This window comes from Caretta caretta, chromosome 1 (assembly GCF_965140235.1).
Source record: "Caretta caretta isolate rCarCar2 chromosome 1, rCarCar1.hap1, whole genome shotgun sequence".
NCBI lineage: Eukaryota > Metazoa > Chordata > Testudines > Cheloniidae > Caretta > Caretta caretta.
The window spans coordinates 1,773,218-1,845,005 of record NC_134206.1 but is presented as its reverse complement, the minus strand read 5'-3'; the positions used below and the strand labels follow the sequence as shown (position 1 = coordinate 1,845,005).

The window sequence follows — 71,788 nt, the reverse complement described above, 5'->3', positions numbered from 1 at the left end:
CTTTTCCAACTGGGGGTAACTCAACACAGATATTCATCAATGCCATGAGGTGGTATGACTCAGTCTCCCCTTCCATACAGCAGACTAGGTTTATTATGGTTTCCTTGCTGTGATGAGCTTTGAGCCTGTTTACAGGTGTTAGTGAGAAGCACTATCCCCATAGGGCTTCTTGTTTCCAACTCCTAGTGTGTCCAAAAGCTTTGCCCCAAAATCATGCATGTTACACCCTTTCATAGCATTTACAGTCAGTACCAAATTCTTTGTTATAAGGTTTACCATTAGTAGCAGACTTTGCATCATGAGATTTAACCATAACTCCACATCTTTTATCACAGGCAGGTGTTCCCAAGTATTTTTATTATACCTCACCTTTTGCTTGAACAGTTTGGTTTGTTCAAACCCATTGTGTCTTTCAATTCCACTGTGAACCTTAACATGTTTAATTACTGGTTTTCCTTTCCCCTCTGTGTCCCCTTCAGTAGGGATCTCAGTCTAAGGTCATTTTGGGGTCTTTGTCTGCCAGGGTCAAGTGAGATAAGGATGTAAGGTGACTTTGCATGTTGGCTAGCCCGCTGTAGAGTTGCTTGCCAATCCCAGGGTTATGCCCATGCAAAAAAATTTGCCCGCCCCCATCTCATGCTTTCCTTGTGATCCCCACTCTCAGCACTGGGACCTAGAGAGTTGTGATCTGTGCTTTTTGCAATAAGAGGTGGATCTTCTCCCAGCAGCTATTTCACAGCTGATTTCTGTGTCTTCCCAACCCAGGGAATTTACTCCTCCTCTCTGTGAATTGGGTCATTCGCATTTTCACAGACAACCATTTATTCATTTGGATCCACATCCTGTCTTTAAGAGAGTTGGTTTTCACAAGCCCATCAGGAACAAAGTCCTGAAAAATTGTGACCTGGATTGGGGTATCCTCCATCACCCCTCTCTCTGTCCCCGAGAGGTCAGTTATGTGACTGCTCCCCTTCGGGAGGTCAGTTACATGGTTCCCTCTCAAAGCCTGACCCACAGCTTGAGTATCTAGGTGCACAGATGCTGAGTCAGCCATTCTGTCCTGGGTGTCTCCCCCACCACCGTGTGACCAGTGAGGAGACTTTCCTGTACTCCCATTATTCCTCCCCCAGTTTTTTTCTCTGTGCCCGCCCAGGGACATTTCTAGGGTGGGACCTGTCCCCAGTTCAGCTGTGAAGGGCCTGGGAGGTTGTGTCACTGGCAGGCGCTGCACCCCCTCTCCTTCCTGAGTTGGGGTTGCCTCCTGCTGCAGAGTTAAAGGAAATCTCACCCACCTCCTCAGTGGTTTCTATGATTCCAGCACCCTTCTGTGGCCTCTGCTCTGGGACACATCTTCCTACACTTCTGAGCATTGGGTTTGTCCTGTTTAGCTGCAACCTGGACATTTTTATCCCTAACAGGCAATAAACTGTCCTCCCTCTCTGGGGACACGCTGCCTTCAGCTGCAGGGCAGGCGCTGGTCTCAACTACCCCCACCCCTGGAAGCGTGTAGCTTCCCCCTGCTGCAGAGGAATCAAGGAGACTCTCTCTTTCCTTCAGTAGTTCTTGTGACTTTCTCCTTTCCCTCTGAGGTCCCAGCAGGATGTTCCTTCCTGTTGAAGGTGGACACTTTAACAGCCTGAGCTACATGGAAGAAATCATTACCAGTTAGTGTATCAATGGGGTTATTGTCTAGTAGCCCTACTGATAATACAGCATCCAAACCCTCGGTTTCTATGTGCAATTTAACCAAAGGCACAAAGATTTTTTGACCTCCTACCAATAAAAACTCTGCCATCTGTCCTAGCAGTATGTCAGCTTTTTACACTATACTCCTAACCACAGAAATTGTTGCCCCTTTATCTTCCCACCGAAGGTGTTCCCTGCAGTTAATGCCAACAGCCTTGTTGTGCTTCATGCCTAGCTGTGCAGAGGCTAGTTTGAGAAGTGACAGGCATCTGAGAGGCTTCTGTGCTCAGGGTCTCAGTATTTGCATGAGATACCTGTTGCCTGCTTCCTCCCAGCACAGGGCATTGATTCCCCAGGTGATCAGTGGAATTACAGTGATAGCACCTTCCGCGCTCTTCTGTTTTTACAAGAGAGTTGGGTCTGGGATTATTGGAATGAGGTAAAATGGAATCCTGCTTCCCACAAAGTTTACACCCCCTCTGCTAGAGAAGCCATCTCATGCATAGTTTTCACTTTTTTATCACATAGACACTGTTTTAAATCATCTTTGCGTATGTTTACGAATTCCTTTCCCACTTTCCCATCAAATCTCTCATTTTCATAAAATTATAAGACTGAAATGGACCTTGAGAGTCATCTAGTCCAGTTCCCTGCCCTCATGGAAGGACTAAATATTATCTAGGCCATCCCTGACAGGTGTTTGCCCAACCTGCTCTTAAAAATCCCCAATGATGGAGATTCCGCATCCTCCATAGGCAATTTATGTCAGGGCTTAACCACTTTGACAGTTAGGATTTTTTTTCTTATGTCCAACCTAAACCACCCTTGCTCCAATTTAACCCCTTTGCTTCTTGTCCTATCCGCAGAGGTTAATAAGAACAATTACTTTAAAACTATTATCATGTCCCTCTCACAGGGCATGTGTACACTGGAAACTTCAAAGCGCAGTTGCGGGAACGCTCCCATGGCAGCGCTTTGAAGTGCTCCTGGTAATCCACCTCCACGAGGGGATTAGCTCCGAATGCTGGGAGCCTGTCTACACTGGAGCTTTAAAGTGCTCAGACTTGCTGAGCTCAGGGGGCGTGATTTTTCACCCCTTCTGAGCCAGCAAGTTAGAGCACTATAAAATGTAAATGTAGACAAGCCAATAGTCTTCTCTTTTCCAAACTAAAAAAAAAAAAATTTTTTTCAATCTTCCCTCATAGGTCATGTTTTCTAGACCTCTAATCATCATCTTTGTTGCTTTTCTCTGGACTTTCTCCAATTTGTCCTGATCTTTCCCGAAATGTGGCACCCAGCATTGGACACAATACACCAGTTGAGGCCTAATCAGCGTGGAGAAGAGTGGAAGAATTACTTCTTGTGTCTTCCTTTGAACACCCTGGCTAATACATCCCAGAATGATGTTTGCTTTTTTCATGAAAGCGGTACACTGTTCACTCATATTTAACTCGTGGTCCATGGTCACCCCCAATCCCTTTCCGCAGGACTCCTTCTTAGGCAGTCATTTCCCATTTAGTATGTGTGCAACGGATTGTTCCTTCCTAAGTGGAGTACTTGTCATTTGTCATTATTGAATTTCATCCTATTGACCTCAGACCTTTTCCCCAGTTTGTGCAGATCATTTTGAACTATAATTCTATCCTCCAAAGCACTTGGAACCCCTCCCAGTTTGGTATCATCTACAAACTTCATAAGTGTACTCTCAATGCCGTTATCTAAATCACTGATGAAGATGTTGAACAGAACCGGTTCCAGAACTGACTTCATTTACACATTCCTAATTACTCATACCAGCACCCCTCTTAAGACACCTTGTAGTGGATTAGGGGTGGTCCCTCCCCCTCTGGGTCAGTGGGAGACCACTCTGCTTCTCTGCATAGCTGTGCGTCACCCACAGTTAGGGAATTAGCAAGGAATCCCACAGCCTGTGGCTCTGGCCGGCAGACCGGGCAGAGCGGTAGTCAGTTAGGGTCTCTAGCCTGCAATCAGGGAAAAGGCGCAAATAGGTATGAGTCCAAGCCTGGCATCAGGGCAGGGTAGCAAAGAGTCTATGGCTCAGGCCTGTACTCAGGGCTGAACAGCAAGAGGGTGGGGTATCTTAGCTTAGGTGAATGGCCTACAATTGCAGGTTCCTTGGCCGAGAGGAGGGGACTACCACCCCAGGGGTGGGGTGGGGGAGGTAGGGGGACACAGGCCTTCATGACTCCACTGCGTCCCGGCCCAGGGCTCTAATTGTGGCAGAGAATTCCACCCCTGGCTCAGCGGGGAATCCAGCTGAAAGACGCTGATGGGGTCTCTGGCCACAACACAGCCAGGCTACGATTGGCTGCCCTGGGCCACTTCCTCCCCTCCCCTTGGGGGCACCCGGATCCATAGGGTGTCCTCTGGTTCATGTGGGCAACAAGGCAGAGACAGTCCCAACAACGCCTTGGTGCCGTGGCCAGCGGGTGGCTTCTGTAGATCTGGCCAGTCCTTAGCACAGTGGGGATCCGCTGCAGTCTCCAGGAGGCATCTCTCTCCTCCTGCATCTGCATCCCAACTGAGCCCCAGGACCAGCCCTTTATCCCTCTGATTCCGCCCTCTGACTTCCTGTGGGAGGGGCAAGCATGGCCTGGCTCCATCTACCAGCATTTACGGAGTGGTCCCTCCCTCTCTGGCTCAGCAGGAGCCTCCTTGGCCTCAGACCAGCGACTGGCCAGTCCTGTCTGGCTGCCAGGCTGGCTGGAGCTCTTCCCTGGGGCTGCTGTGCGGGGGACCCTGCCGGCCTGCCTGCCCCCCGTAGAGGAGCGACTGACCCCACCACCACCACCCCTGGCGTCACTTGGCCGGCCAGCCACTGCTGCTGCATCAGAGTCTGCTGCTACCGTGGAGGAGGAGGAAAAGGTGGGCTGCAACACTGTGGAGGGCTGTCAAGGTTCCTCCCCCACTCTGAACTCTAGGGTACAGATGTGGGGACCTGCATGAAAAAACCTCCTAAGCTTATCTTTACCAGCTTAGGTCAAAACTTCCCCAAGGTACAAAATATTACACCCGTTATCCTTGGATTGGCCGCTACCACCACCAAACAATTACTGGTTACTGGGGAAGAGCTGTTTGGACGCGTCTGTCCCCACAAAATACTTCCCAAAACCTTGCACCCCACTTCCTGGACAAGGTTTGGTAAAAAGCCTCACCAATTTGCCTAGGTGACTACAGACCCAGACCCTTGGATCTTAAGAACAATGAACAATCCTCCCAACACTTGCACCCCCCCTTTCCTGGGAAATGTTGGATAAAAAGCCTCACCAATTTGCATAGGTGACCACAGACCCAAACCCTTGGATCTGAGAACAATGAAAAAGCATTCAGTTTTTACAAGTAGACTTTTAATAAAAAATAGAAGTAAATAGAAATAAAGAAATCCCCCCTGTGAAATCAGGATGGTAGATATCTTACAGGGTAATTAGATTCAAAAACATAGAGAACCCCTCTAGGCAAAAGCTTAAGTTACAAAAAAGATACACAGACAGAAATAGTTATTCTATTCAGCACAATGCTTTTCTCAGCCATTTAAAGAAATCATAATCTAACACATACCTAGCTAGATTACTTACTAAAAGTTCTAAGACTCCATTCCTGGTCTGTCCCTGGCAAAGAGCAGCACACAGACAGACCCAAACCCTTTGTTTGTCTCCCTCCTCCCAGCTTTTGAAAGTATCTTGTCTCCTCATTGGTCATTTTGGTCAGGTGCCAGCGAGGTTACCTTTAGCTTCTTAACCCTTTACAGGTGAGAGGAGCTTTCCCCTGGCCAGGAGGAATTTCAAAGGGGTTTACCCTTCCCTTTATATTTATGACACGCCCCCCAAATCTCAGCTAGGGTAAAACACTGGCTGGGATTTCTTCCTGGAGCTCTAGGAAAAACAGAGTTAATAAGACACATGCATCTCTAAATATACTACCAAGTACATAAAGACTAACAATATTTTCCACATCTCAAGGACGATTTTAACCAGTTGACTCTGGGAAACTTTCACGGGAGAGTGCATCAGCCACTTTGTTAGAAGCTCCTGAGATGTGTTGGATGTCGAAATCAAAATCTTGGAGAGCTAAACTCCACCGAAGAAGTTTTTTGTTAGTTTCTTTGACGGTGTGAAGCCACTTCAGTGCAGCATGGTCGGTTTGCAGGTGGAAACGCCGTCCCCAAACATATGGGCGTAGCTTTTCCAGAGCGTAGACAATGGCGTAACATTCTTTTTCAGTGACTGACCAGTTGCTTTCCCTCTCAGACAGTTTTTTCCTGAGAAACACTACAGGGTGGAATTCTTGATCAGGTCCTTTCTGCATTAAAACTGCTCCCACACCGCGCTCGGACGCATCTGTGGTTACTAGGAACGGTTTGTCAAAGTCTGGGGCCCTTAGTACAGGGTCAGACATGAGTGTCGCTTTAAGCTTGTTAAAGGCCTTCTGACACTTTCCGGTCCACTGAACAGCATTTGGCTGTTTCTTTTTGGTTAGGTCTGTCAGTGGGGCAGCGATTTGGCTGTAGTGCGGTACAAAGCGTCTGTAATAACCGGCCAAGCCTAAGAAGGATTGAACCTGTTTCTTTGACTTTGGGACAGGCCACTTTTGGATAGCATCCACTTTGGCCTGTAGGGGGCTGATAGTTCCTTGACCCACCTGGTGTCCAAGGTAAGTCACTCGGTTTAGGCCTATTTGACACTTCTTAGCCTTAACAGTTAGTCCTGCCTCCCTTATGCGCTCAAGGACTTTTTGTAGATGTTCCAGGTGGTCTGCCCAGGAATCCGAAAATATGGCCACATCGTCAAGGTAGGCGACTGCATATTCTCCTAATCCCGCTAGGAGACCATCTACAAGTCTTTGGAAAGTGGCGGGTGCATTTCGCAGCCCGAAAGGGAGTACATTAAATTCATACAGCCCGAGATGTGTGATGAAGGCTGACCTTTCCTTGGCAGATTCATCTAGCGGTACCTGCCAGTACCCCTTGGTTAAGTCCAAGGTAGAGATGAACTGGGCCCGTCCCAGTTTCTCTAATAGTTCATCTGTGCGTGGCATTGGATAGTTGTCTGGGCGAGTTACAGCATTTAGCTTACGGTAGTCCACGCAAAAACGTATTTCCCCATCTGGTTTGGGAACTAGAAGCACTGGAGATGCCCATGCACTTTCAGAGGGGCGGATTACACCCATCTGTAACATATCCTGGATCTCCCGTTCTATAGCAGTTTTAGCTTGAGGAGACACCCGGTAAGGTTGGACCCTAATTGGGTGAGCATTACCTGTGTCAATGGAGTGGTATGCCCGTTCAGTCAGTCCTGGGGTGGCTGAGAACGTTGGCGCGTAGCTAGTGCACAGCTCCTGGATCTGCTGTCGCTGCATACGCCCAAGGGTCAGGGAGAGGTTCACCTCTTCCACACCACCACCACATTTCCCTTCGTAGTAGACACCTTCAGGCCACTCAGCGTCGTCTCCTCCCTGGGCTGTAAACTGACAAACCTTTAATTCTCTGGAATAAAAGGGCTTTAGAGAATTAATATGGTACACCTTAGGCTTTCGGTTGGAGGTGGGGAATGCTATGAGATAATTAACAGCTCCCAGGCGCTCCTGGACCGTGAATGGCCCTTCCCACGATGCTTCCATTTTATGGGCCTGGAGCGCCTTTAAGACCATGACCTGGTCTCCTACTTTGAAGGAACGCTCTCTGGCATGTTTATCATACCAGGCTTTTTGCTCTTTTTGAGCATCCTGTAAGTTTTCTCTAGCAAGGGGTAAAGAGGTTCGGAGGGTGTTCTGTAGGTTGGTTACAAAGTCCAGAATGTTAGTTCCTGGAGAAGGTGTAAATCCCTCCCATTGCTGCTTCACCAACTGCAATGGCCCCTTAACCTCACGGCCATATACAAGTTCAAATGGGGAAAACCCTAAACTGGGATGTGGTACAGCTCTGTAGGCAAAGAGCAACTGCTGCAACACTAGGTCCCAATCATTGGAGTGCTCATTTACAAATTTACGTATCATGGCCCCCAAAGTTCCATTAAACTTCTCCACCATGCCATTTGTTTGATGGTGGTAAGGAGTGGCAACCAAGTGATTTACCCCATGAGCTTCCCAAAGGTTTTTCATAGTTCCTGCCAGGAAATTAGTCCCTGCATCTGTGAGGATGTCGGAGGGCCAACCTACCCTGGTGAAAATGTCTGCTAGTGCCTGGCACACACTTTTAGCCCTGGTGTTGCTTAGAGCTACTGCTTCTGGCCATCGGGTGGCAAAATCCATGAAAGTCAGTATGTACTGCTTCCCTCTGGGTGTCTTTTTCGGAAAAGGACCCAGAATATCCACAGCTACTCGCTGAAATGGAACTTCAATGATGGGGAGTGGCTGGAGAGGGGCTTTGATCTGGTCTTGGGGTTTTCCCACTCTTTGGCACACGTCACAATACTGGACATAGGTAGAAACATCCTTGCCCATTCCCTCCCAGTGGAATGACCCCCCCAAACGGTCTTTGGTCCTGTTCACCCCAGCATGGCCACTAGGGTGATCATGGGCTAAGCTCAAGAGCTTGGCCCGGTATTTAGTTGGAACTACCAACTGTCTCTGAGGATGCCAGTCTTCCTGGTGTCCACCAGAAAGAGTTTCCTTGTATAAAAGTCCTCTTTCTATAACAAACCTGGATCGATTAGAAGAGCTGAGAGGCGGTGGGTTGCTCCGTGCCGCCGTCCAAGCTCTCTGGAGGCTTTCATCTGCTTCCTGTTCGGTCTGGAACTGTTCCCTTGATGCTGGAGACATCAGTTCCTCATGGGATTGTGGACCTAGGCTTGGTCCCTCTGGAAGCAATATAGGGGATGGAGCTGTTTCTGTTGACTGTGAACCGCTCTCCGCTGGTGCACTATGTTGGGATTCAGGCTCCGGCTGAGCCTCTTGGGTCGGGTTATCGGCTGCTGCCAGTTCAGGTTCGGTGGGGCCCTCTGTTGTTGAGGTTGCAAGTACTGGATTCAGTGCTGACACGGGGTCTGGTGTTGGTTGTTCGGCTGGTTCCGGTTCTGGGACTGGTTCCGTCTGGGTCTCTGGGACTGGATCCACTACTGCTGTTGCAGACATTGGCCTGGGGTCCGGGTCCATCACCTCTGACTGGGTCCTGATAGAAGTTTCTGGAACAGAGCTAGGCCTCACGGCTTGTTTAGCCTGGCTGCGGGTGACCATTCCCACCCTCTTGGCCTGCTTCACATGATTGGCCAAGTCTTCCCCCAACAGCATGGGGATGGGATAATCATCATAGACTGCAAAAGTCCACATTCCTGACCAGCCCTTGTACTGGACAGGCAACTTGGCTGTAGGCAAATTGAAAGAGTTGGACTTGAAGGGTTGAATCGTCACTTGGATCTCTGGGTTGATTAAATTGGGGTCCACTAAGGAAGCATGGATAGCTGACACTTGTGCTCCGGTGTCCCTCCACGCGGTGACCTTCTTCCCGCCCACACTCACAGTTTCCCTCCGCTCCAAGGGTATCTGGGAGGTATCTGGGCCTGTGGACCTCTGGTGTGATTCCGGTGGAATGAACTGTAATCTGTTGGGGTTCTTGGGGCAGTTGGCCTTTACATGCCCCAGCTCGTTACATTTAAAACATCGTCCAGCTGACGGGTCACTGGGGCGAGGAGGGTTGCTGGAGAACGGGGTGGTGGGACGATAAGGGGTCTGGAGGGTTCTTTGGGAGGTAGGTGGGGCTTTGGGCGGCCCCCGGTAATAGGGTGTGGTCTGGGGTGGTCCCTTCTGGTCTCCACTCCAACTGCGACCAGTTTTCTTCTTCTCTGCCACCTCCACCCATCTGGCTCCAATCTCTCCTGTCTCGATTACAGTTTTGGGCTTCCCGTCTAGGATGTATCTTTCTATTTCCTCAGGAACACCCTCTAAGAATTGTTCCATTTGCATTAGGAAGGGCAAATTTACTGGAGATTCAACACTTGCCCCTGATATCCAGGCATCCCAATGTTTCACAATGTGGTAGGCATGTCGGGTAAATGACATGTCTGGTTTCCACCTTACGGCTCTGAACCTCCGACGAGACTGCTCGGGTGTTATCCCCATTCTGACTCTCGCCTTGGATTTAAACAGTTCATACTTGTTCATGTGTTCTTTAGGCATTTCAGCTGCCACCTCAGCTAAGGGTCCACTGAGCTGCGGCCTCAGCTCTACCATGTATTGGTCAGTAGAGATGTTGTACCCAAGGCAGGCCCTTTCAAAGTTTTCTAAGAAGGCCTCAGTATCATCACCTGCCTTGTAGGTGGGGAACTTTCTGGGATGGGAAGTGGTACCTGGAGAAGGATTGCTAGGGTTTGTTGGTATATTCTGCTGGGCCTTTATCCTCTCCACCTCCTCCACATGCTTCCTCTCTTTTTCCTTCTCCTCCTCCACATGCTTCCTCTCTTTTTCCTTCTCCTCCTCCACATGCTTCCTCTCTTTTTCCTTCTCCTCCTCCACATGCTTCCTTGCCTCCATTTCCCTCTTGTGGGCAGCCTCCTGTACCTCCTTCTCCAGCCGCATGAGTTCTATCTGTCTTTCATGTTCCCTTTGTCTTTCCTCAGCCTGAAATTTGGCTAATTCCAGCTGTAGTTGAGCTGAGGATTTGGTCATTCTAACCTCTCTGTTTTTAACTAACTTTACACCTGAGGTTTAGAAATAAACAAACAAAACTTGGCTGTAAAATTTTGCTGTGCTGCAATAGAATACCTATTCTCTGATAGTGATTGTCAGCCTACAGAAAAAGACAATTCCCTTGTCTCTGCTCTGGGCCCAAATTAAAGCAAAAAACCTCCAACTACTTGGAAACCTGCTTACCCAGCCCAAAGAAAAAGCAAATGGGTAGAACACACACCCCCTATTTACTTTTAGGAAGAAAAGAAAAGAAAAAACCTCTGGATTGGAAGATTTCCCTGCAGGAGTTAAGTACCCTGCCTCCAGGCAAAAAAACCCTGCAATTCACAAGACAATCCCCTTTTGTCTCTGCTTGGCCACAAAGCAGAGAGAAACCAAGCTGCTTTCAGTTTCAAAGCTGCTTTCTGGACTTTCTTTCCAAAGAAAAAAAAATTTTCCTTTTTAAAATCTGTATTTCTAGTTCAAAAAATCTCAACTGGATCTCAAATGATTTCAGGTTAATCCCACCACTGTGCCACCATGTCAAGGTTCCTCCCCCACTCTGAACTCTAGGGTACAGATGTGGGGACCTGCATGAAAAAAACCTCCTAAGCTTATCTTTACCAGCTTAGGTCAAAACTTCCCCAAGGTACAAAATATTACACCCGTTATCCTTGGACTGGCCGCTACCACCACCAAACTAATACTGGTTACTGGGGAAGAGCTGTTTGGACGCGTCTTTCCCCCCAAAATACTTCCCAAAACCTTGCACCCCACTTCCTGGACAAGGTTTGGTAAAAAGCCTCACCAATTTGCCTAGGTGACTACAGACCCAGACCCTTGGATCTTAAGAACAATGAACAATCCTCCCAACACTTGCACCCCCCCTTTCCTGGGAAATGTTGGATAAAAAGCCTCACCAATTTGCATAGGTGACCACAGACCCAAACCCTTGGATCTGAGAACAATGAAAAAGCATTCAGTTTTTACAAGAAGACTTTTAATAAAAAATAGAAGTAAATAGAAATAAAGAAATCCCCCCTGTAAAATCAGGATGATAGATATCTTACAGGGTAATTAGATTCAAAAACATAGAGAACCCCTCTAGGCAAAAGCTTAAGTTACAAAAAAGATACACAGACAGAAATAGTTATTCTATTCAGCACAATTCTTTTCTCAGCCATTTAAAGAAATCATAATCTAACACATACCTAGCTAGATTACTTACTAAAAGTTCTAAGACTCCATTCCTGTTCTGTCCCTGGCAAAGAGCAGCACACAGACAGACCCAAACCCTTTGTTTGTCTCCCTCCTCCCAGCTTTTGAAAGTATCTTGTCTCCTCATTGGTCATTTTGGTCAGGTGCCAGCGAGGTTACCTTTAGCTTCTTAACCCTTTACAGGTGAGAGGAGCTTTCCCCTGGCCAGGAGGGATTTCAAAGGGGTTTACCCTTCCCTTTATATTTATGACAAGGGCGTTTGTTCTTGGACTGAGGGACTTTTAACATCTCTGCTCCTGGGAGTGGGTGGGTGGTAGCTCCTGTCACCGTTGTGGGGAGCAAGGGGAAGAGGTGTGGAGCCTTCCCCCTTGCCCATCTGACCCCCCACCATGGCTGCCGTCCCCTCCCCCACCCACTGACCAACTGGACCTGCTCTTCACCCCTTGATGCGGCCATCTTCTTCACCCTTTACGCCGTCTGGGATTGTTCCAGCAGCAGGAAAAAAGACTGAGTGACACAGGCGCGCTTGGGTGCATGTGCCTTTCCCCCCATCCTCCTTTGGACTTACCCTCCCAGCTACATTTGGATGGTGGGCCTCCCCCTTGCTTTGCCCACCAGCCCTCCTGCAGCAGTTGGCTCCTTCCGCCTGCCACCTGCCCCTCCCACCCCTTTTTGCCTGTTTTCTCCCCGTCTGCTGCTTTGGCCCTTTGGGAGTTTTTCTTTCCTCTTAGTTTGCTTACCCCAACTCAGTGTTTGTTAGATTGTTAGCTGCAGGCCCCTTCCCTTGTAGTTCCTCCCACCAGCTCTAGAGACATTCCACCCTTGGATCCCAGAGTATACGCCCAGGTGCCCGCAGCCCCATCCATGCACCACCACGTCATCTGCCCCAACTGCCACCTCCAGTTCCATCCCTGGTGGCCGGAGTCCCTTCCCCACCCTGACCAAGAAGCATGGTGTCTGTTGCCTCCTGGTGCTTGCCTTGCCCCACGTGGAGACCTAGGTGCAGATATTGTCAAGGGTGGTGCAACCTATGTCTATGGTGGCGATCTCCATGATGTATGGGAAGGTGGTCTTCTTGGCATCGGATGCCATCATCCAGGAGGCAGAGGAGAAGGGACTGGCAGTGTGGGGAGTTTGTCCCTATTCAGCCCCTTGAGGACGTGGGCGTAGGTGTGGTTTTTACCTCCATTCCTCCCTTCCTTACTAACAGAACCCTTCTGCCATTCCTCTCCACCCCGGAGGAAGCTGATAGCTATAATGAGCCCACTCCCATTGGGTTGTAAGGACCCTATCCTCCGTCACATCCTGTCCTTCCACCAGCAGATCCAAATCAAACTGCAACCGGTGGCGAGTGATGGAGTGGCACTGGAGGGGTCCGAGTGGTGCCTACAAGGGGTCCACTACCTGGTGCATTACTTCTCGGAGGAGGCCTGGTGTTACCTCTGATGGGGGATGTGCAGAGGGATTGTCCCCCTGCCCCAGCATGGAGGGGCATCTGGGACCCCCAAGAACCAGGACAATACATGCCCTGCCATTGCCGGCTACCCTGGTGGACTTTTCCATGTACTCGCCCCTCCTTCCTTCATAGAATCATAGAAAATCAAGGTTGGAAGGGACCTCAGGAGGTCATCTCGTCCAACCTCCTTACAAACAGAACCCTTCTGCCATCACTGCTGCCCCAGCCCTGGGGGCAAGCCCCCCATCATGTGCAGATGAGCAGGTGGGCCTGGCCTGTGTCAGATGCCATCTAGTGGGGCCCAAGGAGGAGAGGGTGACAGGGCCATTGATGAGGGAGGAAAAGGGCCCACCCCAGGGGGAGGTTTCCCTTCTCCCTATTATCCCCCCTTGCCTCCCAGACCCCCAAGTACATCACCCTTGCCCCCGGCTCCTTGGAGGGCTGGTGCTCATTCAGCATAAGCACGGAAAATATTAACCCATCTGGAGGAATTCCTGGGGAGGTGGCAGCTTCATAGACAGGGCTGGAGGCTGCTTGAAAGATGTGGGTGCTCGTAGAGCAGCAACTACTGCCCTCCTCCTTCCATGACCTTTGTGGGGATGTCAGGACCGCAGCCTTACTACAAAACTGCAGATCTATAGAACAATGGATGCCAAAGCTCCAGTGGATGGAAGCAAAATTTGGGGCTGAGGGAGGCTGAAGAAATCTGGGCTGAAGTTGTCAATAGTCTCTAATACCTTCTCCATATCAAGGGGAAGCACAAAATCAGGAGTGAGTATATATTGAGTATGTATTGAACCCAGAACTACTCCCATAAATGGTGGCAGTTTTGGCAGCTCTCTTGCTGGGGACACATTACTAGAGTAAATGACCAGCAGTTACTGAAGTGAGCATACCAAGAAATGTTACTGCATGGCCAGTGATCACGTGGGTGCCGAAAACTTCAGAGGCACAACAAGACTGCCACTGAGTGAATATACAGCCAGACCTGCTTCATCACCTTCCAAGAGACAGATCCAGACAGTCTGGGGTTTGTAAGGAGGCTACATTCATTTGGGATTAGCCATGATGATGCTGATGATGACGACAGTACGAATGACTCCCCAGATACTGTGGCAAAATTTCTGTTGATCCAATAATGTGTGTGAGGCTGAGGTCTGCCAAACAGAAAATGCAGGTGACACTTGCTGAACAAGCAAAGTGAGAGGGACATTTTCAGGGGTCACATATTGCACATGAGATAGGTAACGGGGAAAACAGTCTTTCATTTTCCTTTGCTCTGTACCTCAGTTTGCTTTTCTCCTACGGTAAGGCTATAATGCAGTCTTTTTCAGGACATGGATGCATGTCTTATATAAAAATACAAAATTAGATTTCAGAGAGCTTTAATTTGATAGATGTATTGCTGTAACATGCTGTACCCAAAAGCAACACCCTGGCACCCCCGTATGCACCACTGTTATATAATTGCAACAAATCTAGTCCAAAATATGTCACATGAGGTGTCTATGGAAAAGTTATGGTTTTCTGAATATGATTATCCTATTTGTACGCATGTCTCTTCTTTGGATCTGAAGTTATGAATATTGACTATACCTGTATTTCAAATGTGTTTGCTCCTGTGGTAACTCCCACAGGGTACTTTACATACCGTCTATCCAGCACTTTGTGAATGGACTATTCAACTTGATGGCCCATCCATAAGCACAATAGGCCATGGAAAAAGCTCATCCCCACCTGATGGACTTTCCTGTGGACATTCTAACAAGAATGTGGGTTACGGCCCCTGCTATGACTCACTGACGCATATAAAGTTATGTGACTAGCTCATGTGACCCTGGATTCCATTTTGTGCCTGCACTTTTCCACTGACTGTGCTTCAAAAAATGAAGTTCCATCCACATGGCATAAAGGGAAATTTGCTCAGCAACAGGGGCTGGTACATTGTCCTCTCCACATTCAGGGCGGGGAAGACTGAATAATAAACTAACACTGGTTAGGATTCTGACCAGGACAAGATGGTATAGCTCTGGGGTCCTAGGCTGAGGAGCTGTGGGAAACTGCCTGGAGACTTTTTTCTCTTAGTTCATGAGTGACTGGTGAAAGTATTCATGTAACTGAGCTGGGTGTGTCCCTGCCTGTGAATGTTTGTGTAAGTGCAGTACATGGAGGGGTCTTCTCCTTGTCACTACCTTACAGTGGGAAAGGGGAACAGGCTTGTATGCCAGAGGGATCATCTGGGAACAGTTGTGTGAATTTTCTGTAGTATCTGGCTGATGAATCTTGCCCATATGCTCAGGGTTTAGCTGATCGCCATATTTGGGGTCGGGAAGGAATTTTCCTCCAGGGCAGATTGGAAGGCCCTGGAGGTTTTTCGCCTTCCTCTGTAGCATGGGGCACGGGTCACTTGCTGGAGGATTCTCTGCTCCTTGAGGTCTTCAAACTACAATTTGAGGACTTCAATAGCACAGATATAGGTGTGAGGTCTTTTTTAGGAGTGGAGGGTGAAATTCTGTGGCCTGCATTGTGCAGGAGGTCAGACTAGATGATCATAATGGTCCCTTCTGGCCTAAATATCTATGAATCTATGAATCTATGTGTTCTGAATACAAAGAGGCAGGTGATATTGTTGAATACTTCACTACCTTTGAGAGGCTCTGTGTGATTCATCAGACTCCTGATGACCAGAAGATGCTCACTTTGGTTGCAAAGATAACTAGTACAGCTCTGCGTAACTTAGACAAACACCTGTCTGGGGTGGTCTAAATGTTGCTGGTCCTGCCAGGAGTGTAGGGGACTGGACTTGAAGACCTCACGAGGTCCCTTCCAGTTCTATGATTCTATATACTCAGTAAAATGACATTTGAGGATGCTGTAGCTTATTGTAAATGCAAAGAAATGGTTCTGAAAAATGTCAGATTGTCCCTGAAACATACAGAGTGGAATCCTCAATATGGTGCTGGTATGAACAATAGAAAATATATTTAAAAATGAATGTTTGACCTTCTTGCTGAGAAGTATTTCTTTAACAGATGTGAAGATGATGTTAAACAGTGTCTGTGGGACAAAACATTGAAACCTGTGGATGAGGTGAGTGGTCTAATTGATGATTTTGACAGACACAAGTATTTAATTTGAATAAAGCACAAACAGAGGGGTTTAAACCTGGTGGGAAGCAGGGTTCCATTTTATCCCATTCCCCTCATCCCCGACCCAAATCACTGGTAAAAACAGAAGAATCCAGAAGGTGCAACCAGTGTAATTCCACTGATCACCTGAGGAATCAAAGCCCTGTGCTGGGAGAAAGCCAGCAGCAGGTAGCCCATGCAAATGCTGCGACCCTGAGCACAGATGTTCCTCAGGCACCTGTCGCATATGATACTGGGATTGTAAAATTAGCCTCTGCACACCCAGGCATGAAAACCATCGAGGCCATCAGGATTAATGGCACGGAACACGTTGGGTGGGATGATACAGGGGCAGAAATGTCTGAGCTTACGTAGCGTATCGTTCAAAAGGGTGACATACTGACAGGACAGATGGCAGAGCCTTTATTACTATGATATTAGTGTTCTTATGTTCTCAGGCTGTTACCAAATCCTTGTGCCTTTGGCTAAAATGCGCATAGAAACTGAGGGTGTGGAAGTTGTATAATCAGTGTGTAGGAGATAATAACGCTGCTGATATGCTAATCAGTAATGATTTCTTCTGTTTAACCAAGCTGTTAAAATATCCACCTGCAGGAAGAAGGAGCATTCTGCTGGGACCCCAGAGGGAAAGGGGAAAGTCCTAGCAACTTCTGAGGAATTGGGAGTAAGTCTTCTTTATTCCTTTGCAGCAGTGGGAAGCTGAATGCTTCCAGGGGTGGGGGTGGCTGAGACCAGCTCCTGCCCGGCAGCTGAAGGCAACATCTCCTCAGGGAAGGAGGAGAGTCTATTCCCAAATGTCCAGGTTGCCGCTAAACAGGGAACAAACCCAAATGCTAGGGAGCTTAGGAAGCTTTGTCCTGGAGGGGATCCCAGGGAAGGGTGATGGAATCATAGAAACCACTACAGAGGTGGGTGAGATTTCCCTTAACACTCAGCAGGAGGTAACACCACCCCACAGAGGGAGAAGTGTGTAGCGCCTGTCACGGAGACAACTGTCCACACTGTTGGCTCTGAGGCAGCTATGGCTAACTGGGGTATAGATCCCACCCTAGAGAGCATTGGGGTCTGTGTCTTAGAGGGGGGCCCAGAGTAGGAAACTGGGGGAGGAATAGTGGGAGAACAGGAATTATTTTCTCACTCATCGCATAGGGGAGGATGCCCAAGACAAAATGGCTGGTTAAGCATCTGTGTACTCAGGCACTCAACCCATGGCTCAGGTTTTGAGAGGAAACTGTGTAACGGACTTCCCGAGGGAGCACTCACACCACAGACTTCCTGGGGATAGAGAGGAGTGAGGGAGGGCACCTCAATCCAGGTCCTGATTATTCAGGAATTAGTTCCTGATGTGCTTGTGAAAACTAACTGTGTCTCTTTAAGACAGGGTGTGGATCTCACTTTAGAAACAGTTGTCTGTGGAAATGCTAATGACCCACCTGACACAGGGGAGAAGGAAATTCCCTGGGCTGGTAAGACACAGAGAGCATTTGGGAAAGAGCTGCTGGCACAAGACACACCTCTTAGCCCAGAGGGCACAGATCCCCACCCTTTATGAACTGGGTGGGGAGTCCCTGTGCTTAGAGTGGGGATCACAGGAAAAGCCCAAAGGGGAGGTGGATATTTTTGCATGTTTTGTTTTGCATGCATAACCCTGGGTTTGGGAAGCAGCTCCACAGAGGGCTAGCTAACACTCAATTTCTCTTTACATCCTAACCCCACCAGATCCCGGTATACCAGGACCCCAAAGATGACCTTTGACTGAGATCCCCACCGACAGGCAGGGTTACAAGGTGTCCAGTTTTCAACTGAACACCTGGTCGAAAAGGGACCCTCTCCAGTCCTCCCAGCCCGGTTAAAATGAGAGAGCGAGGGAGGGGGAGACCTAGTGACCAAGGGTGGTCGGATGGAGTGAGAGGGGTGGAACCTCGGAGAAGGAGCGGGGCAAGTGTGTTTGGGTATGTTCACTCAGAAATTAGAGAACCCTTCTGACAGGGACACTGAGGGGAAAGGAAAACCACTTACTAAACACATGTTAAGGTTCAGAGGGGAGTTGAAAGTCACAGTGGATTTTGAAGAAACATACTGTCCAAGCAGAAGGTGTGACAAAATAAAAAGTCTGAGAAAAGTGTACCTCTGACAAAAGATTCTGTGTTATTGTTCAATCTCATGATGCACAGTTTGTTGCTAAAAATAAACCTTATAACAAAGAATTCAATACTGATGGTAACTCCTGTAAAAAGATATAATGTGCATGATTTGGGGGGAAAGCTATGGGACATGGTTGGAGTTGTAAACAAGAAGCCTTATGGGGATGCTGCTTCTCAGCTAGCACCTGTAAACAGGCTCAAAGATTCTCACAGTAGGGAAACCCTAATAAACATGGTCTGCTATGTGGAAGGGGAAACTGAAGCACCCCACCTCAAGCCTTCCTCTCCCCCTCCCCCCAAGATTTGAAAGTATCTTGTCCCTTATTGGTCCTTTGGGTTGGGTGCCAGCCAGGTATGCTCAGCTTCTTAACACTTTCCAGGTAACAGGATGTTGCCTCTGGCCAGGAGGGATTGTATAGCACTGTATACAGAAAGGTGGTTACCCTTCCCTTTATATTTATGACAGATACAAAGAGAGGTTTCCTAGCGACCCAGAGAAGGCACATTTGCTGACTTGTAATATCAATAGGCTGATGTACAAAGTAATAAAAGGTACATAGAACTTTCCAAGAATGCCTGTAGATAACACTACAATGTTTGCAACACTTGAATGTGTGAAATGCAAAATAGGATATGCTCAGGAATATTAACACTTATTCATTTTCCTCTTCTCATTGAGGGAGGGGCAGATTGGGTAATAAAATTACACTGTTCAAGCTTCAGACCAGGGCAAGACGAGACAGCTCTGAGGTGCTAGGCTGGGGAGATGGGAGGAATTGGCTGGAGTCTCTCTACTGTTGGTTCATGAGTGGTGAAAGCATTCCTATAAGTTCAGCTGGTGTATCCCTGTCTGTGTATGGCTGTGTAAATGCAAGGCCTGGTGAGGCTTGCCACTTGTCAGAGACTTACAGCGTGAGAAGGAGCCCAGATTAGTATGCCAGAGGACTCGGTGGTACCCCAGTTTCAAGTTGCACCCCCAGGGAAATCAGTAGCATCTGCCCAAAGAACAGGCCATGCTAGAGCATGAGTTCATTTCCTTCTTTTCATGTGCTCAGTCACTGATGGAGAAACCGTGGTCATGGAAAGGAGTCAGGATCCTGTATTCCATCTCTTGTTCTCTGTGTGGCCAAGTCACATTTCTCTTTCCCTCATTTTGCCTATCTGTATAATGGGGAGATGATCATAGTGACTTTCATTTGCTAGGTATTTTGAAGATCCTTCAGTGAAAGGTGCTGCACAGTATGGTGATAGTTAATGACGAGAATTACATATCCCTGATCACTTAGCGATAGCCCTGTGTACCTGAAAATAACTGCTAGTGTCTCCACTTTGCCCAGATCTGTTTGTCTACTATTTACTCATAGTCCATTTATATTTTTTAAATATACACAAATACACAAAGCAGCCAATTCCTCTTCAACTCAGCACAGAGCCCAAGAGTTCTCATCTCCCTTAGGGAAGGTCCCTTAATTACTGTTTACTCCTAAAGATGGATAAAGAGCACAGAAACAGAGACATGGAAAGAGAGAGATTGGCTAGAATCTCTCTGGTCTCGAGCCTGTTTGTGTGATTCTCCACTAGAGGCTGAGCGAACTCCCATGGGATTGCACAGAGCTCTATTATAAACAGTGCACACCGCCAATTCGGCTCTCAGCGTGGGATGCTCCTGCAGATGCTGGGGTGAGAGAGGTGTGGGACACGGCTACCTGAGGGAAGACACTTCTGTCTCAGCATTCACAGGTACCTATCTCTTGCTGAGGAGCTCCCCTCTCAACAAACCCAGGGAAATGTGCACATGGTGCGATAGACAGTAAGTCTGGGTCCTTTCCCCTCTGCACAGCCATTAAATATCCCAGGTCCCTTGCCAGAGCTGATGAGTTTGCTCCACTCTAGTGGGCCAAAATGTCCCTCAGAGCTGTTTCCCCGCCCCCAGCATGGCTGATGGCCTCTATCCCGGAGGTGGCTGTATTTCAGTGGGCACAGAGTATCCTTCAAGATCACAGGCATTAGTAGACGTACACTACAAGGCCAAATTCTAAGTTCATGGCCTCTATTTTGCTGAGGCCCCACTGACGCCAAACTCCCCTTGGAGTAAGAGCAGAGGAGAGATCTCAGGAGCCAGCTGTGTGTTAATGCACTGACCCTGTCACCTCCTCCCCTTGCATTTCAGGGCTCTGGTTTTTAACAGGATGACTGTTACCTGACTTTTATATGCTGGAAAGGATGGAGGTGCTACGGTTCCTCACTGGAAAAAATATAAGAATTTTTCAACATGGGCAAGACATTTTCTCTCCTAGCTTCATTTGAGTAGTCGGCTGAATGGTCTGGGCGGAAACTTTCAAAAAAAAAGTCAGCTGGAAGCAGACACCCATTGACGGAAATTTCAGACCAAACGGTGAAAGTTTGGCAAACTTATAAGCAACTGAAAATGAGGTCTTCTTGGTTAAGGTGCCAGACAACCTTAACTTACGGTGGGGCCACCAGAACTACCTACAGGGGCCAATCCATTTTTGAATCCCATTCAGCTAAGCTCTTTGCTCCAATAATGTCTGTGGCAAGGAGTTCCACTGGCCAAATATGTATTAAGTAAACAATTTTCTTATCAGTTTTATAGTTCAGACTTTGAATGTAATTCAGTGTTTCCTTGTCTGTGTTTTATGAGACATAGCAAATATAAATGTCTGATCTACTTTTTTTATCTTTTCTTTATCTTTATCGATGGATTCATAGAGTTTAAGGCCAGAAGGGACCATTCAATTATCCAGTCCGACCTCCTGTATAACACAGGCCATTAAATTTCACCTAGTTACCCCTGTATTGAGCCCCATGACTTGTGTTTAACAGGGGCCTGGCCTGTGGTAGCATTTTTCATCGTTGAATCATAGAGCCAAAGGGTTAGAAGATACCTCAAGGCTCAGCTAGTCTAAACCCCTGCCAGGATGCAAGATGTGTTCTGTATAAACCTTTCAAGACAGATGGGCATCCAGCCTCCTTTGGAAAAGCTCTAGCGAAGCACCTTCCACAGCTTCCTGAGGCATCTGTTCCATTTTCCTCCTGTTCTTCCTGTTAGGAAGTTTTTCAGCAGATTTCATCTAAAACTTCTATTCTGTAATTGAACCCATTGCCTCTTGTCCTCCCTTCAATGGGAAAATAGAATATTTTTTTCCATCCTTTTTTATGGCTTCCTGTCACAGGGTGGCCCAGATTTCTTCCCCCCTTGTCCTTGTGCCTTGTGCTTGAACAGCAAAAAGAAAGGGTCTCAGAACCCTCTTGCAGGTGCGTCATCCGTGTTTCTTTATTTACAGTGCCTGTACACTCCCAATTCCCCCACAACACCAGTGCCTGCCCGACCCCTCACTGGGTCCTCTGGCCTTTGAGGCTTGTGTCAGCCAGAAGGAATAGAGTCACAACCCATCTATCTTCCTGCCTGGCATCACACTGGCACCTCACGGTGAGTTGGGTGTCCACAATGACCCCTAAATTCCGTTCAGAGGCCCTGCGTTCCTGTCATAAATATAAAGGGAAGGGTAAACCCTCTTTATTTCTATTTACTTCTATTTTTTTATTAAAAGTCTTCTTGTAAAAAACTGAAAGCTTTTTCATTGTTCTCGGATCCAAGGGTTTGAGTCTGTGGTCACCTATGCAAATTGGTGAGGCTTTTTATCCAACATTTCCCAGGAAAGGGGGGGTGCAAGTGTTGGGAGGATTGTTCATTGTTCTTAAGATCCAAGGGTCTGGGTCTGTAGTCACCTAGGCAAATTGGTGAGGCTTTTTACCAAACCTTGTCCAGGAAATGGGGTGCAAGGTTTTGGGAAGTATTTTGGGGGGAAAGACGCGTCCAAACAGCTCTTCCCCAGTAACCAGTATTAGTTTGGTGGTGGTAGCGGCCAGTCCAAGGATAACGGGTGTAATATTTTGTACCTTGGGGAAGTTTTGACCTAAGCTGGTAAAGATAAGCTTAGGAGGTTTTTCATGCAGGTCCCCACATCTGTACCCTAGAGTTCAGAGTGGGGGAGGAACCTTGACATGGTGGCACAGTGGTGGGATTAACCTGAAATCATTTTGAGATCCAGTTGAGATTTTTTGAACTAGAAATAGAGATTTTAAAAAGGAATTTTTTTTTTCCTTTGGAAAGGAAGTCCAGAAAGCAGTTGAAACTGAAAGCTGAAACTGTGGCCAAGCAGAGACAAAAGGGGATTATCTTGTGAATTGCAGGTTTTCTTTGCCTGGAGGCAGGGTACTTAACTCCTGCAGGGAAATTCACAGTCTTCCAACCCAGAGGTTTTTTTTTTTCTTTTCTTCCTAAAAGTAAATAGGGGGTGTGTGTTCTACCCATTTGCTTTTTCTTTGGGCTGGGTAAGCAGGTTTCCAAGTAGTTGGAGGTTTTTTGCTTTAATTTGGGCCCAGAGCAGAGACAAGGGAATTGTCTTTTTCTGTAGGCTGACAGTCACTATCAGAGAATAGGTATTCTATTCCAGCACAGCAAAATTTTACAGCCAAGTTTTGTTTGTTTATTTCTAAACCTCGGGTGTAAAGTTAGTTAAAAACAGAGAGGTTAGAATGACCAAATCCTCAGCTCGACTACAGCTGGAATTAGCCAAATTTCAGGCTGAGGAAAGACAAAGGGAACATGAAAGACAGATAGAACTCATGCGGCTGGAGAAGGAGGTACAGGAGGCTGCCCACAAGAGGGAAATGGAGGCAAGGAAGCATGTGGAGGAGGAGAAGGAAAAAGAGAGGAAGCATGTGGAGGAGATGGAGAGGATAAAGGCCCAGCAGAATATACCAACAAACCCTAGCAATCCTTCTCCAGGTACCACTTCCCATCCCAGAAATTTCCCCACCTACAAGGCAGGTGATGATACTGAGGCCTTCTTAGAAAACTTCAAAAGGGCCTGCCTTGGGTACAACATCTCTACTGACCAATACATGGTAGAGCTGAGGCCGCAGCTCAGTGGACCCTTAGCTGAGGTGGCAGCTGAAATGCCTAAAGAACACATGAACAAGTATCATAGAATCATAGAATATAAGGGTTGGAAGGGACCCCAGAAGGTCATCTAGTCCAACCCCCTGCTCGAAGCAGGACCAATTCCCAGTTAAATCATCCCAGCCAGGGCTTTGTCAAGCCTGACCTTGAAAACCTCTAAGGAAGGAGATTCTACCACCTCCCTAGGTAACGCATTCCAGTGTTTCACCACCCTCTTAGTGAAAAAGTTTTTCCTAATATCCAATCTAAACCTCCCCCACTGCAGCTTGAGACCATTACTCCTCATTCTGTCATCTGATACCATTGAGAACAGTCTAGAGCCATCCTCTTTGGAACCCCCTTTCAGGTAGTTGAAAGCAGCTATCAAATCCCCCCTCATTCTTCTCTTCTGCAGGCTAAACAATCCCAGCTCCCTCAGCCTCTCCTCATAACTCATGTGTTCCAGACCCCTAATCATTTTTGTTGCCCTTCGCTGGACTCTCTCCAATTTATCCACATCCTTCTTGAAGTGTGGGGCCCAAAACTGGACACAGTACTCCAGATGAGGCCTTACCAATGTCGAATAGAGGGGAACGATCACGTCCCTCGATCTGCTCGCTATGCCCCTACTTATACATCCCAAAATGCCATTGGCCTTCTTGGCAACAAGGGCACACTGCTGACTCATATCCAGCTTCTGGATATGTGTGAACTGTTTAAATCCAAGGCGAGAGTCAGAATGGGGATAACACCCGAGCAGTCTCGTTGGAGGTTCAGAGCCCTAAGGTGGAAACCAGACATGTCATTTACCCGACATGCCTACCACATTGTGAAACATTGGGATGCCTGGATATCAGGAGCAAGTGTTGACTCTCCAGTAAATTTTCCCTTCCTAATGCAAATGGAACAATTCTTAGAGGGTGTTCCTGAGGAAATAGAAAGATACATCCTAGATGGGAAACCCAAAACTGTAATCGAGACAGGAGAGATTGGAGCCAGATGGGTGGAGGTGGCAGAGAAGAAGAAAACTGGTCGCAGTTGGAGCGGAGACCAGAAGGGACCACCCCAGACCACACCCTATTACCGGGGGCCGCCCAAAGCCCCACCTACCTCCCAAAGAACCCTCCAGACCCCTTATCATCCCACCACCCCGTTCTCCAGCAACCCTCCTCGCCCCAGTGACCCGTCAGCTGGACGATGTTTTAAATGTAACGAGCTGGGGCATGTAAAGGCCAACTGCCCCAAGAACCCCAACAGATTACAGTTCATTGCACCGGGATCACACCAGAGGTCCACAGGCCCAGATACCTCCCAGATACCCTTGGAGCAGAGGGAAACTGTGAGTGTGGGCGGGAAGAAGGTCACCGCGTGGAGGGACACCGGAGCACAAGTGTCAGCTATCCATGCTTCCTTAGTGGACCCCAATTTAATCAACCCAGAGATCCAAGTGACGATTCAACCCTTCAAGTCCAACTCTTTCAATTTGCCTACAGCCAAGTTGCCTGTCCAGTACAAGGGCTGGTCAGGAATGTGGACTTTTGCAGTCTATGATGATTATCCCATCCCCATGCTGTTGGGGGAAGACTTGGCCAATCATGTGAAGCAGGCCAAGAGGGTGGGAATGGTCACCCGCAGCCAGGCTAAACAAGCCGTGAGGCCTAGCTCTGTTCCGGAAACTTCTATCAGGACCCGGTCAGAGGTGATGGACCCGGACCCCAGGCCAATGTCTACAACAGCAGTAGTGGATCCAGTCCCAGAGACCCAGACGGAACCAGTCCCAGAACCGGAACCAGCCAAACAACCAACACCAGACCCCATGCCAGCACTGAATCCAGTACTTGCAACCTCAACACCAGAGGGCCCCACTGAACCTGAATTGGCAGCAGCAGATAACCCTACACAAGAGGCTCAGCCGGAGCCTGAATCCCAACATAGTGCACCAGCGGAGAGCGGTTCACAGTCAACAGAAACAGCTCCATCCCCTATATCGCTTCCAGAGGGACCAAGCCTAGGTCCACAATCCCATGAGGAACTGATGTCTCCAGCATCAAGGGAACAGTTCCAGACCGAACAGGAAGCAGATGAAAGCCTCCAGAGAGCTTGGACGGCGGCACGGAGCAACCCACCGCCTCTCAGCTCTTCTAATCGATCCAGGTTTGTTATAGAAAGAGGACTTTTATACAAGGAAACTCTTTCTGGTGGACACCAGGAAGACTGGCATCCTCAGAGACAGTTGGTAGTTCCAACTAAATACCGGGCCAAGCTCTTGAGCTTAGCCCATGATCACCCTAGTGGCCATGCTGGGGTGAACAGGACCAAAGACCGTTTGGGGGGGTCATTCCACTGGGAGGGAATGGGCAAGGATGTTTCTACCTATGTCCAGTATAGTGACGTGTGCCAAAGAGTGGGAAAACCCCAAGACCAGGTCAAAGCCCCTCTCCAGCCACTCCCCATCATTGAAGTTCCATTTCAGCGAGTAGCTGTGGATATTCTGGGTCCTTTTCCGAAAAAGACACCCAGAGGAAAGCAGTACATACTGACTTTCATGGATTTTGCCACCCGATGGCCGGAAGCAGTAGCTCTAAGCAACACCAGGGCTAAAAGTGTGTGCCAGGCACTAGCAGACATTTTCACCAGGGTAGGTTGGCCCTCCGACATCCTCACAGATGCAGGGACTAATTTCCTGGCAGGAACTATGAAAAACCTTTGGGAAGCTCATGAGGTAAATCACTTGGTTGCCACTCCTTACCACCATCAAACAAATGGCCTGGTGGAGAAGTTTAATGGAACTTTGGGGGCCATGATACGTAAATTTGTAAATGAGCACTCCAATGATTGGGACCTAGTGTTGCAGCAGTTGCTCTTTGCCTACAGAGCTGTACCACATCCCAGTTTAGGGTTTTCCCCATTTGAACTTGTATATGGCCGTGAGGTTAAGGGGCCATTGCAGTTGGTGAAGCAGCAATGGGAGAGATTTACACCTTCTCCAGGAACTAATATTCTGGACTTTGTAACCAACCTACAAAACACCCTCCGAACCTCTTTAGCCCTTGCTAAAGAAAACTTACAGGATGCTCAAAAAGAGCAAAAAGCCTGGTATGATAAACATGCCAGAGAGCGTTCCTTCAAAGTAGGGGACCAGGTCATGGTCTTAAAGGCACTCCAGGCCCATAAAATGGAAGCATCGTGGGAAGGGCCATTCATGGTCCAGGAGCGCCTGGGAGCTGTTAATTATCTCATAGCATTCCCCACCTCCAACCGAAAGCCTAAGGTGTACCATATTAATTCTCTAAAGCCCTTTTATTCCAGAGAATTAAAGGTTTGTCAGTTTACAGCCCAGGGAGGAGACGACGCTGAGTGGCCCAAAGGTGTCTACTATGAAGGGAAATGTGCTGGTGGTGTGGAAGAGGTGAAACTCTCCATGACCCTTGGGCGTATGCAGTGACAGCAGATCCAGGAGCTGTGCACTAGTTACGCGCCAACGTTCTCAGCCACCCCAGGACTGACTGAACGGGCATACCACTCCATTGATACAGGTAATGCTCACCCAATTAGGGTTCAACCTTACCGGGTGTCTCCTCAAGCTAAAACTGCTATAGAACGGGAGATCCAGGATATGTTACAGATGGGGGTAATCCGCCCCTCTGAAAGTGCATGGGCATCTCCAGTGGTTCTAGTTCCCAAACCAGATGGGGAAATACGTTTTTGCGTGGACTACCGTAAGCTAAATGCTGTAACTCGCCCAGACAACTATCCAATGCCACGCACAGATGAACTATTAGAGAAACTGGGACGGGCCCAGTTCATCTCTACCTTGGACTTAACCAAGGGGTACTGGCAGGTACCGCTAGATGAATCTGCCAAGGAAAGGTCAGCCTTCATCACACATCTCGGGCTGTATGAATTTAATGTACTCCCTTTCGGGCTGCGAAATGCCCCCACCACTTTCCAAAGACTTGTAGATGGTCTCCTAGCGGGATTAGGAGAATATACAGTCGCCTACCTTGACGATGTGGCCATATTTTCGGATTCCTGGGCAGACCACCTGGAACATCTACAAAAAGTCCTTGAGCGCATAAGGGAGGCAGGACTAACTGTTAAGGCTAAGAAGTGTCAAATAGGCCTAAACAGAGTGACTTACCTTGGACACCAGGTGGGTCAAGGAACTATCAGCCCCCTACAGGCCAAAGTGGATGCTATCCAAAAGTGGCCTGTCCCAAAGTCAAAGAAACAGGTTCAATCCTTCTTAGGCTTGGCTGGTTATTACAGACGATTTGTACCGCACTACAGCCAAATCGCTGCCCCACTGACAGACCTAACCAAAAAGAAACAGCCAAATGCTGTTCAGTGGACCGGAAAGTGTCAGAAGGCCTTTAACAAGCTTAAAGCGACACTCATGTCTGACCCTGTACTAAGGGCCCCAGACTTTGACAAACCGTTCCTAGTAACCACAGATGCATCTGAGCGTGGTGTGGGAGCAGTTTTAATGCAGAAAGGACCTGATCAAGAATTCCACCCTGTAGTGTTTCTCAGCAAAAAACTGTCTGAGAGGGAAAGCAACTGGTCAGTCACTGAAAAAGAATGTTACGCCATTGTCTACGCTCTGGAAAAGCTACGCCCATATGTTTGGGGACGGCGTTTCCACCTGCAAACCGACCATGTTGCACTGAAGTGGCTTCACACCGTCAAAGAAACTAACAAAAAACTTCTTCGGTGGAGTTTAGCTCTCCAAGATTTTGATTTCGACATCCAACACATCTCAGGAGCTTCTAACAAAGTGGCTGATGCACTCTCCCGTGAAAGTTTCCCAGAATCAACTGGTTAAAATCGTCCTTGAGATGTGGAAAATATTGTTAGTCTTTATGTACTTGGTAGTATATTTAGAGATGCATGTGTCTTATTAACTCTGTTTTCCTAGAGCTCCAGGAAGAAATCCCAGCCAGTGTTTCACCCTAGCTGAGATTTGGGGGGCGTGTCATAAATATAAAGGGAAGGGTAAACCCCTTTGAAATCCCTCCTGGCCAGGGGAAAGCTCCTCTCACCTGTAAAGGGTTAAGAAGCTAAAGGTAACCTCGCTGGCACCTGACCAAAATGACCAATGAGGAGACAAGATACTTTCAAAAGCTGGGAGGAGGGAGAGAAACAAAGGGTCTGTGTCTGTCTGTATGCTGCTTCTTGCCAGGGACAGAACAGGAATGGAGTCTTAGAACTTTTAGTAAGTAATCTAGCTAGGTATGTGTTAGATTATGATTTCTTTAAATGGCTGAGAAAAGAATTGTGCTGAATAGAATAACTATTTCTGTCTGTGTATCTTTTTTGTAACTTAAGGTTTTGCCTAGAGGGGTTCTCTATGTTTTTTAATCTAATTACCCTGTAAGATATCTACCATCCTGATTTTACAGGGGGGATTTCTTTATTTCTATTTACTTCTATTTTTTATTAAAAGTCTTCTTGTAAAAACTGAATGCTTTTTCATTGTTCTCAGATCCAAGGGTTTGAGTCTGTGGTCACCTATGCAAATTGGTGAGGCTTTTTATCCAACATTTCCCAGGAAAGGGGGGGTGCAAGTGTTGGGAGGATTGTTCATTGTTCTTAAGATCCAAGGGTCTGGGTCTGTAGTCACCTAGGCAAATTGGTGAGGCTTTTTACCAAACCTTGTCCAGGAAATGGGGTGCAAGGTTTTGGGAAGTATTTTGGGGGGAAAGACGCGTCCAAACAGCTCTTCCCCAGTAACCAGTATTAGTTTGGTGGTGGTAGCGGCCAGTCCAAGGATAACGGGTGTAATATTTTGTACCTTGGGGAAGTTTTGACCTAAGCTGGTAAAGATAAGCTTAGGAGGTTTTTCATGCAGGTCCCCACATCTGTACCCTAGAGTTCAGAGTGGGGGAGGAACCTTGACAGTTCCATAATACAATGCCTTAGTCTGTGGGTCGAGCCTGCGTTCCCTGATCAGAGAGGATAACTTCGCATTTGTCTGTATTAATGCATTTTATTTGCGTGACTGCAGCTCACCAAAGGCTCCAGATCAACCTGTATGCCTGCCCTGGCCACCTCATTGTAACCACTCTGCTAATCTTTGGGTTGTCCACAAATTTGGTCTGCAAAGATTTCCTATTTGCTTCCAGGTAGTTGATGAAAATATTGAATAGCATCGGGCCTAGAAATGATCTCTGCACAACCTCATTAGAAACGCCCCCTGCCCCTCCGCTGACCATGGCCCTTTGACAACAGCTTTCTGAGATCTGTCAGTTAGGCAGTTTTTAGTCCATTTTACATACCCTCTACTGATATGATACTGTTCATTTTTTTATCTGAATGTTGTCCCCTAGTAAATCAAATGCTTTAGAGAAATCAAACTTTATGCATCTGATCAAAGTGGTCCCTTTGATCAACCAAACCTCTCCTCTCATTAAGGGATAAACAAGTTAATCAACTCTGTTGTTGCTTTGCATTAATTAAATTCCTAGACTTATTTTTAACTAATCCCAGACCAGTTTTTCCAAGTTTCCTAATCTTGTCAAACCTTTTTTTAAAACTTTCCCTTTCTTTTTTAATAGTTTATGTTTAACACAGACCTGCCCTGTATTTGCCTCTCTTTTTTGGCTCTGCTGCTGCCTGATTGTTTACTTCTGCTTCCGAATGAGATTTGTGGTGGATCGGTCAGTTCGTAACCCTGGTGTTCCTATCTCTAAGGTTCTATTGTCAATGCTCTTTCACTCCCTCCTTGACTGCTAATGGACTGAAAAGTGTTTCATCACCTCACGTGATATGAGTCCCTCATACTGCTTCTTTCCAAATGCAGAACAACTATATTTATTGAACACATCTACCTTTTCTGCAACTCTAACACTTTTCCTTTCTCCCTCTAGGAATTGGCCTAAACCTTTTCTAGGATTTCTTTTGTTCTTAATATACTGAACAACCTCCTTTGTTATTGTGAGACCTGCCACACATGAATTTTTCCCTCATGTCTTTAATGTCCATGATCAATATTGACAACTTCAATTTTGTATTATTTGCTATTTATTTCTCTTTTTTCCATGCGTTATATATTGCTCTTCTTCCCCCCGCCACCCCCCGCCAAAAATGTCTTCGCTTTGTCACTGAACCAGGTGTTTATCCAAAGCTGTCCACTTCTTTGACTATGGAATTGTGACTTTCTAGCTATCTAATAAATGCTTCTTTTTGAATTCCAATTTTCTCTTTCCAGTTTTCTGTCTATTTTTTTCCGATATTTTGCCTCAACTTTGAGGAACTAGCTCTTGTGAAACACGAAGTGTCTACAGATATTACTGGTTGGGAATAGTTCTCTGTTTGACCATTTGAATCATAGAATATCAGGGTTGGAAGGCACCTTAGGAGGTCATCCAGTCCAACCCCCTGCTCAAAGCAGGACCAATCCCCAACTAAATCAGCTCCATTTTTTGGAATGTAATCAGCTCCATTTTTTTAATTTTCCTCTCCTCTATCACACCCCCCCTTCTTTGTCTCTTCTCTAAACAGTCCCAGACTTTTCACTCTGTCCACATCTCACAGCCTCTCCCATTTTCCCAGCCTCTTGGAAAACCCCATTCTATCTGCAATATCCTTTATAGAGACTAGGAAACCAAACCTGAGGCTATGTACAGAGCAAGTTATTCTCCATCCCATTCCGTAGGCATCCGATCATTGCTTTTGTTTTGGCCACTTTTGTGAATCAGCAGGTGTTTCCATTGAGCTGATATCACTGATGCCAAGTCTTTTCCCTGAGGTATGTTTTACCTGGAATATTTCTCCCAGTAGATGTCTTCACACAGGTTGGTTTTTTTTTTCCACTCTCAGATTTTGAGCAACTGCGTAAATGGGGATCTCCCTATAAAATGGATTATCTAGCCTGGGTTTCACTGCATTGCAAAACAATGATGGATAACTAGTTTCCATACTCATGTTTCCTGCTGGTGCCTATTAAGGGTTCCCACACCACTTTGTGTAGGAATTATTGATGCACGGAGCACCATCAAATATGGAAGTGGCATTATTAGGGTCAGTTTTTTCATAATTCATTTCTCTGAATAATGAAAGTGTCACTTCTCAGTGTCTGAAGAGCGACCAATCTGCTTCCCCGAGACCAGCCTCCAGTTGTGCATGTATTGTCTTATATTCACATTTTCTCTCCACCTAGGAATTTATACTGCAACCATCACCTGAGACCCTGGGGACATACAGAAAGTCCAGTGAATGTACAGTACATGCAGAAGACACGGTTCTGCCTTAGAGTTGGACACCTTCTCCCCTACTCCATGTCAGAATCCAACACAACTGTCTTCACCAACCCCTCCACCTTCATCCTGCTGGGCATTTCTGGCCTGGAGGCGGCCCATGTCTGGATCTCCATCCCCTTCTGCATCACATATGCTATAGCCATCTTGGGGAACTTCACCATCCTGTTCATTGTGAAGAGGGAGACGAGCCTCCATAGGCCCATGTACTATTTCCTCTGCATGCTGGCCATCACTGACCTTGTCCTCTCCACCTCCATCCTGCCCACAATGCTGAGCATCTTCTGGTTGAATTCCAGGGAGATCAATTTCAGTGCCTGCCTCACCCAGATGTTCTTCATTCACTGCTTCTCAGGGATGGAGTCTGGGATCTTTGTGGCCATGGCCTTGGATCGCTACGTGGCCATCTGTGATCCCTTGAGACATTCCACCATCCTGACAAACTCTGTGGTGGCAAAGATCGGCCTGGCCGTGGTGCTGCGTGGAGGCATGCTTGTACTGCCCTCTCTCCTTCTGGTGAGGCAGTGGCCATATTGCAGAACCAACATCATCCCCAACTTGTACTGTGAGCACATGGCCATGGTGAAGCTGGCTTGTGGTGACATCCGCATCAGTAGTTATTACGGCCTTTTTGTGGTATTCTTTGTGACCGGTGTGGATGTGTTTTTTATCATCATGTCCTATATCCAGATCCTCAGGGCCATCTTCAGGCTCCCCACAAAGGATGCCCGGATCAAGACTTTTGGGACCTGCGCCTCACACCTCTGTGCCATCTTAGCCTTTTACATCCCAGGTCTTTTCTCCTTACTCACACACCGGTTTGGCCACAATGTGCCCCTGCATTTGCACATTCTCATGGCTAATGTGTACCTCCTGGTGCCCCCCATGCTGAATCCCATCATCTATGGGGTGAGGACCAAACAGATCCAGGACAGGCTGCTCCATCTCTTTACTCATAAAGGGACTTTAAAGTTTCCTCCTGGTGCTCTCGCTCTCAGACTAAGCTCTGTGTGGAGCTGGCTGATAACATGGTGCTGATTCCTCTTTCCTGAGTCACTTATTAGACTGTCAAAAAGACATAAAATCCTTTCCTGGTCTTACTGTGCTGTGTCAGTGTGACAATTGGGGGAATAATTCTGTGCTCAACTCCTTAACTCATCGGGGTGCCACCTTTGTAATTTCTGTTAAATGGACCCCTGGGGCTCTGCCTTCTGCCCAATTACTTCCTCCAATGCCCAGCCCCTGCTCCACATCTCACCTCAGGATCAAATACTCACCAGAAACCACATACCAGACAAAAAAACACTGACCAAGGAACCAATCCCTTGCAACAAAGCCCGTTGCCAACTCTGTCCGCATATCTATTCAAGGGACTCCATCATAGAACCTAACCACATCAGCCACACCATCAGGGGCTCATTCACCTGCGCATCTACCAATGTGATATATGCCATTGTGTGCCAGCAATGCCCCTCTGCCATGTGCATTGTCCAAACCAGACAGTCTCTATGCAAAAGAATAAACAGACACAAATCTGGCATCAGGAATTATAAAATTCAAAAACCAGTAGGAGAACAATTCAATCTCCCTGGTCACTCAATAACAGACCTAAAAGTGGCAATTCTTCACAAAAAAACCTTCAAAAACAGACTCCAATGTGAAACAGAAGAATTGGAATTAATTTGCAAACTTGACACCATCAAATTAGGCCTGAATAAAGAGTGGGAGTGGTCGGGTCATTACAAAACCTAAACCTAATTTCCCCCATACTAATTTCCCCCTACTGTTACTCACAGCTTCTTGTCAACTATCTGAAATGTGGTACTCTCCTTACCACATCAAAAGTTATTTTTCTTCCCTTGGTATCCTGCTGTTATTTGAATTGTCTCATTAGATTGATCTCACACTTGGTAAGGCAACTCCCATCTTTTCATGTATTTATACCTGCTCTGGTATTTTCCACTCCATGCATCTGATGAAGTGGGTTCTAGCCCACGGAAGCTTATGCCAAATACATTTGTTAGTCTCCAAGGTGCCACTGGGTGTTACAACCAAATGGCCCCCTCCCTCAGGGAGTCCCCTGGGGAGGAAAATCAGCATTGTATGTTGCTAATGCTGTTGCAGGCATCACAAGGAATTTTGGGAAGGGTTAAAGGTGTAAGTGTGAAGTGGAAGATTCCTTTGCAGGTTGTGAGAGGCCGAAGTTGGAGGAAAAAAGCAGAGAACGGGTTAACTCGACACTTTGGCTAGCTTAGTCCGAAGATAAGATGCTGGCCCCAATCCAAGGTCACGGCACTCAACAAGAAATTTGCAGCTGCGTTCATATCTTACCCAACCCCAGTCAGCCATGAGAAAGAAGAGCTAAGCTGAGCAGAACTGCAAAAATTGCAAAAATTAGTAAGACGGCGAAGGCCAGCAAGGGGAAAAGAAAAGTCTCACGTCCCTGGAGCTGATGTGTTTTGGGAAAGCAAAAAGGCCACAAAAAACAGTTTAAACTGGTACGAAAAGCACAAAAAACAAAGGTCCCTAAACAAAACACCCCACAAAACACCCAAAATTTAAAAACCCTCCTAAAAGCCAAAGCAAGTTACAAATCAACAGCAAACCCTAAACGGCTTGTGCACAAAACAAAACTCTCGGCCACCCTTCCCCCACCCTTCTTCTTACGTTACACCCAGGCTTGGCCAGCCTCGGGTCATGCTTGTGTAAGTATAAAAGTGGGTTAGGGCTGGGGCACTAAGACTTTCTTTCTTCCTCTAAGTAACATGGAAGCGTTCCCAGCACTCACCGCTGTTATTTTATTATTTTATTAATAAAGCTTTAAAATTTAAACTCTTAGTGTGCTCCTTTATCTCCTCCCCTAACAGTCCTGATGCCTCAGCCTAATCACCTGATGCCTCTGGCAAATTGGTAATAAAAATCTGTCACATTCGTTGTTTTTACAAGAGGAGAGGCAATTCTTGATTTAATCTGAAGGGGAGTACAGGGTCTGGTCCAGGAGGCGAATATAGCTGGACCGCTTGGTAGTAGTGACCATCATATAATTCAGGTTAACATCCCTATGGCAGGGAAAACACCTGAGTGGCCCAACATGGTTTCATTTAATTTCACAAATGGGAACTACACTAAAATGAAAAAAGTTTAACTCCATGTTGATTTTACTGCGTCTCTTCAACAAAGTGACCCCAGTGACTGTGATGCGCTGGGAGGTTTCTGAGTGGGAGCAGAAGTGGAGTCCCAGAGTTCACACTTCCCACGAGCGGGAACTCACGATCTCCACCTGGTTCTGAAAACCTCAGATTCTCCTTGAGAGGATGGGGATCTGCCAGAGGGGGTGCCCATTTCCCGTTTTGTGATGGAGAGACTGTGGTTACGTCTGGGAAGTCAGGGCTCCTGGATTCTGTCTGTCATAATGGTACTCAATCTCTATGTGATCTTGGCAAACTCATGTCTCCCTGTTCCTCAGTTTCCCTATCTGTATAATGGGGATATGTTCATAGTGACTTTCTTTTGTTAGGTGTTTTTAGGATCCTTCAATGAAAGGTGGTGCACAGCATGATAACAGTTGCTGATGAGAATTACTGAGCAATAGCCCCATGTACCTTAAAAAAACTGCTAGTGTCTCCCCTCAGACATCTTTCTCCAGATCTGTCTGTCTACTCTCTACTCATCCATCCTGGCCATTTACTTGGTATCAGACTCTATGGAGACCAAGGCATTATCCTTTGTTTTCTTACCAATCAACTATAAATTTTAATTATACACAAATACACAAAGCAGCCAATTGCTCTCTGACTCAGCCCAGAGCCCAAGAGTTCTCATTACCCAGTCAGAAGGTCCCTTAATTACTGTTTACTCCTAAAGGTGGATAAAGAACACAGAATCGCAGACATGGAAAAGAGAGACATTGGCTACAGTGCCTCCGGAGTCCAGCCTGTTTACATCCAAATGCTGCTTCTCCCCTCGAGGCTGAGTGAACCCCCTGGGATTGCACAGAGCTCTATTATAAACGGTGCTCACCCCTGTGTCGGCTCTCAGCGTGGGATGCTGCCGCAGATGCTGGGGTGAGAGAGGTGTGCGACACGGCTACCGGAGGGGGATTCCCAGGGAAGACACTTCCGCCTCAGGATTCACAGGTACCATCTCTTGCTGAAAGAACAGGAGTACTTGTGGCACCTTAGAGACTAACCAATTTATCTGAGCATAAGTTTTCATGAGCTACAGCTCACTTCATCGGATGCATACCGTGGAAAATACAGTGAGGAGATTTATATAAACACAGAACATGAAAAAATGGGTCCTCACTGTATTTTCCACTGAATGCATCCGATGAAGTGAGCTGTAGCTCACGAAAGCTCATGCTCAAATAAATTGGTTAGTCTCTAAGGTGCCACAAGTACTCCTTTTCTTTTTGCGAATACAGACTAACACGGCTGTTACTCTGAAACATCTCTTGCTGAGGAGCTCACCTGCTCGACAAACCAAGTGCAACGTGGGTATGATGGGACACACAATAGGTCTTTGGTCCTTTCTGCTATGAGAAGCTATTAAACATGCCAGGACCCTTGCCACAAGGGATGATTTTGCTTCAGTATCACTCGCAAAATTATCACTCTTTTGTGTCAACATCTAGGGCCCGGCTGATGGCTTCAGCCCTTAGGTGGCTGCATTTCAGTGGCACAGTAGAGCCTTCAGGATGAAAGGTGTTAGTAGAGGTACAAAACAAGGCCAAATTCTGAGGCAAATGTCCACCTGGAGTGAGAACAGAGCAGAGACCTCAGGAACCAGCTGTGTGTTAATGCACAGAGACTTTCACCCCCTCCTCTTGCATTTCAGGGCTCTGGCTGTTAATGGGCAGTGTGTGTGAGGGGGATGGGAGTGGGGGGGCTTTTGCCAGAATTTTATCTGCTGGAAAACGTGGAGATGTTAGAGCTCCTCACTGGAACTATTGCAAGACCATTTCAATGTGGGCAAGGCATGTTTCTCCTAGCTTCATCTGAAAAGTTGTCTGAACCATTATGCCTGAAACTTTGAAGAAACAATTCCACCAGAATCAGACACCCAGCATGGAAAATTTCAGTACAAACTCTTAAATTCTGGCAAACTTATAAGCAACTGAAAATGAGGTCTTCTTAATAGTGGTGACACCAGAACCACCTACAATGGCCAATTCAGCTAAAGTCTTTGCTCTAATAATGATTGTGGCAAGGAGTTCCACAGGTCAAATAAGTATTATGTTAACAATTTTCTTTTCTCAATATAATACGTTCAGACTTTCAATGTAATTGAATGTTTCCTTGTTTGTGTGTTATGACACAGAGTAAATATAAATGGCTGATCGCCTTTCTTTATGAATAGATTCATAAGGTATGAGGCCAGAAGTGACAATTCTACCATACAGTCTGACATCCCGTATAACACAGGCCATTACATTTCTCCCAGTTATCCCTGGATTGAGCCCAAAGACTTGTGTGTGACTAAGTCCCGGTCTACTTTGGAATTTTACATCACAGAATCATAGAGCAACAAGGTGAGAAGGGACCGCTACGGTCATCGATGGCTAATGTAGTGCCCATCTTTAAAAAAGGGAAGAAGGAGGACCCTGGGAACTACAGGCCAGTCAGCCTCACCTCAGTCCCTGGAAAAATCATGGAGCAGGTCCTCAGGAACAGTCAGCATGGATTCACCAAGGGAAGGTCATGCCTGACTAATCTAATCGCCTTCTATGATGAGATTACTGGTTCTGTGGATGAAGGGAAAGCAGTGGGTGTATTGTTTCTTGATTTTAGCAAAGCTTTTGACACGGTCTCCCACAGTATTCTTGTCAGCAAGTTAAAGAACTACGGGCTGGAAGAAGGCACTATAAGGTGGGTAGAAAGCTGGCTAGATTGTCGGGCTCAACGGGTAGTGATCAATGGCTCCATGTCTAGTTGGCAGCTGGTGTCAAGTAGAGAGCCCCAGGGGTCGGACCTGGGGCCGGTTTTGTTCAATAAATGATCTGGAGGATGGTGTGGATTGCACTCTCAGCAAATTTGCGGATGATACTAAACTGGGAGGAGTGGTAGATACGCTGGAGGACAGGGATAGGATACAGAAAGACCTAGACAAATTGGAGGATTGGGCCAAAAGAAATCTGATGAGGTTCAATAAGGATAAGTGCAGGGTCCTGCACTTAGGACGGAAGAACCCAATGCACAGCTACAGACTAGGGACCGAATGGCTAGGCAGCAGTTCTGCGGAAAAGGACCTAGGGGTGACAGTGGACGAGAAGCTGGATATGAGTCAGCAGTGTGCCCTTGTTGCCAAGAAGGCCAATGGCATTTTGGGATGTATAAGTAGGGGCATAGCGAGCAGATCGAGGGACGTGATCGTCCCCCTCTATTCGACATTGGTGAGGCCTCATCTGGAGCACTGTGTCCAGTTTTGGGCCCCACACTACAAGAAGGATGTGGAGAAATTGGAGAGAGTCCAGCGAAGGGCAACAAAAATGATTAGGGGTCTGGAACACATGAGTTATGAGGAGAGGCTGAGGGAGCTGGGATTGTTTAGCCTGCAGAAGAGAAGAATGAGGGGGGATTTGATAGCTGCTTTCAACTACCTGAGAGGTGGTTCCAGAGGGGATGGTTCTAGACTATTCTCAGTGGTAGAAGAGGACAGAACAAGGAGTAATGGTCTCAAGTTGCAGTGGGGGAGGTTTAGGTTGGATATTAGGCAAAACTTTTTCACTAGGAGGGTGGTGAAACACTGGAATGCGTTACCTAGGGAGGTGGTAGAATCTCCTTCCTTAGAAGTTTTTAAGGTCAGGCTTGACAAAGCCCTGGCTGGGATGATTTAATTGGGGATTGGTCCTGCTTTGAGCAGGGGGTTGGACTAGATGACCTCCTGAGGTCCCTTCCAACCCTGATATTGTATGATTCTATGATCGAGCATTAACCTTCTGCCAAGATACAGCATTTGTTGTGTCTAACGATCCCAGACAGATGACTATCTAGCCTTCTTTGGAAAATCTCCAGCAAAGGAGCCTCCACAACCTCCCAAGGCACCTAGGGATAGGATACAGAGGGACCGAGACAAATTAGAGGATTGGGCCAAAAGAAATCTGATGAGGTTAAACAAGGACAAGTGCAGAGTCCTGCACTTAGGACGGAAGAATCCAATGCACCGCTACAGACTAGGGACCAAATGGCAAGGCAGCAGCTCTGCAGAAAAGGACCTAGGGATTACAGTGGATGAAAAGCTGGATATGAGTCAACAGTGTGCCCTTGTTGCCAAGAAGGCTAATGTCATTTGGAGCTGTATAAGTAGGAGCATTGCCGGGAGATCGAGGGACGTGATCGTTCCCCTCTGTTCGACATTGGTGAGGCCTCATCTGGAGTCCTGTGTCCACTTTTGGGACCCACACTAGAAGAAGGATGTGGAAAAATTGGAAAGAATCCAGCAGAGGGCAACAAAAATGATTAGGGGACTGGAACACATGACTTATGAGGAAAGGCTGAGGGAACTGGGATTGTTTAGTCTGCAGAAGAGAAGAATGAGGGGTGATTTGATCGCTGCTTTCAACTACCTGAAAGGGGGTTCCAAAGAGGATGGCTCTAGACTGTTCTCAGTGGTAGCAGATGACAGAACAAGGAGTAATGGTCTCAAGTTGCAGTGCGGGAGGTTTAGGTTGGATGTTAGGAAAACCTTTTTCATTAGGAGGGTGGTGAAACACTGGAATGCGTTACCTAGGGAGGTGGTGTAATCTCCTTCCTTAGATATTTTTAAGGTCAGACTTGACAAAGCCCTGGCTGGGATGATTTAGTTGGGGATTGGTCTTGCTTTGAGCAGGGAGTTGGACTAGATGACCTCCTGAGGTCCCTTCTAACCCTGATATTGTATGATTCTATACAGCAGTGACCAAAATTGGATACACGACTGCAACTGAGGCCTAACCAGCACTGAGTAGACCAGTAATATGAACTTCAGTGACTGTCATACTATACCTCTGATAATGCAACCTAATATTTCATTTGCCTTTTTTGAAACAATAAAAAATATCCATACACCTGAGAGATCAAATAAAACAGTAAAATAAAAAAGAATCCCATTCAATTACATTGTGTAATGGCAGACAGCTAAGAGGAGAAAAGTTTTTAAAGTGCTTATATATCAGTGCTAAAAGTCTAAATAATAAAATGGGTGAACTAGAGTGCCTCATATTAAAGGAGGATATGGATATAAGAGGCATCACAGAAACTTGGTGGAATGAGGATAATCAATGGGACACAGTAATACCAGGTTTCAGAGTAACAGCCGTGTTAGTCTGTATTCGCAAAAAGAAAAGGAGTACTTGTGGCACCTTAGAGACCAACCAATTTATTTGAGCATGAGCTTTCGTGAGCTACAGCTCACTTCATCGGATGCATACTGTGGAAACTGCAGAAGACGTTATATACACAGAGACCATGAAACAATACCTCCTCCCACCCCACTCTCCTGCTGGTAATAGCTTATCTAAAGTGATCACTCTCCTTAGAATGTGTATGATAATCAAGGTGAGCCATTTCCAGCACAAATCCAGGTTTTCTCACCCCCACCCCCTTCATACAACCATACACACAAGCTCACTCTCCTGCTGGTAATAGCCCATCCAAAGTGACCACTCTCCTTACAATGTGTATGAAAATCAAGGTGGGCCATTTCAAGCACAAATCTAGGTTTTTACCTTGGAGACACCACTGACTTCCTGAGGAATCTACAATCCATCGGTGATATTCCTGAAAACACCATCCTGGCCACTATGGATGTAGAAGCCCTCTACACCAACATTCCACACAAAGGTGGACTACAAGCCGTCAGGAACACTATCCCCGATAATGTCATGGCTAACCTGGTGGCTGAACTTTGTGACTTTGTCCTTACCCATAACTATTTTACATTTGGGGACAATGTATACCTTCAGATCAGCAGCACTGCTATGGGTACCCGCATGGCCCCACAGTATACCGACATTTTAATGGCTGACTTAGAACAACGCTTCCTCAGCTCTCATCCCCAACGCCCCTACTCTACTTGTGCTATATTGATGACATCTTCATCATCTGGACCCATGGAAAAGAAGCCCTTGAGGAATTCCACCATGATTTCAACAATTTCCATCCCACCATCAACCTCAGCCTGGACCAGACCACACAAGAGATCCACTTCCTGGCCACTACAGTGCTAATAAACAATGGTCACATAAACACCACCCTATACCGGAAACCTACTGACCGCTATTCCTACCTACATGCCTCCAGCTTTCACCCTGACCACACCACACGATCCATCATCTACAGCCAAGCTCTGTGATACAACAGCATTTGCTCCAACCCCTCAGACAGAGACAAACACCTACAAGATCTCTATCAAGCATTCTTACAACTACAATACCCATCTGCGGAAGTGAAGAAACAGATTGATAGAGCCAGAAGAGTTCCCAGAAGTCACCTACTACAGGACAGGCCTAACAAAGAAAATAACAGAACGCCACTAGCCGTCACCTTCAGCCCCTAACTAAAACCCCTCCAACGCATTATTAAGGATCTACAACCTATCCTGAAGGATGACCCAAAACTCTCACAAATCTTGGGAGACAGGCCAGTCTTTGCCTACAGACAGCCCCCCAACCTGAAGCAAATACTCACCACCAACCACATACCACACAACAGAACCACTAACCCAGGAACCTATCCTTGCAACAAAGCCCGTTGCCAACTGTGCCCACATATCTATTCAGGGGACACTATCACAGGGCCTAATCACATCAGCCACACTATCATATCTTCATAAATGATCTGGAGGATGGTGTGGATTGCACTCTCAGCAAATTTGCGGATGATACTAAACTGGGAGGAGTGGTAGATACGCTGGAGGGGAGGGATAGGATACAGAAGGACCTAGACAAATTGGAGGATTGGGCCAAAAGAAATCTGATGAGGTTCAATAAGGATAAGTGCAGGGTCCTGCACTTAGGACGGAAGAACCCAATGCACAGCTACAGACTAGGGACCGAATGGCTAGGCAGCAGTTCTGCGGAAAAGGACCTAGGGGTGACAGTGGACGAGAAGCTGGATATGAGTCAGCAGTGTGCCCTTGTTGCCAAGAAGGCCAATGGCATTTTGGGATGTATAAGTAGGGGCATAGCGAGCAGATCGAGGGACGTGATCGTTCCCCTCTATTCGACATTGGTGAGGCCTCATCTGGAGTACTGTGTCCAGTTTTGGGCCCCACACTTCAAGAAGGATATGGATAAATTGGAGAGAGTCCAGCGAAGGGCAACAAAAATGATTAGGGATCTGGAACACATGAGTTATGAGGAGAGGCTGAGGGAGCTGGGATTGTTTAGCCTGCAGAAGAGAAGAATGAGGGGGGATTTGATAGCTGCTTTCAACTACCTGAAAGGGGGTTCCAAAGAGGATGGCTCTAGACTGTTCTCAATGGTAGCAGATGACAGAACGAGGAGTAATGGTCTCAAGCTGCAGTGGGGGAGGTTTAGATTGGATATTAGGAAAAACTTTTTCACTAGGAGGGTGGTGAAACACTGGAATGCGTTACCTAGGGAGGTGGTAGAATCTCCTTCCTTAGAGGTTTTTAAGGTCAGGCTTGATAAAGCCCTGGCTGGGATGATTTAACTGGGAATTGGTCCTGCTTCGAGCAGGGGGTTGGACTAGATGACCTTCTGGGGTCCCTTCCAACCCTGATATTCTATGATTCTATGATTCTATGATTCTATGATCAGAAGCTCGTTCACCTGCACATCCACCAATGTGATATATGCCATCATGTGCCAGCAATGCCCCTCTGCCATGTACATTGGTCAAACTGGACAGTCTTTACGTAAAAGAATAAATGGACACAAATCAGATGTCAAGAATGATAACATTCATAAACCAGTCGGAGAACATTTCAATCTCTCTGGTCACGCAATTACAGACATGAAGGTCGCTATCTTACAACAAAAAAACTTCAAATCCAGACTCCAGCGAGAAACTGCTGAATTGGAATTCATTTGCAAATTGGATACTATTAATTTAGGCTTAAATAGAGACTGGGAGTGGCTAAGTCATTATGCAAAGTAGCCTATTTCCCCTTGTTTTTTCCTACCCCCTCCCCCCAGACGTTCTGGTTAAACTTGGATTTATGCTGGAAATGGCCCACCTTGATTATCATACACATTGTAAGGAGAGTGGTCAGTTTGGATGAGCTATTGCCAGCGGGAGAGTGAGTTTGTGTGTGTGTGTGTGTTTTGGGGGCGGGGAGTGAGAAGACCTGGATTTGTGCTGGAAATGGCCCACCTTGATTATCGTGCACATTGTGGGGAGAGTGGTCGCTTTGGATGGGCTGTTACCAGCAGGAGAGTGAGTTTGTGTGTGTATGGGGGTGGAGGCGTGAGAAAACCTGGATTTGTGCTGGAAATGGCCCACCTTGATTATCATGCACATTGTAGGGAGAGTGGTCACTTTGGATAAGCTATTACCATCAGGAGAGTGAGTTTGTGTGTGTGGTTTTTGGAAGGGGGGGGGGTGAGAAAACCTGGATTTGTGCTGGAAATGGCCCAACTTGATTATCATACACATTGTAAGGAGAGTGATCACTTTAGATAAGCTATTACCAGCAGGAGACTGGGGTGGGAGGAGGTATTGTTTCATGGTCTCTGTGTATATAATGTCTTCTGCAGTTTCCACAGTATGCATCCGATGAAAATAGTTTCATGGTCTCTGTGTATATAATGTCTTCTGCAGTTTCCACAGTATGCATCCGATGAAGTGAGCTGTAGCTCACGAAAGCTTATGCTCAAATAAATTGGTTAGTCTCTAAGGTGCCACAAGTACTCCTTTTCTTTTTAGTAATACCAGGGTACAAAATATATCGGAAGGACAGAACAGGTCGGGCTGGTGAGGGAGTGGCATTATAAGTGAAAGAAAGACTAGAATCAAATGTAATAAAATTGGTAAATTAATCAAACTGTACCATAAAATCTCCATGGATGGAAATTCCATGCTCTAATCATAAGACTATAGCAGTAGTAGTAGGATATACCACCGACCACCTGACCAAGATAGTGATAGTGACTGTGAAATGCTCAGGGAGATTAGAAAGGCTATAAAAATAAAAAAAACTCACTAATAATGGGGTTTTTCAACTATTCCCATATCAACTGGGTACATGTCACCTCAGGACGGGATGCAGAGATAAAGTTTCTTGGCACCTTAAAGTACTGCTTCTTGGTGCACCTAATCATGGAACCCACGAGAGAGGCAATTCTTGATTTAGTCCTAAGTGGAGCACAGGATCAGGTCCAAGAGGTGAATATAGCTGGACCGCTTGGTAATGGTGACCATAATATAATTAAATTTATTATTAATTTGAAAATATGTTTTTATATTTTTAGATAGATTTATATTTTTAAATGATGCTAAAGCTAGTGTGGTCTCTTGCTGCATTTCCTATCTTTTCCACATAGTGGAGTAGTTTGCTCTCGTGCTCTTAATAACGTCTCTTTGAAAAACTGCCAACTGTCTTCAATTGTTTTTCCCTTTAGACTTGCTTCCCATGGGATTTTATGTGCCAGCTCCCTGAGTTGGCTAAGGCATGCTTTTTTTGCAACCCATTGTCTTTATTTTGCTGTTCTCCCTTCTACCATTCCTTAGAATCATGGACACTATCATTTCATGATCACTTTCCCCCAAGCTGCCTTCCATTTTCAAATTCTCAACCAGTTCCTCCCTATTTGTCATAATCAAGTCTAGAACAGCCTCTCCCCTGGTAGCTTTCTCCACCTTCTGAATTAAAAAAAAATGTGACTTTTTAGCTGTATAATGAACTCTTCTTAATATACTGCCAATTTCCAATCCCATTTTTCTGTCACAAATATTCCTCCCAATAAGTGTTGTTGATAATTTGTCTCATCTTTGGGTAATTAGCCCTTTGGAAGCATTAAGTACCTACAGATATTACTGGTTGGGAACTGTTCTCTGTTTCTCTATTTCAATGTCATCCGTTCCATTTTTTATTTTGTTCTCCTGTATCATATGCCCCCTTCTTTGTCTCTTCCCTAAACTAAACAGTCCCAAACTTTTCAGTCTGTCTACATAGGGCATCCTCCCTGATTCTCACATCTCCAGAAATTCCTTTTCTATCTGCTATACCTTTGATAGAGACTGGGTGACCAAAGCTGAGCACATGTCCAGAGCAAGTTATTCCCCATCCCATTCTTTAGAAATCCGAACGTTGTCTTTGTTTTGGCAAAGGTTTGGATTTTTTCCCTTCTCATATTTTGAGCAACTGTGTGAATGGGGATCTCCCTACAGTATGGACTCTCTTGCCTGGTTTCATTGCATTAAGGAACAGTGAGGGCTAACCAGTATCTACACTAAGGTTTCCTGCTCGTGCCTATTAAGATTTCCCACAACACGGCATGTAGGATATACTGACTCATGGAGCACTATAGCATATGGCGCATATTCAAATATATAATTGGCATTAGTAGGATCAGTTGTTCATAATTCATTTTTCTGACTAATGAAAATGTCATTTCTCAGTGTGTGAAGAGTGACCAATCTGCTTCATCCATGAGAACAGCCTCCTGTAGTGAATTGAGTGTCTCATATTAACAATATTAACAAGGCTAACAGAGGGAGTTTGTCTGGGATCTGTTTGAGAGGAGGTACGCAAAGGGCTGCATTAGGGAGGCTGTGTTGGTGAGTATCTGAGTGTCTGTTGTGGGGACAGTTTGACAGTTTGACCATGTGCTTGATTGATTGTTTGAAAAGTGCGAATTGGGAGTGCTTTGTTCCAGGTGAGCCTTGAGTGGGCCTGACTGTTATAAAAAGCCAGTCAGCTGTGAACCAGTGGAGCGGCGAACAGCAGAGAGGCTAACAGAGGGAGTTTGCCTGGGGAGAGCCCACTGAGGCTTTCATCTTACAGGCTTCTCTGAGTAGTTACTACAACTCAAGGTCAATCTGGGTGACCAGTCTGGATATGATTTTTATTGCCATGTCCTATATCCAGATCCTCAGGGCCATCTTTAGCCTCCCCACAAAGGACACCCGACTTAAGACTTTGGGGAGCTGCAGCTCCCATCTCTGTGCCACCCTACCCTTTTATATCCCAGCTCTCTTCTCCTCCCTCACTTACTGTTTTGGCCACCATGTGGCCCTGCAGGTCCATGTTCTCATGGCCAACATGTACCTCCTGGTGCCCCCCATGCTAAACCCCATCATCCACGGGGTAAGGACCAAACAGATCCGGGACAGGCTGCTCCATGTCTTTACTCGTAAAGGGACTAAATTTTTCTCCTGGTGCACTGCCTCTCAGACTGAGCTCCATGCAGAGCTGGCTGATGACATGGTGCTGACCCCTCTTTCCTGAATCACTTACTGGGCAGTCAAAGCGACATTAAATCCTTTACTGGCCTTACTGTGCTGTGTTAGCCTGACAAACTGGGGAATTGTTCTGTGTACAACTCATTAACTCATTGGATTGCCACATTTCTAGTTGCTGGTAACTGGACCTATGAAGCCTCTGCCCTGCTTCTTTCCCCAATACTCTGCCCTGCTCCATATCTTCACTCAAGTCCCCACCTATTTCTTTGCTTCTTCCTTCGTGTCCCCATGGCCTTCTGCACTTCTTCCCTCTAGGCCCATCCCTCTTCTCCACCTTTTCCCCAATACCCAACCCTTGTTGTTCGCTCTTGTCCTCCCCTATTGCCATCACTCATTGGATTGTCTCCACCTTCCTTCCCCTGCCTGGGCTCCCTCTGCTCCGGGGCTAGGACTGAATCCCGACAAGGATCCTGGTTGTAGGTAGGAGGTGGTAATGGCTGAGCAGGGGCTGCTGTGGGTTAATGACCTGATGCCTCTCTGCACCCTGCAGTAACCGAACAATGGCAGGTTCCCTTTTTGACCAGACTTTCTGATTTACCTGACAATTATAAATGGCAGCCAGAAACAGAAGCCCAAAACAAGAGTGTTTGGGTAAAACCATGATGTGTGGAAACCCTATTCATTCATGTTTGATTGCATGAACCATCTGTATCCTTATGTCTTCGGGCTTTTCCTGAGCTCTTCACTCACATGCCTTGAGCTCAGGGGCAGGAGGCTGGGGCGGAGGCATCTGTCTATAAATAGGTTGGTCGTTTAAGACTCTCAGCCCTGAAGAGATCTTGTCCAGACAAAAGAAAAAAGTAACTGTAGTCTTGGTAAAACCAGTTTTGTCCAGCGTCTTTGTACAGGGGAGGACGTGGAAGAAATCGACCCTCCCCAGAAGGGGGAACAGAGAGAGGAGGTGGAATAGGAGACTCTTTGGTAGCAGGTCTTTGGCTGCAGCAGATAGACAGGCCTTCTGTTACTTTCCTTGTTGGGCCTGTCTTGTAGCAAGTGACTTCTGGGTATCCTTCTGGCTCTGTCAATCTGTTTCTTCACTTTACCACCCCCCTCCCCCGAAAAATGTTTTCACTTTCTCACTGAACCAGGTGTTTATCCAAAGCGGTCCACTTCTTTGACTATGGAATTGAGACTTTCTAGCTATCTAATAAATGCTTCTTCTAGAATTCCAATTTTCCCTCCTCAGTTTTCTGTCTATTTTTTTCCGATATTTTGCCTCAGCTTTGAGGAACTAGCTCTTGTGAAATTCAAAGTGTCTACAGGTTTCAGAGTAGCAGCCATGTTAGCCTGTATTCACAAAAAGAAAAGGAGTACTTCTGGCACCTTAGAGACTAACAAATTTATGTGAGCATAAGCATTCGTAAGCTACAGCTCACTACAGATATTACTGGTTGGGAATAGTGCTCTGTTTGACCATTTGAATGTAATCAGCTCCATTTCTTAATTTTCCCTACTCCTCTATCACACACCCCTTCTTTGTCTCTCCATCCAGGAATATTTACTGCGACCATCACCTGAGACCCTGGGAACAAACAGAAATTCCAGTGAATGTACAGTACATGCAGAAGACACGGTTCTGCCTCAGAGTTGGACACCTTCTCCCCTACTCCATGTCAGATTCCAACATAACTGACTTCACCAACCCCTCCACCTTCATCCTGTTGGGCATTCCTGGCCTGGAGGTGGCCCATGTCTGGATCTCCATCCCCTTCTGCACCGTGTACTCCATAGCCATCTTGGGGAACTTCACCATCCTGTTAATAGTGAAGAGGGAGCCAAGCCTCCACGGGCCCATGTACTATTTCCTCTGCATGCTGGCCATCACCGACCTGGTCCTGTCCACCTCCACCCTGCCCAAAACGCTGAGCATCTTCTGGTTGAATTCCAGGGAGATCAATTTCAGTGCCTGCCTCACCCAGATGTTCTTCATTCACTGCTTCTCAGGGATGGAGTCTGGGATCCTAGTGGCCATGGCTTTGGATCGCTACGTGGCCATTTGTCATCCCTTGAGACATTCCACCATCCTGAGAAACTCTGTGGTGGCCAAGATAGGCCTGGCCATGGTGCTGCGTGGAGGTATGCTTGTACTGCCCTTTCTCATCCTGGCGAGGCAGTGGCCATATTGTAGGACCAACATCATCCCACACTCGTACTGCGAGCACACGGTCATGGTGAAATTGGCCTGCGCAGACATCCGCATCAGCAATTACTATGGCCTCTTTGTGTTATTCTTTGTGACCGGTGTGGATGTGTTTTTTATCGCTATGTCCTATATCCAGATCCTCAGGGCCATCTTCAGCCTCCCCACAAAGGATGCCCGGATCAAGACTTTTGGGACCTGCAGCTCCCACCTCGGTGTCATCTTAGCCTTTTACATCCCCGCTCTCTTCTCCTTACTCACACACCGGTTTGGGCAGAATGTGCCCCTGCATTTCCACATTCTAATGGCCAATGTGTACCTCCTGGTGCCCCCCATGCTGAACCCCATCATCTATGGGGTGAGGACCAAAGAAATCTGGGACAGGCTGCTCCATCTCTTTACTCATAAAGAGACTTAAAAGTTTTCTGCTGAGGCTCTGGCTCTCAGACTAAGCTCTGTCTGGAGCTGGCTGGTAACATGGTGTGGGGCCCTCTTCCCTGAGTCACTTCTTAGACAGTCAAAAAGACATTAAATGCTCTTTCCTGCTCTTACTGTGCTGTGTCAGTGTGACAAACAGGGGAATTGCTCTGTGTTCAACTCCTTAACCAATTGGGATGCCACCTTTCCAATTTCTATTAAATGGACCCCTGGGGCTCTGCCCTCTGCCCAATTCCTTCCTCCAGTGTCCAGCCCCTGCTCCACATCTCACCTCAAGCCTCCAACCATTTCTGCGCTTTACCACTCAAGGCCCCGCCCCTCTTGCTCACTCCTCTCCTTTTCTTCCACCATCGCTCGCCGAAACTCCTCCCTTTCCCACCACCCCAGCGGGGCTCCATAGGATCCGAGGCTGGGACTGGAGCTGCTGCAGCCTTACAAAGAGCCTGCACTGGGTACAGTGAGGACACAGTGCTCTGGCCGACACGCCACTTAGGAGCAGAGAGGGAAGCCAGGAAGCTGTATAAAAGCAGCTGAGGGTTGTGTGGGAGACGGGCAGGATTATGCATCGTACAGTTTGTGGGCCCTACAGCTCAGATACAAAATCCTGAGGGCAGAGACCATTGTGTGACTTATTTCTTTAGCTTCTGGCTCCCTTTTGTTCCTCCTGTAACGAGGATAGACTGGGAGCTGTTTGCCCTGAGCCAGGCCTCGTGGGCAGGGCAAGGAATCAGCTTTGAAGCTGGGAGGACAACAGCAGAGAGAGGCAGAAGGATCAGCCCCTGTTTTATCTGGGAAGCTGGGGTGCTGGGCAGAGGCCGGGATGGCTGCAGTAGCTGACAGGGAGGGAGATAACTGGCACACCTGCCAAGAGCTGGGTATTTACACGTGTACATGGCACTTTATCTGGAACTACAGGACATCCATTGCCCAGGGGCTGAAGCTGAACAGGGAAGCTGTGTCTACCATATGCTCTGCATGATGCTTTTGATCACTACATCTGGAGGATCTATAGCTAGGCTGCAAGGCAGCGTTATCCCCATGTCATGGATGGGCTGAGCCACACAGATGTAAAGTGATTTACCCAAGGCCAAACAATGAGTCAGTGGTAGAGCTGAGAATAAGAACCAAGAGTCCTGACCCCCCAGCACCATTGCTCTGGCCATGAACTGGAATTGCTCCTCTGGTACCAGTACAGCACCAGTAATCATAACTTGAGACACAAAGGCAAGACATGCACACGAACAGGATAATCATACCCAGCAGATCATAACTTTCCTATTGACACCTGACAGGACACACTTTGTTCAACATTTGTTGCAGCTGAATAACAGTGGCAGCAACAATGATAAAGATGGTCATTATTCAATCATACAGCATCACAGCATGTTCTTCTCCCACAATTTTGCTACAGTTGCTCGCCACCTGAGGAAGGGACATTCCCTGGATCTAGCAGGACAAGCAGCTGGGACACTGGAGCCACTGGAGGACGGGAAAAGCAGAGAAAGGCTTGTTTTGCTGCAGGGAGCCTGGTCCTTGTACAAATAGCTGAGGAAAGAGTCCTTTAAAAGTGGTTTCAGAGGAACAGCCGTGTTAGTCTGTATTCGCAAAAAGAAAAGGAGTACTTGTGGCACCTTAGAGACTAACCAATTTATTTGAGCATGAGCTTTCGTGAGCTACAGCTCACTTCATCAGATGTTTACCGTGGAAACTGCAGCAGACTTTATATACACACAGAGAATATGAAACAATATATTCTCTGTGTGTATATAAAGTCTGCTGCAGTTTCCACGGTAAACATCTGATGAAGTGAGCTGTAGCTCACGAAAGCTCATGCTCAAATAAATTGGTTAGTCTCTAAGGTGCCACAAGTACTCCTTTTCTTTTCTTTAAAAGTGGGAGGTGGACATCCGTGAACGTGAGTGTTTCCTCCAACCATAGCCAGCCAGCCCCCTTGACTTTGAACAACCTCAACTTGTGTTTGACTAAAGCATCTTCCAAAAAGGTGTCCAGGGCTAGATCCACAAAGGCACTTGTGTAAATACTGAATTTAGGCACTGCTGCCTTTCTCAAACCCCGGCTCATCTGCTGCCTGACCCTGCAGGAGCCTCAGGTTCTGGCAGTCACCTGCACAAAGCAGCCTGAATGCTGATGCTGCTCCACAGATAACAAGCTGCTCAGAGTCTTTGCTCGGGCCTCCGTTCCGGTGGCGTTCTCCAATGAGGTGTTCCCTCACCCATCTCCCCGTCAGGCCCAATCAGTTAGGCGTTTTCAGACCACAACTCCCCCATGGGGCCTTGCAGATCGGGATTGTGTGTGTGTGTTTGCATGTGTGTCCATAGGCGTGGTTGTGCCTGGTGTGACGTTGCACCCCATAATGCTTTCTGGGAATATGCTTTTTAATGTATGTGTGACATAATTGGAATATGTTTTTTGCTATGTATGCCATGTTTAACATATCTCTGTAAAGGTTATGATCTACTAAATATATTCATCCTATTTGTATGCATGTATCGTTTTTTAATTCAAAATGATGAACATTGGCTATGTACTTGTTTAATTTTAAGTAACCTCAGTGAAGCAGTTGGTCAGCTTCCTGAGAAAAGACTATTTTCAGTAAGTGCCTGTCATAAATATAAAGGGAAGGGTAAACCCCTTTAAAATCCCTCCTGGCCAGAGGAAAAATCCTTTCACCTGTAAAGGGTTAAGAAGCTAAAGGTAACCTCACTGGCACCTGACCAAAAGGACCAATGAGGAGACAAGATACTTTCAAAAGCTGGGAGGAGGGAGAAAAACAAAAGGTCTGGGTCTGTCATTATGATGCTTTTGCTGGAGACAGAACAGGAATGGAGTCTTAGAACTTAGTAAGTAATCTAGCTAGATATGTGTTAGATTATGATTTCTTGAAATGGCTGAGAAAATAGCTGTGTTGAATAGAATGACTATTCCTGTCTGTGTGTCTTTTTTGTAACTTAAGGTTTTGCCTAGAGGGATTCTCTGTGTTTTGAATCTAATTACCCTGTAAAGTATTTACCATCCTGATTTTACAGAGATGATTCTCCTTTTACCTCTATTAAAAGTCTTCTTGTAAGGAAACTGAATGCTTTTTCATTGTTCTCAGATCCAAGGGTTTGGGTCTGTGGTCACCTATGCAAATTGGTGAGGATTTTTACCAAACCTTCCCCAGAAAGTGGGGTGCAAGGGTTGGGAGGATTTTGGGTGGAAAGACGTGTCCAAACTATGCTTTTTCAGGAACCCAGATAAAGTTTGGTGGTGGCAGTGGAAGTCCAGAGGCAAAAGGGTAAAATAGTTTGTACCTTGGGAAATTTTAACCTAAGCTGGTAAAAGTAAGCTTAGGAGGTGTTCATGCAGGTCCCCACATCTGTACCCTAGAGTTCAGAGTGGGGAAGGAACCTTGACAGTGCCCAATCAAGAAACACTTAAGCTTACTATGAACTGGGAGATGCCAATCCACATCTGAGCTTTCCCAGGAATGTGGCCTGGCTTGTTAGGAACCAAGTCATGCATGGACATGTGACTTGCCCATGTGACTCCAAAACTCGATCTTGGACTGAATTCTGGATAGGAGAGAGGAAGGGGTTTCCACCCACAAAAGAAAGTCTATTTAAGCCCCTGGGAGCCCCCTCCATTTGGTCTTCAGTTGGCTGAAGAGAGAGCCTCTCCATCTCCAAGGATACCTGAAAGAAACTGGAACAAAGAACAGTAGCCACGAGGGTGTGAGTGATCACTGGACCCAGACTAGAAGGAGACTAGTCTGTAAAATAATCTTATTGGAACATCTCTGAGGGTTAGATTTCATCTGTAATCACTTTCTTACTACATTAGGTTTACACTTGCATTTTTTATTTTATTTTGCTTGGAATTCACTTTGTTCTGTCTGTTATTACTTGGAACCACTTAAATCCTACTTTTTGTATTTAATAAAATCACATTTTACTTATTAATTAACCCAGAGTATGTATTAATACCTGCCGGGGGGGGGGGGTAGAGAGAACAGCTGCGCATATCCTTCTCTGAGTGTTACAGATGGTGAATAATTTATGAATTTACCCTGTATAAGTTTTATACAAGGTAAAATGGATTTATTTGGGGTTTGGACCCCATTGGGAGCTAGGCATCTGAGTGTTGGAGACAGGAACACTTCTTAAACAATTTTTCCCCAGATCCCTAAATGGCCCATCAAAGGATTGAACTCACAACCCTGGGTTTAGCAGGCCAATACTCAAACCACTGAGCTATCCTTCCCGCCATGGGTTTCTGTGATCCAACCCGTCACACCTGGGTATCTGTGTGTGTATGTGTGCATAGGTGTATGTGTGCGTGAGTGTGCACATGGGTCCATGTGAGTGCTTGCATGTGTGTGCACCCTCAGCTCGCAGTTTAGCACCCTCACCTGGAGTCTGTGAGACCCAGATTCAAATCCCTGCTCCTCTGAAGGTTTATTTGTACAAAGTGGAAGAGCTCCAGACAGACAGACTCAATGCCCCACACAGAATTGCCATTTGCCTGGTACTCAGGGCACTCATGTGGGACACGAGAGACATGTGTTTTAGTCCCTGGTCCAAATCAGGTAGAGCAGAGATTTTGAATCTGAGTCTCCCAACACTCTATCAGATCTGTCACTAGAAAGTGCTGACCTGTCCTGGGCACCTCGCTCCAGGAGAGGGATCACAGATGACAGTCCCATGAGGAAATATGCACCTCTCTCCAGCTCCTTAGCCAGGCCCCTACACACCCCAATTACTGGGCGTTAGGTGCTAGAGGACTGTGTATGGGCTTTGGAGACCAGAGTGGCTAAAGGGAGCTAAGGGAGACAGAGGGATACACAGATGATCTTTCCGGGACAGAGCAGAGTGGTCCCATCCCCAGTCTGACAGCCTCTGTGCTTTTGAGGATGATGAAAGTCTCAAGGAAAAAGAATGTCAAACTAGAGCAGCTGGGACCCTGCTTCCAGATGATGTGATGGTCTCCTGTCATACTGAGAATACCTCTCCAGGGGACGGAACTCCAGTTATTAGGAAGAGACAGGTAATTGTTAGGGGGGATTTGATCATTCGAAATATAGATAGTTGGGTTTGTGATGACTGGGAGAACTGCATGGTGACTTGGCTGCCTTGTGCGAAGGTTGCAGATCTCTTGTGAGGTCCTGCAGGACAAATTTAGGCTTCTAGGAAAGAGATTGAAGTCCAGGTCCTCCATGGTAGAATTCTCTGAACTACTTCCACTTTCACGCACAGGGCCCATTAGACAGGCAGAACTGCAAGGTATCAATGCGTGGCTGAGACGGTGTGTGGGGGGGTAGATTTATCAGGAACTGGGGAAACTTTGGGGAATGCGGGAGCATACACAGGAAGGCTGGGCTCCACCGAAACCAAAATGGAACCAGACCGCTGGCACTCAAAATTAACATAGCACAGAGAGAATTTTTTAAACTAAGGGCTGAGTGAAAGCCAACATGTGCGGAAAAGCACATGGTTCAAACAGAGTCATCCCTTAGGGGAGGCTGTAGTCATGGAGATTCTCGTAGTAAGGAGGAGAGGATGGAAGATGATAAAATATGGGTAGGCTCTGATGAGAAACAAATGAAGAAGACTCCCGTTCAAATACATCCTGTAATGGCAGACAGCTAATAAAGTGACAATTTTGAAAGTACTAATATAGAAATGCTAGAAGTCTAAATAATAAAATGGGTGAACTAGAGTGCCTCATTTTAAATGAAGATATTGATATAAGAGGCATCACAGAAACTTGGTGGAATGAGGATAATCAATGGGACAGAGTAATACCAGAGTACAAAATATATTGGAAGGACAGAACAGTTCATGCTACAAACTTACCTACATGTTAAAGTTTAATAGGGCTATTAAACAAACTTACCTCACCAGACCCTGTCATACCAAGATCCGTAAAATGACCTTTGATTGAGATCCCTTCTGAAGGGGACACTGAGGGGAAAGGAAAACGAGTAAATTTAACACATGTTCAGGTTCAGGGAGGAGTTTAAAGACACAGTGGGTATTGACAAACTGAACTGTCCAAGCAGAAGGCATGAAATAATAAAAAATATTTGGAAACACCTACCTGTGATAGAAGATTTGGTGTCATTGTTAAATCTCACGATGGAAAGTTTGTTGCTAAGATAAGAACATTCTTATATCTTTTAAAAGAAATAATTTGGTACTGATGCTAATTCCCATGACAAGATGTAACATGTATGATTGTTGGGAAAGGCTTTTGGACATGCTAGGAATAGTAAACAAGAATCCCTTTTGGGATACTGCTTCTCAGCTAACACCCGGAAACAGGCTCAAAGCTTGTCACAGCAGGGAAACCATAATAAACCTGGTCTGCTGTGTGGTAGGGGGAAACTGAGGCACGCCAACTCATGGCATTCATGAATATTTGTATTGGGTTATCACCAGTTGTAAAAACACAATGACTTAACAATGCTGCACAGATACAAAGAGACGTGCTCTATAACAACCCAGAGCTTACCCTATTTGTATGCATGTACAATTTTTGTACCTACATTTATGAATATTAACTATATACCAGTATTCCAAATGTGTTTGCTCCTTAACATACACAAGATAGTTTACGTGCAGTCTAGCCAGCACACTGTGGATGAACCATTCATGGTAATGGCTCCTTAAGAAATACGATAGGACTTAGAAGAAGCATATTCCACCTGATGGAGTTTCCTGTGAACGTTCTAGCCCAGATATGGGTAATGGCCCCTGCTATGGCTCATAGAAGCATGCAAGCGCATGTGGCCAGCTCATATGACACTGGACTCCATCTTGTTCCTGTACTTTTCCACTAACTGTACGGGGAGGACTTCCACTTGGAAAAATGATATTACCATCACATGGCAAAAGCTATGAAATAGAGAAGTGACATCATCACATGGCCCCCATTCCCCCACAGCTCAACGCCTGGAAACACATTAAGAATGAGGACTGAACTGGGGATGGGGTCCCAGGCTGAAGGGATTTCTCGCCTGTGTATGGAAGACTGGTGGGCTGTTTGTCCCATCAGGGTGACACACTGCTTGATTCAAATCCTGTCTAATGTATAAAACTTACACTGTGATTTTGTTTATTTTTTAGATAACCAACTTTGATCGGTTCGCTATTACATATAATCACTTAAAACCTATATTTCTCTAGTTAATAAATCTGTTTGATTATTGCCAATGGATCTGCATGGCAACATATAACACCCAGAGCTTTTCAAACCTTTGAAGAGGAGAGAATGAATCGATTGTTAGCTGCCACGGAAACGCATCATACTGCAATAGATACCAGGGCGCTCATGGCTGACTTTGTCTGCCCAATCTGTTCATGAGTATGTGCTTTACACTTTGACTCCAGAATCTACAAAAAGAGATAGTATGAAAAAGTCATTGTCCAATTGACAAATACACCCCCCGCCAATATAGTGTGTTGTTTGAAATGTAAAAGAGAAATCTGCTCAGGAAATGGAGTTGGTGCATTGTCCTCTCCCCTTGAGAGAGAGGGGGAATGGATAATAAAATTACACTGGTCAGGCTTTCGACCAGGGCAAGACGGTACAGCGTTTGGGTCCTTGGTGGGGGAGCTGGGGGAATTGGCTGGAGCCTCTCTATTTTTGGTTCATGAGTGGCTAGTGAACTAATTCATGTAACTGCAGCTGAGTGTGTTTCTGACTGTGTATGTTTAAGACATGGAGAGGACTGCAGCTTGTCACAGCCTCACAGTGTGAGAGGGACCCAGACTGGAATTCCAGAGGGGTCAGAAGTACCCCAGTTTGTGGTTGCACCATGGAGAAGTCCATCACCTCCACCCAATAAATAGGCCCAGCTAGAGTATGAGTCCGTTTCCCTCTTCTCATGCACTCAGTTACTGATGGAGAGAATGTGGTTATGGCAGGGAAGTCAGGACTCCTGGATTCCGTCTGTCATTCTCTGTGTGACCTTGGCCGAGTCACATCTCCCTGTGCCTCAGTTTACTTATCTGTACAATGGGGATATGCTCATAGTGACTTTCCCTTGCTAGGTCTTTTGAAGATCCTTCAATAGAAGGTGCTGCACAGTATGATGATTTTTACTGGTGAGAATTACTGATCTCTGATCTCTTAGCAACAGCCCCGTGTGTCTGCAGAAAGTGTTTGTGTCTTCCCTCAGCCATCTTTCTCCAGAGCTCTCTGTCTACTATCTACCCAGACCTCCTTAGCATTTACATGGTATCAGACCATTTGGAGATCTAGGCATTATCCCTAGTTTTCTTATCAATCAACTATAATTTTTAATATCACAAATACACGGAGCAGTCAATTCATTTCTGACTCAGCACAGAGCCCCACAGTTCTCAGCTCCCTTTGGGAAGGTCCCTTAATTATTGTTTACTCCTAAAGGTGGATAAGGAACACAGAAGCACAGAGAGGCTTGTCTCCACCCAGTTTACATTCAGATGCCCACTGCTTCCTAGAGGCTGAGCAAGCCTCCCTGGGATTGCACGGAGCTCTATTATAAATGGTGCACACCCCTGTGTCAGATCTCAACGTGGGACACTTCTGCAGATGCTGGGCTGAGAGCGGTATGGGACACGGCTACCTGAGGGGGATTCCTAGGAAGGACACTTCCTTCTCAGGATTCACAGGTACCCATCTCTTGCTGAGGAGCTCACCTTCTCGACAAACCTATTATAACTTGGGAATGATGGGATAGAAAGTAATTTTGTGGTCCTTTATGCTCTGCACACCCATTAAACATCCCAGGCCCTGGCCACAGGTGATGAATTTCCTCCAGTACCATGGGCCAAAATTTCCCTGTATGCTGTGCTGCCCTCCCTGCCCCACAACTGATGGTCTTCATCCCCAAGGTGGCTGAATTTCAGGATGAAAGCTATTAGTAGATGTACAATATGAGGACAAATTCTGAGGTCATACCCCATAGTTTGCTCAGGAACTACTCAGGCAAAACTCCCCTTGGAGTAGGACCCCTTGGAGTAGGAGAAAAGACCCCATGAACCCACTGTGTGTTAATGCACAGATACTGTCACCTCCTTCTCTTGCATTTCAGGGCTATGGCTGTAAACGGGGCTGTTTCCTGACCTTTATCTACTGGAATGCATGAAGGTGCTAGAGCTTCTCAATGAAAAAAAAATCTTTATTCAACATGAGCAAGACATATTTTCTCCTAGCTTCACTGGAGAATGGCCAATCTATGTGTGAATACAATGGCCAATCTATGTGTGAATCCCATTCGGCTAAAATCTTTGCTCCCATAATGTTGCTGGCAATGGATTCCACAGGCCAAATATGTATTATTTTTACAATTTTATTGTATCAGTGTTGTATGTTCAGACTTTCAGTGTAATTGAATGCTCCCTGTTTTGTGTCATGAGACACAGTAAATATAAATGCCTGATCTACTTTCTTTATTGATAGATTCATATGGACTATTAGAAAGTTTTTAAGGTCATCCATCCTGATCTCCTGTATGACACAAGCCATTAAATTTCACCCAGTTACTCCTACATTGAGCCCAGAAACTTGTGTGTGACTAAGTCCTGGTCTATACTGGTGTTTTGCATCACAGAATCATAGAGCTGTAGGGTTAGAAGATACCACAAGGGTCATCCGGTCTAACCCCCTACCAAAAAAGGAAGGATTTGTTGTGTCTGAACCACCCAAGACAGATGGCTGTCCAATATCCCTTGGAAAACCTCCAGCGAAGGAGCTTCCACAACCTTCTGAGGTGTCTGTTCCATTGTTATCCTGTTCTTACAGTGAGATTTAATCTACATCTTCTATGCTGCTGTTTGAACCCATTGCCTCTTGTCCTCCCCTCCTTGGCAAGAAAGAACAATCATTCTCCATCTTTTTTATAGCAGCTTTTCAAGTACTTGAAGACCGCTAGTCTGTCCTCACCTAATCTCCATTTTTCCAAACTAAACATACCCAGTTTCTTTAGCCTTTGTTCCCATGGCTTGAATTCCATCCCTTGGATCCTCTTTGTCTCTCACCTCCGGATCCTTTCCAGCTTATCTACATCCTTCCAATACATTGGTAATCCAGGCTGGACACAATAGTCCAGCTGAGGTCTAACCAGCATTGAATAGAGTGGTAGTTATACATCCCAGGACTTGCAAGCTATGCCTCTGTTAATACAACCAAAATTGTATTTGCAGTAGCAAACAAATCCACCCTCCTCAGCAATGTAGCGATATCAACCTAACCCCAGGGTAGAAAGCATGAGGTTCAGGGAAGAATTCTTCCCTCAACCTAGCTACCAACTCTCAGGAGAACCCTGCTATCTGTATAAGTAGTGTTCACACTGAAGTTGTATGGCAATTCCACTGTAGTGTTTTAAGTATAGACAAGCCTTCAAGCATATGTTTCATCCAGAGATGAGGTGATGGACAATCCATCACTTCCCTTTGCAGTTTATCCCAATGGTTAATAGCCCTCAGTGCTAAACATTTGGCCCTTATTTCCGATTGGAATTTGCCTGGCATCAGCTTCCACCCATTGGGCCTTGCTCTGCCTTTCTCCACTAGATTAAAGAACCCATTATTACCCAGGGTTTTCTCCCAAGGAACATCTCAGCTTGGACATTTTTTTGATGAAATAAATTGAGGAAGCTCTTCAACTCTCTCTCTCTCTCTCTCTCTCTCTCTCTCTCTCTCTCTCTCTCTCTCTCTCTCTCTCTCTCAGTCATTATCTCCTGTCTGCAATCATTTTTTGTGGCTCCTTTCTGCCCCTTTCCAGTTTTTCAACCTCCTTTTTAAAATTCACACAATCAGTTTTCACCAGTGACGTTTGCGAAGGTAAAACCCTTCCCCTGCTGCAACTCATTACTACCCTGTTTATGCATCCAAGGATTGCATTAGCCCTTTTGGCCTCAGCATCACACTGGAAGCTCACAATGAGTTGGGTGTATACAATGACTCCTAAATTCAGATCCATCGGTATGCCTGCCCTGGCTGCCTCATTGTTAAACTTTTTGCAAATCTTTAGGTCGCCTGAACATTTTATCTGTAGTGATTCTGTATTGGCTTCCAGATCATTGATGAACATATTGAATAGCCTCAAGCCCAGAACTGATCCCTGAAGAACCCTGCTAGAAACAGCCCCAATCACTGACAATGGCCAGTTGATAACTGCTTTCACACAGTACTGTCCTGTATTTGCCCTTTTTTTTTTTTGCTCTGCTGCTGCCTGATTGCACACTTCTGGTTCCGAATGATGAGATACGTGTGTACTCTGCTGTTTGTAACTCTACGGTTCTACTATAGATGCTGTTTAATATCCTCCATGACTGCTAAAGGGCTGGAAAGTATTTCATCATCGCCTGGAATAGGAGTACCAAATGCAGAACAAAAATACGTCTTGAACACATCTACTTTTTCTGCAATATTAATAAATTTCCTTTATCCCTCTAGGAATTGACCTAAACCTTTCCTAGCATTTCTTTTGTTCTTAATATACTTAATAATCTTCTTTTTCTCATCCTTAGCCCTGCATGGATTTTCCCTGATGTCTTTAACGTACTTTATCAATTTTCATGAATTCCATTATGTTTTGCTTGCTGTCTTCTCCCCCATTTTTCATATGTCGCTTCCCCCGCCCCCAGTTGCTGCATTCACTCTCCCGCTGAACTGGGTCTGACGGGTTTCCCCCGGGGTGCCACCTGCAGCTGCGGTGCCACTGAGCCCCCCCGACCCACCAGGCTGGGCTCCCTCTCACACTGTGGTTCTGTGCTAAGTCGCCAAGCCTGCTCTTTCACCAGCAAACACACAGGTAGGGACACACCCAGCTGCAGAACTTACAGACTGCTGTGATCGGCTGCGCACGGGGAGGCTACCGCTAAGGAAGTGCCCAGCTGCTCCATCTGGAGTGCAAAACAATATTATATTGTCTTGCGCTGCATAGATCTGCCCCAAGTTATCACTCTCATACGCTGGTTTGTGATAAAGCAAAAGCTAATTTATTAACTAGAAAAGATAGATTTTAAGTCATTATAAGGGATGTCAAACAGATCAAAGCATAATATGGGGTGTAGTGTCAGACCGGGGTTTTACCCATGTGGTCCGCTGTCTTGACTGTGGTATTGTGGCTTTTTAGCTGTCTAATAAATTCTTCTTAAAGAACTCCCAGTTTCATTCCCATGTTTCTCTCCAAATTTTTCCTTCCCAAGAGTTTTGCTGATATTTATCCCTTTTGAAGCACAAAGTGTCTATAGATATTACTGGTTGGTAAATGTTCTGTTTGTCCATATGAGTATAATTACTTACATTCTTTTATTTTCCTCTCTGTCATATACCCCCTTCTTTGTCTTTTCTCTAAACTAAAGAGTCCCAGACTTTTCATTCTGTCCATGACTGACAGCCTCTCCCATTCTTATAACCTGTCTCGTAAAACTCCTTTTGATCTTTTATATCCTTTACAGAGACTGTGTGACCAAAACTGAGTGTGTGTCCAGAGCAGGTTATTCTCCTTCCCATTCCTCAGGCATCTAAACATTGTCTTTGTTTTGGCCTCTGCTGCGAATGAGCAGTTGTTTCCATGGAGCTGCTATTGGTGACGCCGATCTTTTCCCTGAAGTTTGTTCTAGATGGGGTGTATCCCCCAGCACATATCTTGACAAAGGTTTGGGGTTTGTTTCCACTCTCAGATTTTGAGCAACTGGGAGAATAGGGAACTCCCTCCATGATGGACTCTCTAGCCTGGCTTTCATTGTATTAAGAAACAATGATGGATAACTAGTATCCACACTCGTTTTTCCTGCTAGTGCCTATTAAGGTTTCTCATATCAAGATGTGTAGGAATTATTGACACATGTAGCACCATGAAATATGGAATTGGCATTAGTAGGGTTAGTGGTTCATAATTAATTTCTCTGAATAATGAAAATGCCATTTTTCAGTGTGTGACGAGTGACCAGTCTGCTTCATACATGAGAAGAGCCCCAGTAATGCATGCAGTGTCTCAGATTCACATCGTCTCTCCCCCCAGGCACTTGTACTGAGACCATCACCCTGGACCCTGGGCACATACAAGAAGTCAGGAGAACGTACAGTACATGCAAGATATATTGCTCTGCCTCAGCATTGGACACTTGCTCCCCTACTCCATGTCAGATTCCAACACAACCGACTTCACCAACCCCTCCACCTTCATCCTGCTGGGAATTCCTGGCCTGGAGGTGGCCCATGTCTGGATCTCCATCCCCTTCTGCTCCATGTACATCATAGCCATCTTGGGGAACTTCACCATCCTGTTCATTGTGAAGAGGGAGACGAGCCTCCATGGGCCCATGTACTATTTCCTCTGCATGCTGGCCGTCACCGACCTGGTCCTGTCCACGTCCATCCTGCCCAAAACGCTGAGCATCTTCTGGTTCAATTCCAGGGAGATCGATTTCAATGCCTGCCTCACCCAGATGTACTTTATGCACTGCTTCTCAGTGATGGAGTCTGGGATCTTTGTGGCCATGGCTTTGGATCGCTACGTGGCCATCTGCCATCCCCTGAGACATTCCACTATCCTAACAAACCCCATGATAGCCAAGATCTGTCTGGCCGTGGTGCTGCGCGGAGGCTTCTTTGTATTGCCTTATCTCCTCCTGGCGAGGCGGTGGCCATATTGCAGTAACAAAATCATCCCCCACACACACTGTGAGCACATGGCCGTGGTGAAGCTGGCCTGTGCTGACACCCACCTCAGTAGTTACTACGGCCTCTTTGTGCTATTCTCTGTGATTGGTCTGGATGTGTTTTTTATCACTGTGTCCTATACCCAGATCCTCAGAGCAATCTTCAGCCTCCCCACAAAGGACGCCCGGCTGAAGACTTTGGGGACCTGCAGCTCCCACCTCTGTGCCATCTTAGCCTTTTACATCTCAGCTCTCTTCTCCTCCCTCACATACCGGTTTGGGCATAATGTGGATCTGCATTTCCATGTTTTCATTGCCAACGTGTATCTCCTGGTGCCCCCCATGCTAAACCCCATCATTTACGGGGTTAGGACCAAACAGATCCGAGACAGGGTGCTCCTGCTCTTTACTCAAAAAGAGACCTAAAGTTGTCTCCTGGTGCCCTGGCTCTCAGACCAAGCTCTGTGCAGAGCTGGCCTGAAGCACTGACTGGACGGTCAGAGAAACATTAAATTCTTTCCTGTCCTCATTGTGCTGTGTCAGTGTGACAAACTGTGGAACTGGTCTATGTAGAACTCATTAAGTTGTCCCCTTTCTAATTGCTGGTAACTGAACCTCTGAGGCCCCGCCATCTGCCCAACCTCTCCCCTCAACCTCTGCCCCTCTCCACCTATTCCCACAGGGCTCCATCCCTGTTTCTTACTCATTCCATCCCTCTGTAACACACTGGATTATCTCCACCTCCCTCCCCAATCCAGTTGGACTCCCTCTGCTCAGGGGTGGGACGGGAGCTGCTGCAGCTTGACAAGGAACCTGCCGTGAGTGCCCTGAGCATGCAACGCTGTGGCTGACAGGCCGAACAGAGGAAGAGAGGGAAGCCAGGAAGCTGTATAGAAGCAGCTGAGGGTTGGGAGCAAAGCTGTAATACAGGCGGGAAAGACTGCATCGTATAGTTTGTGGCTCCTAAATCTCAGCTACAAATTTGTGAAGGAAGAGACCATTGTGCCGCTTATATCTTTCACTTTCAGCTCCCTCTTGTTCCTCCCAGCTGGGAGCCTGTAGCAGGCAGAGTCCTGACATAGAATCATAGGACTGGAAGGGACCTTGAGATGCCATCAAGTCCAGTCCCCAAGCACCATCTAGACCAGCGGTGTCCAATAGAATTTTGATGCTAGCCACACTTGTGGTTTTGAATTTTTCTTATTAGCCACAGTATAAAAAAGCCACATGCATTAGCCACAATTCAATAGCCTATTAGCCACATGCGGCTAGTGGTGAACGTATTGGACACAGCTGATCTAGACCATCCCTGAGAGGTGTCTGTCCAACCTGCTCTTAAAAATTTCCAATGACGGAGATTCCACAACCTCCCTCGGCAATTTATGGGTATGGTTTGGGAGCCCTTTGCCCTGACCCAGGCCTAGGGAGCAAGGCAAGGAATCAGCTTTGAAGCTAGGAGGACAAGAGCTGAGAGAGGTGGAAGGGTAAGCCCTCGCGTTAGCTGGGAAGACGGGATGCTGGGCAGAGGCCGGGGTGGATGTGGTAGCTCATAGGGAGGGAGATAAACAGCCCACCTGCCATTAGCCGGGTATTTACACATGTACACGGCACCTTACCTGGAACTGCAGGTACACCCATTGCCCAGGGGCTGAAGCTGAACTGTGAAGCTGAGTCTTACATACGCTCTGCATGACACTTCTGGTTACTACATCTAGAAGCTCTTTAGCTAGGCTGCTAGGCAGTATTATCCCCGTGTCTTGGAGGGACTGAGCCACATAGTGATAAACTGATTTACCCAAAGCCACACAATAAGTCAGTGGTAGAGGTGAGAATAGGGAATCCTGACCCACACCCCACCCCTCCTCTTAGTTGTGATAGACGCACTGAGGCTATTTGTGTGTCATGATCAGTGGAGTTGCTGTCCTTCTTAAACAGGACTGTCATAAATATAAAGGGAAGGGTAAACCCCTTTGAAATCCCTCCTGGCCAGGGGAAAGCTCCTCTCACCTGTAAAGGGTTAAGAAGCTAAAGGTAACCTTGCTGGCACCTGAACAAAATGACCAAGGAGGAGACAAGATACTTTCAAAAGCTGGGAGGAGGGAGAGAAACAAAGGGTCTGTGTGTCTGTCTATATGCTGTTTTTTTCTGCCGGGGATAGACCAGGAATGGAGCCTTAGAACTTTTAGTAAGTAATCTAGCTAGGTATGTGTTAGATTATGATTTCTTTAAATGGCTGAGAAAAGAATTGTGCTGAATAGAATAACTATTTCTGTCTGTGTATCTTTTTTGTAACTTAAGGTTTTGCCTAGAGGGGTTCTCTATGTTTTTGAATCTAATTACCCTGTAAGATATCTACCATCCTGATTTTACAGGGGGGATTTCTTCATTTCTATTTACTTCTATTTTTATTAAAAGTCTTCTTGTAAGAAAACTGAATGCTTTTTCATTGTTCTCAGATCCAAGGGTTTGGGTCGGTGGTCACCTATGCAAATTGGTGAGGCTTTTTATCCAACATTTCCCAGGAAAGGGGGGGTGCAAGTGTTGGGAGGATTGTTCATTGTTCTTAAGATCCAAGGGTCTGGGTCTGTAGTCACCTAGGCAAATTGGTGAGGCTTTTTACCAAACCTTGTCCAGGAAGTGGGGTGCAAGGTTTTGGGAAGTATTTTGGGGGGAAAGACGCGTCCAAACAGCTCTTCCCCAGTAACCAGTATTAGTTGGTGGTGGTAGCGGCCAATCCAAGGACAACGGGTGGAATTTTTTGTACCTTGGGGAAGTTTTGACCTAAGCTGGTAAAGATAAGCTTAGGAGGTTTTTCATGCAGGTCCCCACATCTGTACACTAGAGTTCAGAGTGGGGGAGGAACCTTGACAAGGACAAATATATTAATGAAACAGCTAAACACTATGGCCGCTAAAACAGGTTTCCACACAGCTCAGTCTTCAGCCTTGTCTTGTTTGTTTACCAGGGAGCACACAGTGCCTAGAACTCTACAGCGTGCACCCTCGAAGGCCCTGATTAGAACCTTTTGGTATCAGTGCACTGGAAATCATTAATAATAATAATCTCCATTTAATAGATGGAGAGGCTGTGGCTCAGAGTGCGAATCTGACTTGCCCAAGGTCACCCAGTGAATCTGTGGCAGAGCTGGGACTCTTCAATCCCAGCTCACTGGTCTCTGATGATTCTTTCTCTCTAGTTAAATTATTTGGGCTAAATCCTTAGTTGGTGGAAGTAGGTGCAGCCCCACTGAAATCAGGGGAGATCCCCTCACTAGAGAAAGCAACGGAGATCTGCACCAGGCCTCTGTGCTGCTGCATGGACCATACCTGTCAGGTCTAAGAGAGTCCTGGCAGTAGTGAGCAATAGTCTGTGTCAGTGGTGCCCATATGTCACCGCGCCTCAGTGGGACGCAGCTGAGGATGCCAGATTCAGGCAACCTGCTGAGAAATGGGGCAGCCCCACCCTGGACTGGTGATTGTTCTATCCACAGATTCTACCAAGCCCGCAACAAACGGGGGTGGCAGGTTTGTACAAATTGTGGTGGTGCCCAGAATGCCCAGAGCCTGCCCCCCTCCAAGCTCTCCCCACCAACTTCCTAAGGCTCTGGGAGGGAGTTTGGGTGCAGGAGGATGCAGGCTCTCGGACGGAGTTGGGGTGAAGGCTCTGGGCTGGGGCAGGGAACTGAGGTGCACAAGGGGTTCATGGTGCAGGCTCTGGGAGGGAGTTTGGGTGCAGAAGGGGGGAGAGGTCAGGCTCCGGGAGGGACTTTAGGTCGGGGAGGGGTTCTGGGGTGCAGGCTCTAGGAGAGAATTTGGGTCCTGGTTGCAGGCTCTGGGTAGGGGTGGAAATGCAGGAGGGGGTGAGGAGTGCAGGCTCTGGGAGGGAGTTTGGGTGCAAGAAGGGTGGGAGGGAGGGGGTGAGGGTGCAGGTGGGAATTTGGGGGTGGGAGGGAGTGTGTCAGGAGCAAGTGGGGGTGCAGGAGGTGTGGGGGGAGGCGATGTGGGTACAGGCTCTGGAAGAGGGTGGGGGATTCGGTGCTTATCTGGAGCACCCCCTCCGGCAGCGGCTCTCAGGTAGGGTGGGCCGGGGGTCTCCATGCACTGCTGCCCCCAGGCACCTTCCCCGCAGCTTCCCGTTGGCTGCAGGGGTGCTCAGAGCAGGGGCAGCACGTGGAGACACAGCCGCCCCCGGACTGCAGGGATGGGCCAGCATCCACCTGCAGCGAGCGTGCAGGAAGCCGCTCAGCTCCACTGCGCTGCTGGTGCTGGCAGCTGGGGCATCCTGGGCCATGTTAAATCGCCCAGGGGCGGCAGGTGGGCTAGGGGGACACCCCAGGGAACGTGCGGGGGATGGCAGGTGGGGCCAGGAGAGAGACTTGGCCCTGAACTTTGTTGGAGCCAGGCCCCAGGGCCAGGAATATTCCTGGTGCCTGGGCACCACGGGCCCATATAACTCGCCGCCTATGGCAACAAATGTTAACTTCTGTCTCACCACACTGATTAACTGGAAGCCACAATTGCAGTCTCCTGAGGTATCCCAGCACTCGGCTCACCACCCAGATACTGGACTCCATGATGAGCGGTCAGATTCACCACGTATAGACTCATTCTAACCTCAAGAGATCAACCACTTAGCCAGGTCAATATATAACTCAGATCTTATCCAATAATCGTGACACTGCCAATCCCTTAGCAATTAAATATTAAAGCGTTAAAAATAAAATAAAAGAAGAAGAGCTATAAATGGTTGAGAGATCAGATACATCCAAGTGATGTTTCAGTGTTCAGAGACCAGGACCACAGCAGTGAAGGAATAAACTGCTCACTTGCAAAAGTCTCTGTGGAATCACCCAAACAGGTTGCAAAAAGAAAAGGAGTACTTGTGGCACCTTAGAGACTAACCAATTTATTTGAGCATGAGCTTTCGTGAGCTACAGCTCACTTCATCAGATGTTTACCGTGGAAACTGCAGCAGACTTTATATACACACAGAAATCATGAAACAATACCTCCTCCCACCCCACTGTCCTGCTGGTAATAGCTTATCTAAAGTGATCAACAGGTGGGCCATTTCCAGCACAAATCCAGGTTTTCTCACCCTCCACCCCCCCCACACAAATTCACTCTCCTGCTGGTGCTAGCCCATCCAAAGTGACAACTCTTTACATAATCAAGTCGGGCTATTTCCTGCATAGATCAAGGTTTTCTCACATCCCCCCCACCCCCATACACACACAAACTCACTCTTCTGCTGGTAATAGCTCATCTAAACTGACCATTCTCCAGGTTTAAATCCAAGTTAAACCAGAACATCGGGTGTGGGGGGGGTAGGAAAAAACAAGAGGAAACAGGCTACCTTGCATAATGACTTAGCCACTCCCAGTCTCTATTTAAGCCTAAATTAATAGTATCCAATTTGCAAATGAATTCCAATTCAGCAGTTTCTCGCTGGAGTCTGGATTTGAAGTTTTTTTGTTTTAAGATAGCGACCTTCATGTCAGTGATTGCGTGACCAGAGAGATTGAAGTGTTCTCCGACTGGTTTATGAATGTTATAATTCTTGACATCTGATTTGTGTCCATTTATCCCCAAACAGGTTGGGGATCATTAGTCCTTCTTCAGAACTTCCTTGATAGAAATCCAAACCAGAGAACTGAAGGAGGATATTAAGACAAGGTGGGGATGTCTCAGAGGTCCTTTTATATCCTCTGCTCTGTGCATGGAATTTTACTGTCCCAAACAAAAATCACTGTCTCTGTTTGTGGAAAGTTACAGGCCCAAGAGGGAGTCCAGGGTCACCTGAGCATACCACATGTCCTTATATATTTCAGTGCCTCATGGGGGCAGATGTTGCCCGTATTTTTGCTGAGTGTGTTTCTTCGATGGCCCATTGTGAGAGCTAAGTGTCCTTGAAGGGCCATCAACACATAGATGTGTGGCCTTCATATAAATTCTATGTGAGGGGTTTTACCCAAGAATACAACACATGTATAAGATACAAGACCCTGGCCAATATTAATAACTTCAGATACAAAGGTGATACATGCATATAAACAGGATCATCATATTTAGCAAATCATAACTTACCCACTGACACCTGACAGGACATACTTTGTACAACATTTGTTGCAATTGTATAACCGTGGTAGCAATGATAAAATGGTCATATTCAATCATACAGCATCACACCATGTTCTCCTCCCACCATGGTGCGAGAGCTGCTAGCCACCTAAGCAAGGGGCATTGCCTGGGTTCTAGCAGGGCAAGCAGCTGGGACACTAGACCCACTAGAGGATGCGAAGAACAGATAAAAAACTGTTTTTCTGCAGGTTTCAGAGCAGCAGCCGTCTTAGTCTGTATTCACAAAAAGAAAAGGAGTACTTGTGGCACCTTGGAGACTAACAAATTTATTTGAGCATAAGCTTTCTGCAGGGACCCTGCTCCTTAGACAAATACAGGAGGAAAGAGTTCTTGAAAGGTGAAAGGTGGACATCCGTGAACTAGACTGTTTCCTCCAATGTAGCCAGCTAGTCCCCTTGGCTTTGAACCTTAACTTCTGTTTGTCTAAAGCATCTTTCAAAAAGGCTTCCAGGCTAGATCCACAAAGGCTCTTGGGAAAATATTGTATGTAGGTGCTAATGCCTTTCTCAAACCCCGGCTCAGCTGCTGTCTAACCCTGAAGGCGCCGCAGATTCCACCAGTAGCCGGCACAAAGCAACCTGGGGGCTGACGCTGCTCCCCAGCTAACGAGCTGCTCAGAGTCTTCGCTCAGGCCTCAATTCCGCTGGGGGTCTCCAACATGCTGTTCCCCTGCCCATCCCCCCTGCAGGCCTGATCCGTTAGGCATTCTCAGATCATGCCTCCTGCGTGAGGCCTTGCAGTTCGGGAATGTGTGTATGTACAAGTGTGTCCGTGTGTGTGTGTGTGTGCGTGCACCTGTGTTTGTGCATGTGCATCGCTCTGAGTGCGCGTGTGGGTATGTGTGTGTTAACATGCCCATGTGTGTATGTATTTGCACCCCCAGAATATCCCATAGACCAGTCGCTTAGCACCCTCACGTGGAATGTCGGAGACCCAGATTCAAATCCCTAATCCACTAAAGGTTTTTTTGTACTAAATTGTACAGCTCCAGCCGGAGGCACTGAGGGCCCCACCTGAAATTCTCATTTCCTACTGCTCAGGGTGCTCACGTGGGGTGTGGGAGACCTGTCTTCAAGTCCCTACTCCAAATACGGAAGAGCAAAGATTTTGATCTGGGTCTCCTACGTCTCTCGGGTCACCCACAAGAAAACTCTGACCTGTTCTAGGCATCTCGCTCTCGGAGAGGTCTCACAGCTGACAGTCCCATGTAGAAATAGCCTCCTCTCATGTGATGGAGTCACACATCAGTGGGAATTAGGTACTTAAGGATCTTAGTGAACCATGAGAAAAAATCCACTGGATGATGATTCCCCGTGGACATCGCCTTGCTGAGATCTATCAGTTAGCCAGTTCTCACTCCATCTAATGAGTGCTCTAATGACACTGTCTAGTGCTAGTCTATTAATCTGAATGTCATGTGGAATGAGGTCAAACAACTGGCAATGGTCTAAATGTGGACAAATTAGAAAGAGTCCAGCGGAGGGCAACAAAAATGATTAGGGGGCTGGGGCACATGCCTTATGAAGAGAGGCTGAAGAAACTGGGATTATTTAGTTTGCAGAAGAGAAGAGTAGGGGGTAGATTTGATAGCAGCCTTCAGTTACCTGAAGGGGGGTTCCAAAGAGGATGGAGTTAAAGGAGGAAGTTCTGTGTGCACGTGCCTAATTCTGCTCAGCCGAATTACTGAGTGGAACTAATGTTCCATACTTTTCAGATGGTATCAACAGCTGGTTGGTTTTTTCATGCTCTCTCCAGGGGGTGGGACAAAAGAGCTTGCGGGCACCACACAGGAAGGAATTCCCAAGCGCGCTTTCCTGGGTTCTCAGGAAGGTTTTTGCATTTGGGTGGTGGCAGTGATAACAGACCAAGGCCAGGGAATCTGTAACCTTGGGGAGTTTTAAGGCAAGCCTTTAGTGGGAAGTATTTTTAAGGTCTTTTGCAGGCCCCCACCTCCTGCACTCGAAATGTCAGAGCGGGCAAACAGCCTTGACAACTGGCAATCAAGATGGGATTTTTTTTTCTCAAAGATCAGCTCTAGTTCAAATGGGAATTAATGAAGGGCAACCCTATGGCTGTGGGATGCAGGAGGTCAGAACAGGGTCCCTCAAAGCCATGTAATCTACATATCTTGCCACACCCTGATTGCCACATTTCAGGTCTGGGCAGGTTGAAAGGAATACAAGAAATTCAGTGCTCATCGATGATTGCTACTCAATGCCACTGGTAGCAAATGAACCAGATTTCCTGTGATTCTTTGTGCACCCCTACTGCTAAGGAGAAGGGGCCCAGGCTGAGCGGGGAGTGGAGCAGTGCCAACCGGAGCCAGAGGGGCCGGGGAGCAGCCCAGGGAGGAGAGAGCTGTGTAATCAGGAAAGCCAAAGGAAATTGGAGTTGCAGCTGGCAAGGGATGTGAAGAGTAACAAGAAGGGTTTCTAAAGGTATGTTAGCAACAAGAAGGTGGTCAGGGAAAGCGTGGGACCCTTACTGAATGGGGGAGGCAACCTAGGGAAAAGGCTGAAGTCCTCAATGCTTTTTTTCCTTCGTTCTTCCAAGACAAGGTCAGCCCCCAGACTGCTGCCCTCTACAACACAGTATGGGGAGGAGGTGAGCAGCCCTCCATGGTGAAAGAACTAGTTGACGACTATTTAGAAAAGCTGGATATGCACATGGGGCTGGATGCAATACATCCAAGGGTGCTGAGGGAGTTGCAGAGCCATTGGCCATTATCTTTCAAAATTTGTGGTGATCGGGACAGGTTGAGGACAATTGGAAAAAGGCAATATAGTGCCCATCTTTTAAAAAGTGAAGGAGAAACTGGCGAACTACAGACCAGGCAGCCTCACCTGAAAAAAAAACATGGGGCAGGTCCTCAAGGAATCTATTTTGAAGCACTTGGAGGAGGGGGAAGTTAATCAGGAACAGTCAATATGGATTCACAAAAGGCAAGTCATGCCTCACCAACCTCATAGCCTTCTATGATGAGATAACTGGAGCTGCCGATATGGGGAAAGTGGTCCTTAAGTGTCCTTAAGTGACTTGCCACAAGATGTCAAACATGTTTATATGAGAGATTAGTAGATTTATTATTACTTTAATTTTCTTTCTTTTATGTAGGAATTAGAAACACTGCTCCTGTCAGCTAATTGCCAAGTTATCTGCCAAAACCCTAGAATTTTCAACTACCTAAGTACCCCCGGGGATCACAGTTAAAGTTGTCCCCCCCCCACACACACACCAAAATCTGAAATGAAGTCCCTGCAGCAAGATATGGTGAGGTGGAGACAATCCAGCAACTGATGGGGAAGGGGAAGAAGATGAGTGACCCATGGGAAGAGATGGGGCTTTGGGCAGAGCTTCAAAGTCCAGTTACCAGCAATTAGACGTGTGGCCACCCTATGAGTTAATGAGTTGTACACAGACCCATTTCCTAGTTTGTCAGTCTGACACAGAATAGTGTGGTCAGGAAAGGATTGAATGTCACTAGTACTGTACAAACAGTGATTCAGGGAAGG

General features: G+C 46.7%; 3 protein-coding genes across 3 annotated transcripts; all 3 read left to right on the top strand.

The window, feature by feature from the left end:
* Positions 1 to 31,466: 31,466 nt before the first annotated feature.
* LOC142071046 (olfactory receptor 52R1-like) lies at positions 31,467 to 32,534 on the top strand. The gene has a single exon (XM_075125293.1). The coding sequence runs from the start codon at positions 31,467 to 31,469 to the stop codon at positions 32,532 to 32,534; it is 1,068 nt and encodes a 355-aa protein (XP_074981394.1).
* Positions 32,535 to 35,520: 2,986 nt separating this feature from the next.
* LOC142071970 (olfactory receptor 52E4-like) lies at positions 35,521 to 48,459 on the top strand. The gene is made up of 3 exons (XM_075128226.1): positions 35,521 to 35,581; positions 45,205 to 45,235; positions 47,394 to 48,459. Exon 3 carries the CDS (start codon positions 47,461 to 47,463, stop codon positions 48,457 to 48,459), a length of 999 nt encoding a protein of 332 aa, XP_074984327.1. The 5' UTR covers positions 35,521 to 35,581; positions 45,205 to 45,235; positions 47,394 to 47,460.
* A 13,104-nt stretch (positions 48,460 to 61,563) lies between these two features.
* On the top strand, positions 61,564 to 62,562 carry LOC125640799 (olfactory receptor 52R1-like). The gene has a single exon (XM_048859776.2). The coding sequence runs from the start codon at positions 61,564 to 61,566 to the stop codon at positions 62,560 to 62,562; it is 999 nt and encodes a 332-aa protein (XP_048715733.1).
* Positions 62,563 to 71,788: the final 9,226 nt, after the last annotated feature.

What these genes read in the sequence shown, in the direction of transcription:
- LOC142071046 (XM_075125293.1), top strand. Translation starts at nt 31,467, where the DNA reads ATGCAGAAGACACGGTTCTGCCTTAGAGTTGGACACCTTCTCCCCTAC.
- LOC142071970 (XM_075128226.1), top strand. Translation starts at nt 47,461, where the DNA reads ATGCAGAAGACACGGTTCTGCCTCAGAGTTGGACACCTTCTCCCCTAC.
- LOC125640799 (XM_048859776.2), top strand. Translation starts at nt 61,564, where the DNA reads ATGCAAGATATATTGCTCTGCCTCAGCATTGGACACTTGCTCCCCTAC.